At 35.7% G+C, this 59,180-nt stretch overlaps 4 protein-coding genes, 1 long non-coding RNA gene and 1 pseudogene across 5 annotated transcripts; 3 read left to right on the top strand and 3 right to left on the bottom strand.

Moving 5' to 3' along the window:
* The first annotated feature begins 8,060 nt into the window (after positions 1–8,060).
* LOC124889433 (ribonuclease 3-like protein 2) lies at positions 8,061–10,958 on the top strand. Its single transcript, XM_047401133.1, has 3 exons — positions 8,061–8,196; positions 8,983–9,416; positions 10,166–10,958. Exons 2-3 carry the CDS (start codon positions 9,247–9,249, stop codon positions 10,311–10,313), a joined length of 318 nt encoding a protein of 105 aa, XP_047257089.1. The 5' UTR covers positions 8,061–8,196; positions 8,983–9,246; the 3' UTR covers positions 10,314–10,958.
* Positions 10,959–16,015: 5,057 nt separating this feature from the next.
* LOC124889432 lies at positions 16,016–18,381 on the top strand. Its single transcript, XR_007048414.1, has 2 exons — positions 16,016–17,624; positions 17,743–18,381. It is a non-coding gene; the product is annotated as an uncharacterized LOC124889432 (long non-coding RNA).
* Positions 18,382–23,495: 5,114 nt separating this feature from the next.
* On the bottom strand, positions 23,496–28,099 carry LOC107851852 (triacylglycerol lipase OBL1). Its single transcript, XM_016696953.2, has 5 exons — positions 27,721–28,099; positions 26,640–26,833; positions 26,474–26,507; positions 24,413–25,035; positions 23,496–24,021 (listed from the first exon to the last, which is right to left on the bottom strand). Exons 1-5 carry the CDS (start codon positions 28,034–28,036, stop codon positions 23,749–23,751), a joined length of 1,440 nt encoding a protein of 479 aa, XP_016552439.2. The 5' UTR covers positions 28,037–28,099; the 3' UTR covers positions 23,496–23,748.
* A 10,887-nt stretch (positions 28,100–38,986) lies between these two features.
* Positions 38,987–46,617, top strand: LOC107850870 (protein TIC 56, chloroplastic). The gene is made up of 6 exons (XM_016695669.2): positions 38,987–39,609; positions 40,711–40,921; positions 41,835–42,032; positions 42,365–42,647; positions 43,222–43,384; positions 46,158–46,617. The coding sequence occupies exons 1-6, from the start codon at positions 39,130–39,132 to the stop codon at positions 46,359–46,361; spliced, it is 1,539 nt and encodes a 512-aa protein (XP_016551155.1). The 5' UTR covers positions 38,987–39,129; the 3' UTR covers positions 46,362–46,617.
* A 163-nt stretch (positions 46,618–46,780) lies between these two features.
* On the bottom strand, positions 46,781–48,230 carry LOC107850871 (annotated as a pseudogene).
* A 308-nt stretch (positions 48,231–48,538) lies between these two features.
* Positions 48,539–50,554, bottom strand: LOC107850872 (nuatigenin 3-beta-glucosyltransferase-like). Its single transcript, XM_016695670.2, has one exon. It carries the CDS (start codon positions 50,508–50,510, stop codon positions 49,065–49,067), a length of 1,446 nt encoding a protein of 481 aa, XP_016551156.2. The 5' UTR covers positions 50,511–50,554; the 3' UTR covers positions 48,539–49,064.
* Between the last annotated feature and the right edge of the window lie 8,626 nt (positions 50,555–59,180).

The following is a 59,180-nucleotide window of genomic DNA, read 5'->3' as shown; positions in this document are numbered from 1 at the left end:
CCCCATTTTGAAAACATGAATTTTTAAAGCCCATGAGATTCATAGGATAACCCCACGTACCTCTATATGCGAAGATTATAGGTGCTTCTTGAAGCTTACGTTCTGGGGATTCCAAATATGCAATTAGTTTCTAAAACCCCCAGTTGAATCTTGAGTTGCTTGAGTTTTTATTTTGAAACTCTAAGGAGAATCCTTGAGCACTTTTGGTGAATGAAGGTGTATTTTGGGGTCTTTAGAACTGAATTTCGTGTTTAGGGCTAAGTAAGGGTGGAAAAGGATCATTTTACCCCAAAAACGGAGTGTTTAAGTCACTTGAAGCCTTTACATAGGCGCCGCCTATGCTATTGCCTATGTTTTCCAGTGGTCATGTGTGATTGGTTAGGCGACGCATATTACTTTGAAAGGCCATAACTTCTTGCTCGGGTGCCGGATTTTAGAAAAATTGGTATCGTTGGAAAGCTAACTGGGAAACCTATCATTTTACACATAGTAAGATTTCTAATTCGACATCTACAAAGAGTCATGGTCAATAGAAGTTGACACAATTTATAATGTCCACTTAAGCTTAATCGGTCGAAGTAGTTTTCAACTCGTCCTTGAGTCAAATGACCCCTAAGGTCTAAATTCAAGCTTGAATGGATTCACATGTTACACAAATAATTAACATGCCGTATTGGAATAGAATTTATGGCTTCGGGATTTATCAACACATTGGAATCATGGTCTATATTGTAGCCCGAAATGAGGGGCGTTACATTATCCCCCCCCTTAGGATCATTCATCCCCGAATGATGATGCGGGACACAGACAGACACGATTTTAAGCATAATAAAGGACTAGGAAAGATAAGATAGAAATAGTACCTTCTGTCTCCTCCTCCATCGAAGAAAACAAATTAGGATATCTAATTCTCATGTCATCTCCTGACTCCCAAGTTGCTTCTTCGACTTTCTGATTCCTCCACAGTACCTTTGAGGCTATCTCTTTGCTCCTCACCTTTCAAACTTGGCGATCTAAAATTTCAACGGGCTCTTCTTCGTAAGATAAGGAATCTGTCACTTTGACACCCTCTACTGGAAATACCAAAGAATGATCTCCAATGCATTTCTTCAACATGGATACATGGAATACCGAATGAACGGAACCCAAACTTGCAGGCAATTCTAGCTCATAAGCAATTGCACCAATCTTTCTCAGAATCTGATATGGCCTTATATAGTGAGGGCTTAATTTACCCCTTTTTCCAAACCGCATAACTCCTTTCATAGGAGAAACCTTGAGAAACACCCAATCACCAACTTCAAACTCTAGTTCTCTTCTCCGAACATCGGTATAGGACTTCTGACGACTCTGAGTAGTCTTGAGTCGTTCTCTAATGATCTTCACTTTATCCATCGCCTGATGAACAAGATCAAGCCCATATAACTGGGTCTCACCCACTTCATACCATCCTATCAGAGACCTACATCTCCTCCCATATAAAGCCTCAAAAGGAGCCATCTTGATGCTGGCACTGTAACTATTATTGTAAGCAAATTCAACAAGTGGCAGGTGATCTACCCAACTACCTTTGAAATCAATGACGCATGCCCTCAATATATCCTCGAGGATCTGAATGGTACGCTCAGCTTGCCCATCCGTCTGAGGGTGGAAAGTTGTGCTTAAATTCACTTGTGTACCTAAACCCTTCTGAAAAGATCTCCAGAACTGAGATGAAAACTGTGTACCTCTATCGAATATAATGGACACTGGTGCCCCATGCAACCGAACTATCTCCCCAATGTAAATCTTAGCATAACCCTCTCCGAATAATTAGTCCTCATAGGCAAAAAGTGGGCTGACTTTGTCAACCGATCTACAATCACCCATATAGAATCATACTGGTTTCGGGATCTTGAAAGTCCTGTAATAAAGTCCATGTTTACCATCTCCCACTTCCATAAAGGCAGGGCTATCTCTTGGGAAGTACCACCTGGCCTCATGTGTTCTACCTTCACTTGTTGACAGTTCAAACACTTGGACACAAAATCAGCTACATCACATTTCATGTTATTCCACCAATACAAGGTTTTCAGATCATGGTACATCTTAGTAGAGTCTGAGTGAACGACATACCTCGAAGTGTAACCTTCATCAAGGATCCTTTTCCGCAGTCCATCAACATTTGGAATGCACAACCTACCCTGATATCTCAGAATACCATCACCACCAATTTCAAACGACATTACCTTCTGTTGACCCATATCTTTCTTGATTTGCATCAAGATAGGATCTTCAACTTGCTTCTCTTTAACTTCAGCACAAAGGGATGACTTAGCTAACTCATGAACAATCACCCCTCCATCTTTGGAATCTAAGAGTCGTACTCCCAGATTCGCTAGGCGGTGAATATCCTTCACTATCTCTTTCTTCCCTTTTTCTACATGAGAAAGAATGCCCATAGACAACCTGCTGAGGGCGTCGGCTACAATATTTGCCTTGCCCGGATGGTAATACAGACTCATATCATAGTCTTTCAAAAGCTGCATCCAACGCCTCTGCCTGAGGTTCAATTCTTTCTGCGAGAAAACATACTGTAAACTCTTATGGTCAGTATAAATATCATCATGCACTCCATAAAGATAGTGCCTCCAGATTCTAAGTACAAACACCACGGCTTCTAACTCTAAGTCATGAGTGGGGTAATTGCGCTCATGCACCTTTGACTAACTAGATGCATAAGCTATCACCTTACCACACTGCATCAATACACAACCAAGTCCCACACAGGATGCATCACAATAAACCACAAAACCATCTACACCCTCGGGAAGGGTCAAAACAGGAGCAGTAGTCAGTTTGTCCTTCAACTTCTCAAAACTGTTTTCACATAAGTCAGACCACACAAACTTCAGCTTTTTTTGAGTCAGTTTAGTAAGCGGAGCAGCTATGGAAGAAAAACACTCTACGAACCTTCTGTAATACGCCGCCAAACCCAAGAAGCTCTGAATATCGGTTGGAGTCGTGGGTCTGGGCCATTTTTTCACTGCTTCAACTTTCTGAGGATCCGTTCTTATCCCGTTACTGGACACAATATGCCCCAAGAAGGCAATAGAATCTAACCAGAATTCACACTTAGAAAATTTGGCATACAGCTGATGATCCTTAAGGGTCTGAAGAATAATTCGGAGATGATTGGCATGGTCCTCCTCACTTTTGGAATAGATCAGAATATCATCAATGAACACTATGATGAACAAGTCTAGAAACTGACGGAATACTCTATTTATAAGATCCATGAAGGTTGCAGGGGCGTTAGTCAACCCGAAGGACATGACTAAGAACTCATAGTGACCATATTGGGTTTGAAAGGTTGTCTTGGGAATGTCTGACTCCCTAACTTTCAACTGATGATAACCCGAACGAAGATCTATTTTCAAAAAACACTTAGCACCCTAAAGCTAGTCAAAAAGATCATCAATCCTAGGAAGAGGATACTTGTTTTTAATTGTGAACTTATTCAGCTGACGATAATCTATGCACATACGAACGAAACCGTCTTTTTTTCGCACGAAAAGTACAGGTACACCCCAAGGGGACACACTGGGGTGAATAAAACCCTTATCTAGAAGGTCTGCTAGCTGCTCTTTTAACTCTTTCAGTTCCGCGAAAGCCATTCTATATGGCGGAATAGAAATAGGACTAGTGTCTGGCAACACATCAATGCCAAAATCTATTTCTCTATCAGGTGGTATCCCTGGGAGATCTTCGGGAAAGACATCTGGAAACTCATTCACTACAGGGACTAACTGAAAAGGAAGATTTTCAACTCTTGAATCTTTTACTCGGATTAGATGGTACATACAGCCTTTGGAGATAAGCTTTTGGGCTCTAAGATAAGAGATAAAGTGACCTCTAGGTTCCACAGAACTCCCTGCCCATACAATTGGTGTCTCATTCGGAAAATAAAAAGTGATCTTTTGGGTTCTGCAATCAAGTATGGCATAACACGAATGGAGCCAGTCCATCCCAAGGATGGCATCAAAATCTACCATATCAAGTTCTATAAGGTCGGCCACAATATCCCTACTAAGAATAGACACAACACAATTTCTACAAACCCTTCTAGCAACAATACAATCACCTACAGGAGTGGAAACAGCGAAGGGTTCTTCAATGACTTTGGGCTCAAACCCAAAACCAACAGCCACATAGGGGGTCACATAAAATAAAGTAGACCCGGGATCAAGCAATACATAAACATCACGAGAAAAAATTTGTAACGTACCGGTGACAACATCTGGTGAAGCATCCGCCTCCTGGCGGTTAGTCAAAGAATATAACCGGTTACGACTGCTCCTGGTAGCTGAAGGGGCACCCTAAGGAGGAAGAGCCGTGGGGGCAGCTTGGGGCCTAGTCCCCCCTGTATTTCCTCTAGCAGAAGGGCAATCACTCTGAAGATGTCCCACCTTGCCACAAGTATAACAATTTTTCCCCTCAAAAAAACACTTCCTTGGGTGATTCCTCCCACAAATCTCACACCGTGGATAAGTACGACGTTGTTAGGCTACACTCCCCTGCGACTGAGTATTTGGGGCTCTCAATCCATGATGAGTCTGGAAACTCTGATATTGTCTGTCTACTGGTGGTCCGGGCGCTAGGGCGCTGGCAGTAGACTGTGCATTACTCCATGACTTCTTCTTTTGCCATCTATTTCCCCAATTATCGCTCTGTGGCTGGCTGTGATTCTGATCCGCGGTTCTGGCTCTCTTTGCTTACCTGTCTTTCTCTTTTGTTTTTGAAATTTTCTTTTTCTTCTCTTCTATCTCCTGCATATGAACGGTCAGCCGAACAAAGTCTAACTCTTTGTTCAACATAGCCCCCTGGCGCTCAAGTACCAGGTTATCAGCAAGGTCGGATGCAAATTTCCTCATCTGGGCTCTCATATTACTAGTCAACTCTGGTGCATAGCGGGCTAGTTTGTTAAACTTCAAAGTGTACTCCTGGACACTCATACTGCCCTGCTTCAGATTTATAAACTCTTCCGCCTTGGCCTCCCTCAACTCCAGAGGAAAGAATCGATCAAGGAAAGCTTCCACAAATTTCCCCCAAACTGTGGGCTCAGCACTCTCACCTTTTACATCCTCCCAGTCGGCATACCACTGATTCACAACATCCTTGAGCTGAGAAGTTGCCAGTTCCACCCCTTCAACCTCATCCATATGCATTACCTTAAAGATCTTTTCCATCTCATCCACGAACTCCTATGGTTCTTCCTCCACCTTGGTGCCAGTGAACCTAGGTGGGTTCATCTTCATGAAATGTCCGACCCTAGTAGCCTCAGACATAACAGATGCAGACCCAACATCTTTCGATCGTTGAGCCTGGTTAGCTACCAACTGTGTCAGCATATGAATAGACCGTCTGAATTCTGCATTTGAAATATCTCCCTGAGCAGTTGGGGGACGGTTGACATTAGTCCGCGGAGCCCGAGATGGACTGGTCGGGACTGGAGGGACTCTCAGAGTAGTGACAAGTTCTGAAGTGTGAGCTCTGTTATGGGTCCGCATCCCATGGGTGGGACGGACCTCATCTGCCTGAGCATTCTGGTCGATGATACGATGTGGAGGCATAACTGTGTTTCTGAAATACAAGAGATCATTATTTAGGGGACAGCTCAGACTCTGAAGCACGAACTAAATCACAAAGAAGGGAAAACATTTCCTAAATGCCTAGCAGCCTCCTGCTTATAAGTGTGGCGCGCTACACACCTATAAACAGGACTCTACCCGATGCGATTTTTCAGACACCCTGGGACCATGAACCATGTTTTGATACCAAGTTTGTCACGACCCAAACCGAGGCCCTGGACGTGATGAGTATTCTGAACCATGAGGCCCGAAACACCCCTATTTGTCTGGTAATCATGCACATAATTCATACGATAAAAGAAATGCGGAAGATACACAATATAACGGAAACATAGTCAAGAATCATGCAAAAGTAATAATGGGGAATAATGTCCCACAATCTCAACACAACATCTCTATAACGTCTGCGAAATCTCTACTACAAGACTAAAACAAATGTCTATCTAAAAACTGGAAAAAGGCCCCCAGTAGACCCAAAACTAATAAATGATAAATTAAACTGCAGACATCAAGCCTTCCAAAATATAGAAGGCTCACCACTTGATTCTGCGATATGCCGGAAGGAATCTACTGGTTGTCTGGACCCCTAGACTGTACCTCCGAACCTGGTAGGGGAGGGGGTCAATACAAAAGTACTGGTACGCAGAGAAATCAAAACAGAAATATAATATTTTTACACAATATAAGTGAGAACCATTATAAAGCAGTTTCATATCAAATTATTTGAAAACACATGGTCATAATGTAATAGTTTTCAATACCAATGTAATGCGATTGAGCTAGGTGGAATACCCTACAATTGTAATTCCACGGCTAGGTGGAATCCGCCTATGGTGCTCGGCGGCCAAGCCTCCAATCCAAGTAGCCGCCAGGATTTGGAGATGGTATACCCCCCATGTGAGTACACCACAGGGAATCTCCCCCATGTGAGACGTCCCAATTATTTTATTATCCTCCCATGTAGGATACAATATCATATGACCCGCATCGGCAACTACGATTTCCAGCGATGACCCATTTTACTCAAATACCTTCTTCGAGTATCCACCTTTCTCATGAAAATCAATGCATTCAAACTTTGTTCAAATCAATCACATGTCATACTCTGTAGGGTATCGTCATACCCGACTTGCAAGTCATCAGTATCATATCATTCTCTTCATTCAATCATCATATGCAACATATTTCAACATGAACAAAAACAACCCTCTCTTTGCAAGTCAAAAACCATATCCAAATCATGACATTTTAAAGACATTTCAGGACATGCATTTCAAGATGATTTCAAACGATTCATATCACGTGAAAACTTAAAACAATATCATATCAAGAGAGGGGTTCCGTGTAAATCATGCTCTCAATTTATCATCATTATGAAACACATGCATACCCATATATAATATATCAAATCACATTGGAATTAGGCCTAAAGACCAAATCAATATCATAAAACGTTTAAAACATAATCATATTCGTAATTTCAAAACCCCCATTTTGAAAACATAAATTTTTAAAGCCCATGAGATTTTTAGGATAACCCCACTACCTCTATATGCGAAGATTATAGGTGCTTCTTGAAGCCTACGTTCTGGGGATTCCAAATATGCAATTAGTTTCTAAAACCCCCGGTTGAATCTTGAGTTACTTGAGTTTTTATTTTGAAACTCTAAGGAGAATCCATGAGCACTTTTGATGAATGAAGGTGTATTTTGGGGTCTTTGGAACTGAATTTCATGTTTAGGGCTAAGTAAGGGTGGAAAAGGACCAATTTGCCCCAAAAACGGAGTGTTTAAGTCACTTGAAGCCTTTACATAGGCGCCGCCGATGCCATCGCGTATGTTTACATAGGTGCCGCCTATGCTTTCCAGTGGTCATGTGTGATTGGTTAGGCGACGCATATTACTTTGAAAGGTCATAACTTCTTGCTCGAGTGCCGGATTTTAGCAAAATTGGTATCGTTAGAAAGCTAACTCAGAAACCTACCATTTTACACATAGTAGGATTTCTAATTCGACATATACAAAGAGTCATGGTCGATAGAAGTTGACACAATTTATAATGTCCACTTAAGCTTAATCGGTCGAAGTAGTTTTCAACTCGTCCTTGAGTCAAATGACCCCTAAGGTCTAAATTCAAGCTTGAATAGATTCACATGCTACACCAATAATTAATATGCCATATTGGCATAGGATTTATGGCTTTGGGATTTATCAACACATCGGAATCATGATCTAGATTGTAGCCCGAAATGCGGGGCGTTACAGTTGGCTATACGAAAACTCTATATTTATTTCTCTAGAATTCTATTGTAGCTTGAAAATGTAATTAGGTGGAATTAAAGAGCTGAGACTCGCAGGCTTATTGGCTATTAGTAAGTACTTATAATTTACAGCCTCAGTGTTAGTATACAAGTGGCTTTAACTGTTATTTATTGAACCCATTTTCATGCAAAGCTTGTTTTCCTTGTAAACTTTGCATCAAACTGACTCAAGCCATACCCCTGACTATTGCTGCAACCCAAGTGATGTCTTGAATAGTCATTATGTACGCTTGTTAATTTTCAGAGGTAAAACTTTTTTCCTGTTGAAATGTTTTGTGTGTGTTATTCTCCAATTGTTGAAAGAAATGATTTAGATGTATTCCTAAAACAAGAATTTCAATTGTGATTCTTTGGTATTTTACTAAAACTCTTATTCTTGCAATTAAATTGTGTGTTGGTCAGTAGAATGTCTCTTAGCACATGTAATTTTTGCTAGCTTTTCAGTTGAACCTGATATATGTAATAGATTCCATGCTGGACGTGATTGGGGATTTGCACAATTTTTAATTTTGACACACTACGTTAGTGCCTATGCAATCCTTTTATAAAATTACCCCTATAGAAAATGGTTGTGTTTTTTTCTTTGGGTATGTGTGTGTGTGTGTGAGAGAGAGAGAGAGAGAGAAGGTTATGAGTTGAAATTTGAATTTGTTCAGGTCTTGAGAAATAAAAGTTAGTTTACATGAAGAAGACGGGCTTCTCATATTTGGGTTTTGTATCATTGTAAATCAAATTGGGGAAGAAATGATGGGGTATTACAATTGCAGAAAATTGGTGATTGATTCAATGAGTAAGCCCATGAGAGACAACTTGAACTTTGGGTGGTTGACACTTTGCGCTTCCAACTGCCCACACACCAGTTGACAGATGTAGCACTTTTTTCCTTTGCTCCAATTATTGATTTATTTCAGAGATTTTATCAAGGTCTTACGAATACAATTATTTTTCTTGACCTATAAATAGGCCATTCTTGTTTTGCAAATGGCAACAATCTCCTGATGTTTAGATTATCTATTCGCCTTGTTGTTTTAGATCTTTAGAGGCCTGCTAGAGCCTATCATCATGCTGAATATGTTGGAAGAACAACCACAGCCTGTAACAATGCTATTTGGACTTTGCAAAAAGGATGGAAAACAAGTTGACGTAGTACATCGGAAAGAAGGAGATAAAAACATAGCTAGCGTCTATCTTGATTGACAATTTATTGCATCAGCTTCTTCTGAGCACAAAGAAAATGCAAAGCTTCAAGTGGCAAAGGCTGCTCTTAAAGAGTTGTATTATAACCCTTATGATAAGATGGACGTTGAATCTGTTCCATTGCAGAGAAAAAGGAAGAATGCTGAATCTATTCCATTTCAGAAAAAAAAGATGGATGTTGAATTTGACCAAACAAAAGAGAGTGAAGGAGCAAAGCAGAAGCTGAACGAGCTTTGCCAAAGAGAGAAATGGCCCGAACCAACTTACAGGTTAACCTTTTCTTTTTGAGTGTTGTTGTTCTCGTGAGTGAACTTAATGCCATTTTTTGTCGGATATCTCTCTGGTGGATAAAGTTATTACTTGTGTCACTTGTACACAATCTGTTGCTGCAGTCTGCGAGCACAAATTGTATTTTCAAGGGAATCCTAGTATTATATTCTTAATCTTGGTTGTACATCTCCTTGTCAATCCAGTAAAGGAAGGTAGGGCAAGAAATTGTTGCCATATGATCAAGCCTTGACTCAATACTGAGCAGTGATAAACTACCAATTTTTCTGAACTAGAAGGAGCTTTGAGGTTCGATTGCACGGAATGGGTTCATAGAATCATATAGGAGCACAGACAGATTTAGAAGTATATTATTCATCATCATACTAACATACATTGCTGACTTAGACGTTTTGGACAGACAGCAGTAAAATGAGCTTAAGTTTGTTTTTTAAAAACATTTTGAAATGTCTGAAGGTCTGAGGTTTAAAATTTTTTAAGAATTTTTCTCTTCAGAGCAATCCGTATAAAATGGATTGTTTGCACTAGCAACATGGTGAATGCATGTGTTTTGTACGGGCGAGATTTTCATTTGGAAATTCTTGCTGAGTTTGTTTGTCTCAATATCCAGATGCTGCCAAGGATTTTCTGCTTCTGTTGCTATCACTTTAAATGTATGACTTTGGTTTCATTATTGTTTGCTTTCTGATGGTTGCTGAGTAGATAAAGAGATAGGTCCTGCTCATGACAGGAGGTTTATATGCTCTGTGCAAATTGTAATTGCTGAAGGCATGCTTTTTTTTATGGGAGACGAGAAGTCACGAGTAAAAGATGCAGAGAATTTAGCAGCCTTAGCAATGATTCGGAGTTTGCAGGAATCCAATTTCAGTTCTACATAGCTCCATGTTCCAATTCCAGGATGAAGCAGACAGCAGGGGACGGTGCAACTTGGAACTAAACCTTACTCAGGTTCTCTCTTGATTAATGCAATAATCATCTTTGGTTGCTGCAAAGTGAATATTGGTCATAGCTCCACTTAAGAAAATTGATACCAGAAGAGAGTCACCAGTTAGTACGTGATAGGATAAAAGACACCAGGACCTATACTATAGCAGACTGAGCTCTGGCCAATTCAGATTAGAATTTTACCATGAATCTCTGTATAAATACCATATAAAGAAAATGAACCTTGGGCTAGAGAAACCCCAAAAGCTAGCTCATGAGGTGAAGATTGCGCAATACCATGTGAGACTAATTTTCCTTTCCACAAGCGATATGGAACCCTTAACACTATATGTGTAGGATTCATGACCTATTGAGTGCACAAGTAAGACATTACCATTCCATATCTTCCGGCATAGTCAAGTAATACCTATATAACTATGTTCCGCGTCTACCAGTGCATTGGTCTAAAGCAGGAAAAAGGTTTTCAACTTTTATGTTTGCACAATATTGTGAAACATGTTGGGAGATAACATTAGTGAGATATGACAAGAATATTCCAAGCAAATAGTCTTAAGGTTGCATGAGTCTAAGCACAGGTTGGCTATCATTGATATTATGATAATGTACAAATTACTAACTAAAGTTGATCATGTTCTGTTGCTATCAGTATTTGGATCATTGTCATTTTTACAATTTGTGATAGATGCGTTATTTTATCTTACCTTATAGAATTGTAGATTGTTGTCAATCAGCTTATAAAGAATCAAACTTAATCCCTTAAAGGTAACCTGATAATATCTTCAGAAAAATTAGCAAAATGAAACATGAATACAAGTTGCTAAAGTTTGACCAACTTTTGAAGAATGATTTGCCATTGTATTCATAAGTGTCACACCCCCAGTTTTTCACCGCATCCGACCCCGCTAGGGAGTTGGTTTTGGAGAAAACGATTTTTCCGATTAAAGTGACGTTTTGAAAAGGGATTATTTTACTTACAGAGTCGCCACTTGGAATTGAGTTTGGGTGTTCCAAGTCACCTTATTGAATCCTTATTCGAAAGGAAATGACTCTTCAATTTTTATCTTTTCGTCTGCGAACTAGAAATCTGGATAAGGAATTCTGTTGACCGAGGGGAAGGTGGTAGGCACCCCTCGAGTCCCGTGGTTCTAGCACGGTCGCTTTAATGACTTATGTCTGGCTCAAATTAAATTTTTTTTTTAGGATTTATAATATTTGTTAACCTAAAAGTTGTTTGCCTCCCGCTTTTAATTTATTTTGAAATTATTTATTATATTAACGTGTGGCTTACCGATAGTAGTACTTTTCGGCCTCACCCCAAATTTTGGCACGTTTCTCGCGCCTTTAAGGCATTTATGAATCGTCCCCATTTTCGTAGTCTAAATGAGCACCTCATAGGTTTAAAATCTACCCACCCAATTCAATCGATTTCAAACGGTAGGTCAATTTATTATAACGAATGGTCGGTAGCAGGGCTTTCCAACTTATCGTTAATTTTCACTTGTATGTTAAACTTAATTTATTTGAGATTAAGAACCTAACTTGTTCTTTTATAAGTCCGCTTCCTTGCAAATGAGTTTTCTCTCTCTCTCTTTTTTCAATAGCAACGAGTCTTGAATAAATTCGGAACTCATCTTGTACTTTTTCACGTTAACTAATGATTGGGCCTTAAGCATATTTAGAGAAGAATGTAAAAGTAAAGATAATTAGAAACTCGTGATGTCTCTGTCATAATGAACTATGCATTCGATGAATCAAGTCGTACCCAAAGAAAGTAAAGTGAGAACAAGCATTTGAACCATATTTAAACAATTCCATATAAAATCATGATCAATACTAGTAACATTAAAAATTAAATAGTGACATAGTTAATGGACTCCTTTGCAAATGTCTATTTAATAATGACAAATTGAATTAGACAAGCTAAAATGGAAAGGGGATTTTCATGCCAAAAACTTCAAAGGCTAATAAAATTAAAATTCTAACTTAAAATAGTAAGGTTAACACACTATAAGAAAAGATTTTAGTAACTGAAATTTTAAATAAACTCATAGACAAACATGATTAAAAGAACTTTACGCCAAAAACATAATTTGAATTAGAGAGTAACTTAGATGGAAGTGCAAGAAAGCGCATATTATGATACCAACTTTAATTTAAATTTAACTATACAAAAATATAAAAATACTCCCTAATCATATTATAGCATCGAAGATTCATAACTCGTTAACACATGTGAAATTCGAGCAACTTAGTAATGTTAGAATCAAGTCTCGTATAATCGCAATGTACATTATCTCTTGTGAAAATAATTAACAACAAAACAAAGGAGAGCGACATAAAATCATGAATGAAACCCCAAACTTTAACTTGTTGTCTACTCGTTATGTCGCTAAACTAAATAGTGGTTTCGAGCAATTTTTACCCGAAATAATCAATTAATTAACAATATAATCAAACTTTATATTAACAGAAAATGAAACATCGAGATGTAATGCGAATCATGTAAACTTTTATTATGATCCCAAATTTCCTACAATACTCGTAGGTAAGAGAATTTGATTATTTAATTCATTCAAATAACTTAGAAATTACAAACAAAATATAAGTAAAGAATGGACCTTTACGTTGGAGACCTCGATGACAAACAAAACAACCGAACGGAAACCTCGAGTAGACCAAAAACTCAACTCACAACTCTTTTTCCTCTCTTTTTTTCTCTAATCTTTTCCTTTCTTGCTTTTTCGTTTCTAAGTTTATCCCTTTTTTTTTTTGGTTTATTCCTTGTTTAAAGCCCTAGAACATTTTTGCCTTCTGTTTTTGTTTTCAATCTTCTTCCTCCCTTTTTTTTTTGTGTCGTGTGTGTGTGTTTATATAGTTAGTGTATGTGTGTGTCATGGGTTGTGTGGAGGAAGAGTGGGAGAGGTTAATTAGAAGTGGGAATTGTGGGTGGTTTGGGTAGTTTAGGTTTCTTTTTTTTTATTTTTTTTATTTTTTTTTATTTTTTTAATTATTATTAATAAAATAAAAATAAAAATAAAAATAATTAAAAACTAATAAAATATAACATAAGCTAATAACTAGTCTTGGGAATATGATTAAGAAAAATTAATATCACACCATTCTTTATTAAAAATTAAAAGAAGAACCAAATATAATTTAGAAAAAAAAAAATTTCTTTTTTTTTTCTAAAAATAAATAAATAAACAAATAAAAACTAAAAAAGGAAAGTAAAAACTTATTTAAAATGTGACTCTATTGTATTTTTTTTTTTTTCAAAATTTTTAAAATAAATTTAGTAAAAATGAGATAAATTTAAAATATCTAATTTAGACCCTAAAACGAAATTGAACACTAAATGGCAAAAACACTTAGGTTTGGTAAAAAATTAGGTGTTTACAATAAGTGTATATAGAGTAAGTATATAATTTTGGAGAGCACACTTTTATTATATGAATATATAATTTTTTACAATAATTGTATATTAAATTTGCACCCACTGTCATAAAAGAATAGTAGGAGCAGTCACGCTAGATCCTCTCCTAGCTAGATCCAGCCCTTTTTCTAGAAAAAATATATATAAAAAAAAAAAAAAAAGCAGTCCGATGCATTAAAACTCCTGCTATGTTGTAAGCTAAGAATTACCAATAGAACAAAGATTGCCTTAACTAAAAAGCTGCTTTGTGATAGAAATCATGTAGCCTCGTCCTTGAATCTTCTCTCTGCATCTTCAGTTGCTTTCAGAAGTTACCAATGAATGTCTCTGCTTTATTAAATAGCTCCTGCTTACTAATCAGCTGATCCCCAACTTCTTCTCTTTCGGTATATTTCTTCCTTTAATATCTCTTCCATTTCATTAATCTCCTCACCGGTACCCCCTATGAAAAACAAGCTTGGCGTTGCCTTAGTGTTACTTGCTCATGTACTTTTGAAACAGCTATAATTTTCTCCGAAGCACATTTCTCAACCACTTTACCGGTATTATTCTTTGTATTAATCAGACGATAGCTCTCGAGGTTAGCTATATGATCATATTTAGCTTTAGGGACAGTTTCTTGTTGCTCGCTAGTTCCAGGAGATGGGGAAAAAGCTATAACTGGAGTAGTCATGTTATGTTGTTTTTGGGTGACGATGCTATTTGTTGAAGGTAATTTCTTGTTGTGTGGAGATTTAGGGAAGAAGGAAATGAGGCCGGCTTCAGCTCCTAGTGAAATGATGAGAAGGTGAACAATGAAATAGAGTTAAGTTGTTCTTAGTGATGTGGATAATAGAGGGGTGATGATAAGAAGGGCAGCTATGATGAGTAAAAGCTTTAGAACTTGTGATATCTTGATCATGTCCATGGATATTGTTTTTCTATGCAGTTTGATGAATGTAAAGATGTTGCTGCTAGGAATAGAAGTGAGGTTTTTCAGATAGTGTGGTAATGGAACTTCAGAAAAATATGTATGGGACAGCTTCATATTTATAGAGGAAGATATTGAAGAGAAAAAAATGGAAATTAATTGGTTGTCTCCCATAGAAATGGAATTCGGACCTAACTCAGGTTGAGATGTTAACTCATGCGGTGAGTGTGTCAGGCTTTGACAATGGTTAGTCTGCCGAGCAGAGTTTGCATTCTTCCTGGTAGAAATTGTCCATAACCACAAGGAGACAAGTAACCATCCGTCAATCGATGTGCGACCGTTTGGCCATGAATTTTTTTCACTTTTCCGAAAAAGAATTTCACTTTATGTCAAATTCAACTCCAAGTTGATGTTTGGCCATGAGAATTCCAAACACAACTTGGAGTTGTATTTGGAAAAGCGGAAAACAAGAAAAAGTTGTTTTTACTTTTTTCCATCTTCCTTCCCTCACAAAAAATCAAAAACAACTCTAATTGTATTCATGAACAAACACAACTCTAACTCCAACTTCAATTCCAACTTCGACTCCAACTCCAACTTCAAAAACTTTAGTTTTCATGGCCAAATGCCCACTTAGTCCTCACCTCCACCCTTATCCGCATGCCCAAGCCCAACATTTGGAGTGGACAGGATAACATGGATCCATATCATATGAAAAATGGATATTGTGCCTAACTCAACCTCAAATACCAGCTCATGATGCGAGAGTTGTTCAAAATTGATTTGACTACATGCTTAACAAAAATAGATACTGTTATGTTGTACTCCCTTCGTCCCATTTTACTCGTCCCAAATTTCCTAATTTGATTTCTCATTTTACTTGTCATTTTTCATTAATCAAGACAAGACAATTTTTCTTTCCTGTTTTATCCTTAGTACTAATTGTTTTATCTCCAAATTAAAATGTAAACATCATTTAATATAGATATTATGATAAAGTAGTCATGTTATTAATTGTTTTTCTTAATCAATGTGCAATATCAAGATATTAATGGAGAGAGTATTTATATGATGGTTTTAGAGTAATTGCGACATCCAAGATATTAATTTTCGTATATTATAGTAGTATATTAGTGATGGTGGAAGAATATTAAAGTAGTGATCGAAAATAGAAATTGTCACATCACTTATTCAAATTCACGTTATGGAGAGCCCATTTAAGTGGGAAAGCGTTGCCTACAAGAAATTTCTCTATTTTCTCATTAGAAAGCTGAAAATTAAAGATAAAGAAATCTCGTCGATTCCACCAATACCTCTCAGAATAGTATACAATTTCATTCAGAAAATCACAATTGTTTAATTGGACATTCTTTACTTTTCGTGAGAAAAAGATTTTTCACTTAGAAATTCAGACACAAAATTCTGAAGCATGACATTTCTGTCATTAATTACAAATAGAATCTGGGCCGCCCAAAAAAAATAAAAGATTTCGGATGATAATTATAAAAAAGATTAAAGAGTAAAAGAGTGAATTTAGATATGAATTTTAATTGGACAAGTAGTGATAAGGTCGGTGGAGAAGGAAGGGACGGAAATATGTTCCATCTTTTTCCTCTCATTGTGGGCAATCTATGTCTAAGGAAAAAATTTAAGTTAAGTAAAAAAAAATAGAAGTTGAGAGATATGTGACAATGAAAAGCTTAAAAATATTTAAGGGATAGAAGGACAAAAATTCGAAGACACCGATTTTTGGGGGGTCATTCGGCAAAAAATACGTCTAGGCCCACCTCGAAAATCGTGGGCTATAGCACACCAATTTAATCCGAAAATGGCCCGTTTGTGCCTTTTGACCACCCAAACCGCCCCGTTCGCGACAAAGACCCATACTAGGCCCATCTCTAGGCTGTCTGGAACAACCCGATCGATTTTCAGAGCTAGAATATTCATTGAAGTATATAATTTTTCGTCGAAAGGGGTTCGAATGAATCCAAGGCGGCTCCGCCCCTGCATACCTGCTCATTCTAGGGATGATGATGCTGATAAGATTTCGTCCATTCTTAGGGGCTCAAAACCCCCGAGTCTCCCGAATAAGGGTGGAAGATCCCAACCATCTTACTTCAATCTATTTGCGGAACTTAAGAATTCCAGCATATAGGGTACTTTTGTTGTCCCCCTTCCCAATCAAAAATACAATCGCATCTCATCCAAAATACATCAGGGAAGCTTATAAGCTTTGAGAATCCGTGTACAGGGGCGGGGCGGGGCGGGGCGGATCTATGTAGAAGGATTGGGGTGCCCTGGCACCCACACTTCTCGATTGAAACCCTATATATTTATGTGTATATCTGTATATATGTATCAGTTAACGTATAATTCTTCTCTTTGTTTCTTTCTCCATTCTTTTTTGGATTACAGCTAATTACCTCCTCATCCATGTTCCTTTCTATGTCCTTTACACTTTCACTTTTATTCGCATCTTAATTTTCATCACAAGACAATGGTCATCTCTGTTTGACTGATTTGGTATTGGTCTCTACAAATATTACTAGCATTCTTGGCTCTTTTTTACCTAGTTTGTCATCTTGTGGGTCACCACTAATTCTCAATTCTTATCAAGTGATTCCTAGTTGATGCATGGAAATCACTTCTGTTTCATTACCACTGAAGGAATCACTTGGCTTTGAGTAATTATGTTCATTACCACCACAAAGGATGGGGGTGTGTGATTAAAATCTCTTCACTCCTTCATCAAAGTTCTCGTGTTCGAATCTCTAAACTAACAAGTACAAGTGATTGTGTGATTGTGTCACAATCACAACAATAAGCAGCATTTTGAACGTGCATCGGTAGTACAGGCGTTTTCGTCTCAGAGACTCTTTAATTTTGAAGATTGATGCATAGGTAACCTCGTTTGCATCCGTTGGTGGGGACATATGGGAATTCTTTGTAGTTTAGTTTCTTAATTGACTTTTTTTACACTTGTACTATATTGTAATTCTGGGAATGCATATGGCCTCAGGTAGAGAAGAATTACTTGAATGGCAAGTTGAAGACCATTACAGCATACTTCTGTAAACCCTCCTGATAAGCTGTGGTCGCGTGAATCTTGTAATCTCTTTGCCAAGTGGAACTATGGATACCTTCTCAATGGCAAGTTGGATGTTGTTAGTGTGTACGTCTGTGTACCCTCCTGATAAGGTGTGCTCGAATGTATCTGGTAATTCCTTTTGCAAGTGGAATTTATGGATACTTTTCTCCGGAGCACATGGGCTTTGTCTTTTCTATGGCCTTCTTCTGTACAGTGATGTATGTCACAAAAATGCTCATATATACTTTATATGGAGTGGACTGACAGTGATTGTTGCCAGATAGCTGATTCCATTGACGTTGGTATTAGCAGGAAGGGTCAGTAGAGCTCTACTAGTTGTTAGCAGGGCCATGGAATTCCGGCGAGTGAATTTTTAGCTGTTGTTCGGATTCGAACAGAATAAGCAAATCACAAGTAAAAGAAATCAAGAACAACATACAGATTTACGTGAAAACCCTTGCGGGAAAAACCACGGACAGAGGCAAAGGAGGTTTTACTATAATGGAGAGAGAGTACAATGTGGAGAAAGCTGAATTTTCTGAATAATGGAAATAACTCACTAAATCACACTTATATAGTACGTGTAGACAAATAGGTCCTAGGCCTAAAAACATAAAGATCCATACCGCGAAGATTTCATGGACGGACCAACAAAATTCGGGTCACAACTCTTAACAATCTCCACCTTAATACGAATTCTAATTCAGAACTCAAATTCATTTTAAGACAAACTCTCCACCTCTTCCACAAAAGCCCCTACGGGCACTCTTAACAGCTAACACCAACCAAGTCCAACCAATGCTCAAACTTGGCACGTGGCAGTGTCTTGCTCATCATATCAGCAGGGTTGTCATGGGTACTAATCTTGCTTACCACAATATCACCACGAACAATAATTTCACGCATAAAATAATACCGAACATTGATGTGCTTTGTCCTCTCGTGAAACATTTGATCTTTCGTAAGGAAGATAACACTCTGACTGTCGCAAAAGACCGTAGTAATCTGTAAGTCTTTGCTAAGTTCACCGAACAGACCCTTCAACCAAATAGCTTCCTTGAAAGCCTCCGTAATAGCCATGTACTCTACCTCAGTAGTTGACAAAAAAACCGTAGTTTGTAAGGTAGCTTTCCAATTGATAGCACAACCACCAATGGTGAAAACATAGCCTGTAAGGGACCTTCTTTTATCATGGTCTCCTGCAAAATCAGAATTAACATACCTGATTACTCCATCTCTATTTTGCCCAAACTGCAAACAAACATTAGCAGATCCATACAAGTATCTGAAAATTTACTAAACTACTTTCCAATGTTCTTTGCCAGGATTTGCCATATATCTACTAACTGCACTGACGACATATGATAGATCTGGTCGAAAACATACCATCGCATACATAAGAGAATCGATGGCACTAGAGTATGGAACTCGGGACATAGAGTTACGCTCATCATTTGTCTTTGGAGATAAAGTGGCTGAGAGTTTGAAGTGAGCTACCAATGGAATACTGACAGACTTGGCATTTTGCATATTGAACCTATGAAACACTTTCTCAATATACCTTTTCTGACTCAGGTATAACTTACACTTCTCTCTATCCCTCATAATTTCCATGCCAAGAATCTTTTTTGCTGCTCTTAAATCCTTCCTCTCAAACTTCTTCCTGAGCTAGGCTTTGACTTTTATTATCTCTCTCATATCCTTTGCTACAATTAATATATCATCAACATACAAGAGAAGATACACGAATGAACCATCACTTACCTCCTTGAAGTAGACACAACTATCATAGATGCTCCTCTGAAACATATGAGAGGTCCTAAAAGAGTCAAACCTCTTATACCACTGCCTGGGCGACTGCTTTAAGCCATAAAGAGATTTTTTCAGCAAGCATATATAGTCATCCTTTCCTGAGGGCTTACAAAGCCCTCTGGTTGCTGCATATAGATGTCCTCCTCAAGTTCTCCATATAAGAATGCAGTTTTGACATCTAATTGCTCAAGCTCAAGATTATGCATGGCCACAATAACAAGAAATGCTCGAATCGAACTATGTTTTACAACTGGAGAAAACACTTCTGTGAAGTCAATACCTAGAACCTGACTGTAACCTTTAGCAACTAGTCTTGCTTTGTACCTAGCATCAACTCTCGATGTTCCTTCTTTCTTTTTGAATGCCCACTTGCAACGGACAACTTTCTTATCTTTAGGCAATCTCATCAAATCTCATGTGTCATTCTTATGAAGTGATTCCATCTCCTCCTGCATAGTAATCATCCATTGCTCGAAATTATCACAACTAACTACCTCTGAGTTAGAAGAAGGATCTTCACTGGAATCAATACCTTCTGCTACACTCAATACATAAACAATCAAATCAGCTTCAGCATACTTCTGAGGTGGTCTAATATCTCTTTTAGGCCTGTCTTTAGCAATAGAATATTGTGGCGCCACTGGTGGTGAAGAAGAAATAGTATCACTTTGTATCTCCGGGGTAGACTGAGAAGTAGGCACTAGTGTAGACTCTACTCCAATCTGTAATTCAATATGGGTGCTTGACTTTTGCTGATTCATGTAACTAAGCTCATCTGGAGGCGAAACACTAGATTCGGAGGGAGCCCAAAGCATGACAGATTCATTAAACACAACATCCCTGCTAATTATAACCTTTCTGCTTTCTGGACTCCAAAGCTTATAACCTTTAACACCAGGCTTATAACCCATAAATAAACACTTGACAGATCTAGGTTCCAACTTTCCATTATCAACATAAGCATACGCAGGACATCCAAATATCCTCAAATCAGAATAACTAGCAAGAGTACTAGACCATACCTCTTGTGGAGTCTTTTTATCAATCGCGACTGAAGGAGAGCGGTTAATAAGAAGATAAGTTATGGAAACAGCTTTGGCCCAAAAAGACCTGGGTAAACCAGCATTAGAGAGCATACAACGTACCTTTTCCATTATAGTCTTATTCATTCGTTCAGCCACACCATTCTGCTGTGGAGTATGACGAACTGTCAAGTGCCTCACAATTCCTTCTGACTTGCACAGAGCATTAAATTCATTAGAACAGAACTCTAAACCATTATCGGTCTGAAGGCGTTTTACCTATTTCCCTGTCTGGTTTTCAATCATAGTCTTTCACTTCTTGAAAGTACGCAACACATCATTCTTTTGCTTCAGAAAGAACGCCCAAACTTTTCTGGAATAGTCATCAATAATAATCAACAAGTAATTAGCGCCTCCTCTAAAAGGTACTCTAGTAGAACCCTAGAGATCAGAATGAATGTAATCAAGTGTGCCCTTAGTTGAGTGGATGCCTTTAGTAAATCTGAATCTCTTCTGCTTTCCAAAAACGCAGTGCTCACAGAACTCTAATTTGATAATACTCTGCCCATCAAGAAGTCCTTTCCTGCTTAGTTCAACCATCTCGTTTTCACTCATATGCCGCAAGCGCATATGCCAAAGTTTAGCAACGTCACTTTCTGATAGAGAGGAGGTAAAAACAGTTGCATCACCTGTAACAGTAGAGCCTCGCAGGACATACAAATTGTAGACGTTCTCTGTCCCTTCATCACAACAAGAGCACCTTTAGTAACCTTCAGGACTCCACCTTCTCCAGTGTACCTATAATCGTTCGAATCAAGGGTATTCAAGGAAATAAGATTTCTCTTCAGGTTTGGGACATACCGCACATCACCAAGTGTCATCACAACCCCATCAAACATCTTGATCCTGGTTGTTCCAATACCAGCCATCTTACAAGGTGTGTTTTTTCCCATCAACACAATACCTTTAGAGACTGTTCATATGTTGTAAACCAATCCCGATTACGACACATATGAAACGTGCAAGCTGAATCAAAAATCCAATCCTCACAGGGTTTGGAGTTACTATAAAAAAACTACCAAGAGTTCTCCATCACTACCACCATCTTCAACAAAACTGACTTCACCGGACTTCTCTGGTTGGTTTTTCTTTGGTTTTGGAGCTTCTCTTTTATCTTTATTCTGTAACTTTCAACACTCAGATTTGATATGGCCCTTCTTCTTGCAAAAATTACAGGTTTTGTGTCTGTTTCTGGATTTTGACCTATTCCTGTCATCACCCCAGAATTCCTCTCACGAGTCCTTCCTCCTCGAACAATGAGACCATCTCTTTGAGTCTCCGACCCATTCACAAGATGTTTCATCTTCTCCTTAGAAAACAACGCATCATAGACTTCATCAATCGCCAGGGTATCACGACTATATAAAATCGTATCCCTAAAGGTCGCGTATGATGCAGGCAGCGAACATAACAAAATCAACCCTAGATCTTCCTCATCGTACTTAACCTCTAGAGTCTCTAAATCAGAGACGATTTCCTTAAATACAGATAGGTGATCCTCCAAGGATGTACCCTCAGACATGCGATGGGAATAAAGTCGTTGTTTGAGATGCAACTTACTTGTTAGGCTCCTCGTCATACACAGTGATTTCAGTTTCAACCACAACGCAGCGGCTATGGTCTCTTGCAAAACATCCTATAGAATCTGATTGGATAAATGAAGGTGTATCTGAGATAGAGCCTTCCGATCCTTACGTCGTTTGTCCTCGTCCGTCCACGATGAGGGCATCTTCTCAAACCCTAATAAAGCATCGTCCAAATCCATCTGCGCGAGCACAGCCCGCATCTTAACCTGCATAACGAAAATCTGGTGTTGCGATCCAACAGCAGAATATCATACTTTATGGTTGTCATCCCCGAGAAAACAATCAAACAGGATTTGATACCAGTCTTTTAGGATTCATACAGTATGAAAAAATCACAAGTAAAATAAATCAAGAACAACACACAGATTTACGTGGTAATCCTTGCGGGAAAAACCACGGGCGGAGGCAAACGAGGTTTCACTATAATGGAGAGAGTATAATTTGGAGAAGGCTGGATTTTCTGAATAATGAAAATAACCCACTAAATCGCACTTATATGGTACGTGCGGACAAATAGATCCTAGGCCCAAAAACCTAAAGGTCCATACCGCGAAACTTTCAAGGTCGGACCAACAAAATTTGGGTCACAACTCTAGCAGTTGTCAATCACGGCAAGGTTGCACGAGTCTTATCCGACTAGTTCTGCAGTGTATATATAATGATCCCTTCTCTCTTGGGCTATAATGTGTTGTAATTCCTATGGTGTGGCCTACCTTTCTATGAAGTTGGGTGAAAACCATCGAAGAGCAAGGTTAATACCAACAAAACCTTGCACTAGGCGATTTCTTCTCATCGTACCAAGGTTTGATGGGCAGTGTTACTAGATACTTGTGAGACGGGAGGTAGCAGGTAGAAAGTTCAACAATCTAAGTGTGCACAAGCTGACCCGATCACCAACCATAATTCAGCTTACTGTAGCTGGCCGCTGTTTCTTTTGTTGCGAATTAGAAGTATATTGAAAATTGATTGACAGAGTAGACTTGCTTCTACAATGTGCTTTGGTGGAATGGTGGTAAGATGCCATTTAGATTGAACTATGTAGAAATTATTATACTTCAAACTTACATCTTGTAAATTTCACTACTACATATGTAAACTAATATATTTTGTGATGTTGTGCATAGTTTTGCAATGTTCACATGTTTCTTTCTTTTCTTATGGCATATCATGTCGCGCTCAATCAAATAATGAACACAGATTATAATTTCGAGTAGATGTATAGTGTCATCCTTTGAAGAAAGTGTAATCGCTCATCAGAATTTAAGTGATTCACTTAAGCGATGAGATCTTTCATGAATCATACAAAATTGTTCAAAAATACTTATATTCTTTCTAAACTTAAATTAATGTCACAATTTGGTAAATACATGTGAATTTTGTAAAAGCTAATGGCTACAACAAATATCACAACTTATACATCATCCTAAGCTAGTAAAATGAACAAATTTAATTACAAGTTAATCATGTTTAAGACTTTCTTGTAATTGAGGAAGATGAAGAATAGTTCCTAATCGAGTAAGATTAACATAATCTACTGGACCATGAGCCGATAATCCCGGAATTATTAATCCCACCATTCGAAAAATTATCTCAGACCAGCTTTGTTTGTAATCACTTCCCTTAATCCAAGGGAGAATAAAACCCCTAATTAGCTCAAAAACAGCATTTAGCACCTTTGGTAAAACCCAGAATAATGAAAAGTAATTCTTGTTTGGTTCTTCCTCCAAAACCTGCAATTAATCACAAATTAAGACTGTTAAATTCAAACTTTTAGTCCATAAATAATTGTAATGATCTAAAATAATTTTTATGTAGCTTCTGAATATGTAAAATTCATTAACAAAAATTGAAAACCGATGTTTATATATTGAACATCCACTAGCTTTTCTTTTTCGTGACGAAAGGAGTACATTTTATATCAGTACAACAAGTCCTTGAGAAAATAGTGAGTGCAACGAAATCCTAGTTCCTTCATTGATCAAGATCGATCATATAAGCATACCAAGTCCTTGAAAGACTAGCGAGTGTAATATTACTATAACTACTCCACATTTACTATCTTAAAATTCTGAATTTGGTACTGGCCGAAAGCAATCACATTGAGCGAATTAGAAAGTTTACCTGACCATCGTAGAGGCTATTGTAGAATAGACATGATCCAAAATGCTTGAAGAAGAGAGTCTTATCATCATAAGGCAATCTTGGCACCATATCATTGCAATAAACATACCTAAAATACTTCACATCAAATTTCTTCAATTTCTCCATCATGAATTTCCCAAAATTTTCATCACCAACTCTTGGTTGTCCAAATGTGTAAACTCCTTCCAATTTATCTAATAACCACTCTTCTTCATGCAATATTAACACACTTGCAAACAAAATTGCTAATGCACCACCTAAGCTATGTCCTGTTACTATAAACTTTGCTTTCTCATTTTTTCCCAATATTTTCTTCAAAACTTCTCTAATTTTGTAATATGCAAATACTTTACTACTATTATTTTGTTGTTGGGCTTCTATATCTTTGGGCCAACCTATGGGCTTTTGTAATCCTAGGGCTTTCATGAACCCTGCGTGGATTTTACCTAGGCCTTCAAGATCATACCATGATAGGTCAATATCTGTAATCCATGCATTTGCATAAAATGGATTTGTTCCTCTAAATGCTACCACAATTAAATTTGGATCTTCAATTTTGTCTTGAAACATTATGGCTTGGGTTGAATTTTGTTCCTCGTAAGCTGCCAAAAAAAAAAAAAAAGAATAAGAAAAATTAATCTCACTTTGTTTTTCATTTTTTTGAATTTAATATCTAGAGTAAAGCATCTTATACCCCTGAACTATGATCAAATTTACTACGACACACTCCAACTTCACGGGGTAATACATGGGGTCCTATTACCCCGAACTAAACTTTAGTGTGTTTTTGTCATTATTTTTAGCTGACGTGACATCTTTCGTCAGCCTTTTTAGATTTAGCTAACGTGGCACCTTTAACGTGGGTCTCATTTTATGTAATAAAGGGGTCCCACGCTAGCATAAAAGGGTGATAAAAATACGCTAAAACTAAGTTCATGGGGGTAATAGGACCCTTGAAGTTGGAGTGCATCGTAACAACTTTAGTCATAGTTCAAAGGGTACTGGATGCTTATCTCTAATATCTACATATATCATTACTCGCAGAGTCAGAAATTTAAACAAGGGATTAAGAACTGTTACGATGAAAGTTTTACTTTATGTAAAGAGGATTCAACTAGGTATATGTGTACAAACTTCTTCAACCTATTATACCATTACACTTTTTGCTGAGGAAGGAGATCCCATTGAAGCTATTTCACCATATATAGTTTGGCGATTGTATATAATGATAGTATAAATGATTCTTTTGTACTATAAGGCTAGCTAAAATATAATTATATTTTGTATTTATTATTTTTCTGACATGAATGAGCTAAAACAACACCTATTTTTGCAATCAAAGGAGCAAAAGATCAAAACGTACTTTTCGGATCTCAATGTATTAAAATAGTTTATGCTAGCTAATAGCACATGAAAATCCCCCCAAATACATTGCTTATTTAATTAGTTAATTAATTAATTAAGTTCTAATTGCCTTAATAATAACGTTAAATACTACTTAGCTTATAAAATTACTCAATGTAATGCATTTCGAGGACATCACTTCACCTAAAATGAAATATATTACTAATTATATAATTAACTTAAACCGGTCAGTGGTCACCTACCTAAATTGTTATTGTTTTTCCACCAACCTGCATTTCATATTACGTTTTCCACCAATTTAGTGATCTAAAAAATTAAGCAAATAACCTACTGTTTTAAGTAAAATACATTCAAAATATTAAAGATTTTTACACTATCAGTATACAACTTCATAGCTAATCTCACAAAGTGGAGTCTGGAAAAAGCAAAGCAGATTTAGTGTACGCGGGACTTACCCCACTATCTAGAGGTGGAGAGATTATTTTCGATAGACCCTCGGCTCAAGAACTTTACGCTATCAGTATATATAAGTGAAATCCTATCTTAATTTGCACTTGGACGTGGTAAAGTGTGTGTATATACTGCTAAACTCGCTCAAATTTTAATCCATTCAAATTCAGTTCAACCCAGTCATTTGATACCTTTAGCAAGAGTGAAAGACTGAGATCAACTTACCATTCCAGAAATTGTACAACCCCAAGAAGTGCATCTGAAGAAAAAAAAAACACAATTTGTACATATTTCGTCAATAATTTCTTTGCCATAAAGGAAAGATTGCTTTATAATTTTTTTAAAAAAAAAATCACCAACCATACATTATAAAGTGTAATATATAATTTACCTGCCAATGATGTTGAATTACTGTCCTATTTACTGCTTCATTTTCATAAGATAATTTAGCAGCCATAATTGATATGTGTGGACTATATCTTCTGTCCCCAAATTTTATTGTCTTGTCTAATTCCACTCTCATATCAAGATTTCCAATCATCGACATGAACTTTTCCGATGACTTTTCCGGCCTTACAACTTTTCCTACAATAATATTGCAAAATATTTTATTTATATACACTGACAATATCGAGAATTTACAAATAGACAATACACATAAAGAAAAAAAAATAAGTAGAAGTTTAATATAATTCTGCAATGTACGCATCATGACATTTTCATTGTTCGACTTAATTTTGTTTCACCAACATGGGGTTGCGGTGGAATGGTTGGATCCCTCCACCTATAATCGGAGGTTTTGGATTTGAGCCTAATTTGAATTTAATTGGGTTCCAATGTAAATAACATAGAGCGGTGAGAGATCCAAAAAATAAAATTAAGCCGAATAGATATTATTCAAAGCAAGTCAAAGAAGACATACATTTCAAATTTCTAAATCAGAATTAATGCATGTCTTGTGTGTGCATGAAACATGCATTTGACTTCATTTTACTTGCATGTTTAAAGCAATTATACAAATTTCCACCAGAAAAATTTGAAAAGGTGGAGAAATTAAAATTCAGAAACTATTCCACATGTTTAAAGAATATCAAGAAAGGCTATTAATTTGACTTAAAAACATTATTTCAGAAACAAAGACTTTGTAAAAGTTCTCAAATAAGATGATTACAGCAATAAATAATAATACATGTATTCAATATAATTTCACAAGTGAGGTCTTAAGAGATAAAAAAATCATTTCCGACAAATCATCCGCTCAAAGCAGTGTAATCAACTAAGAGTATGAAATTTTCGACGTAATGGTTTTAGGAAAAATTTCTACATTTCTAAGTTTCGACAGCCAATTTTCGACGGTATTCATCTAAAAATCTCCATCAAAATTCCACATCTTTGGTAGTGATCATTCGAAAAATCAACTCTGAACAACAATCAAAAGAAAAAAAGAATAAATAATCGAAATAACTACATACCTCGTAATATATTCAAGAAAAGTTGAAGAAAACCACCATTAAAAGAAGGATAATTCTGCAAGAGCTCTACAAAAGAACCTAAATTAGCCATGGGATTTTTGAACAAAAATAACAATCTCTGCATGACCATGGAGATAAAAATAAGCCATCGACGGCGAAAACCTCTGATCGTCGTTGCAACTCCGGTCGATACATTGAAGAAAATACGTTTATCTAAATTATTAGAATAAAAAATTCGAATAAAATCGAAGTAACTAGCTTCTTGTGGCTTTAATTCGAAGTAATCTTTACAAATATCTTCATTCTTGTTCGCCATAGAGAATAAATAATGCTTGTTATAACTTAGAAGAAATGTGTATGAATAGTTTGATCATATAATCATGATATTCTCATTTTTGTCTATATTTATATAGCTGTATGGTCTCTAAGGGTGTGTTTGGTGTGAAGGAAAACACAACAACAGCATCATACCTGTGTATGTTAGGATTTGTCTTGAATTTCCTACTTTACCTGATATTCTACCAGGATTAGAATTACTTTTCTTGGAAAAAGATTTCCTTGTTGGAAAAAATCTCTTTTCTATTAGGTTTATTATTTAGGATTTTGTGAATAAATAGAAGATCGCTTTTCTATTAGTTTTGGATTTTGTAGTATCCACAATATAGATCTCAAAGGAGTATTGTTTAGGGAGAGATTTTCTCTCAAATAATTTTTATGTTTTTAAAATTAATTTTAATATGTAGGTCAATTGGCCAAACATATCAATAATATTATATTTTTTGTTTAGTTTTTCTTTGTCATCTAAATTATCATCTCCATAATTTGCAACTTTAAGCTTCTGCACGACGTCCTCTCAATTTCTAACTCAACAGTGTATTCCCACAAGGAATTCAGAGAGGATAGAGTGTACGCAATTCCTACTATACTACCTCGAAGGTTAGCTAGAGAGATTATTTTGGTAGACCCTCGATGTATGAAGGAAAATATTTTCTACAAATTTTAGTTAGGTTGTTTCATTTTTTGGGTGTGTGTTTATTTGTAAATATATAAAAAAGTATTATTTTAAAAATATTTATTTATAATCTAGTGAAATACTAGGGGTGGGGGTGGTGGGGGTACTAGTATTGGTTGGGTTCCTCTGAATTCTGTATTTCTAATGCGTAATATAAATTGATGTATAAAAATATATTAAAATTGTACAATATTAAACAGTAGATATGAACTATTTACCTTAAAATATCATGAATTTTACGCCAAAAAATTTAAATTGAACTTATAAAGCTTAAATCTTGAACTCATTTCTGCCTGAGGGTGGTTGAAACGGATTATGTTGGAGTGTAAGAAGGAGCCAATAATTAGTGTAGATTGTCATTTATGAGCTTGTTTTCTCTAACTTTTATATGAAGAATTATTTTTCTCATTATTAAAGAACTTACTTTTCTAAAAATAAAAAACTATTTTCAAAAATTTTGATCAATCAAATATAAAAAAATTGAAAAATATTTTTCTCATACCAAACACACCCTAATAGAGAGCTGACATTTTCAATTAAGGAACACAGTTTATCCTAATGGAAGAATTAGTAAACTAATCGATAATTTAATAAATAAATAATCTGCTCTTCCCATATCTTTAAATAAAATATATAAGATTTTCAATTGTCAAAGTTTGGGTTAACGTAAATAAATTCCAAATACACGCGGTGTCTTACTTTGTCTTTGGTCTTAAGATCCACTGACAAATTAAATTAGTTGTTTGGTCAAATTATTAAAAAAAATAATTAAAAAAGGTATATTTTTTGTCAGAAGAGTTTTTTGAAAAAATAAAATAAAATTGAGATTAGTCGTTTGCAAGTGTTTGGATAATTAATTTAAAGAAACGTGCTTGTCAATACTATAATTTTGAAAACAATATATATTTTGTTCAACTTTTGACAAAACATTTTTGTTATAATTATTCAAATACACCTATTTTTTTTTCTTTAAAGTTTCGCTTTTAACATATAACTCTATAAAATAAATGTTTCTTTAAGAAATTAAATATTTTTAGCTTCCCACAATCTTAGTCAATTCTACATATTTGACCATCAAAGGATATAATGCAGTGGATGGGGTTGTTCCTTCCTTAACTAGAGGTCTCGGGTTCGAGCCCTGGATATGAAAAATCCTTAGTAGGGAGCGCTATCCTCGAATGGATCCTACATAGGGTAAATTCGAATTAATCAGGCTTTAATACGAGTATCGAACACTGAATGAAAAACATGTAATTTTAGCAGATTTGTTTACAAAGGAAAGAGTTAAGAAAAAACTTTTTGAGAAGCTTATTATAATAGCAATCCAACGATGATGTTTGTGAATAATATTTTCTTTTTGGAGAAGCTTATTATAATAGCAATCCAACGATGATGTTTGTGAATAATAGTTTTTAGATAGACATCTTAAAAACAAAGTGCACCAAAGAAGGAAAAGCAGCTATAAAGTGCTACTTTCAATTATTGTGTTTAATTAATTTGTATATATTAACATTTAACAGTACAATTTTTTTTTTTTAATATTATTATAATTTAATCTATTATAATAAATTATAAATGGTAGATTGACGACTTCATCAAGGCTAAAACGATTTGGTCATAGTGTAGAATTTCAAAGAAAGTCAATAATGTATAGTGCTTCATCTTTTATGGTGGTTGACGCATGACATATATGTATGATGAAATATGATAACTTAGCGTAAGTGACATTTTTTTTTTTTTAACTTTTTACCCCTTATTTTACCTTATCTTAATTATTAATGGAAAAAATGACTCACGACAAAAATAAAACTTAAGAGTGACATTTTTCTTTTTTTTTACTTTTTACCCCTTATTTTACTTTATCTTAATTATTGGTGGAACGAATGACTCACAACAAAAATAAAACTTAGAGTGTGACATTTTTCTTTTTTTTACTTTTTACCTCTTGTTTTACCTTATCTTAATTATTAGTGGAACGAAGTCGCAACAAAAATAAAACTTAGAGTGACATTTTTTTTTTCCTTTTTACCCCTTATTGTGCCTTATCTTAATTATTAGTGGAACGAATGACTCACAACAAAAATTTTTTAAAAAAAAGGGAGGAAAGAGTCATATCCGTTTTAGTTAAAAAGAACAGATTAAGGATGTGTTTGGTATAAAATGAAAATGTTTTATTGAAAAAAATTTTCTCGTAAAATATGTTTTTTATGTTTAGTACTTACTAGAAAAAATTATCCTAAAAGTAATTTTTTTATTATGTTTCAATGTGATTCATACTTATTTTAATTTATTATACTTTACTTGAGTTGGTGATCAATACTTCTTTTCTCTACCTCTACAAGGTCTTTTTCGCATTTTATTTGTGGGATAATACTGGATATATTATTATTATTATTATGAGATGGAGGTAATGGAGATGGAGGCTACGAAAGTGGAGGTTAAGGTGAAGATGATGTGTGTCGGAGGGCAAAGCGGATATAGTCAATGTGCAATATCACTTGTGCGACTTTTTTTTTATAGTTCCAGTTGGGAGTCATTTTGCTAATTTTTAAAGGACTTGTATTTGTAAAAAAAATTATATTTCAAAATTTTTGACCTAACAATACATAAAAGAAATAGAAATGAAAAAAATTTACTCATAACACGAAAACAATCAAATACTAATTATTTTTTTACTCTTTCCAAGGAGTTCCATCCTTTTTTGCTTCCCCGATGATGACTCAAATTTATAACCTTTGAGTTAAAAGTGAAGAATATTTATCATCTGGGCAACTCTCTCGTAAATCTATTTAGAGGGTATAATTACATGTGTGTATATTTAGAATTAACCTTTTGGCAGAATTATATTTGTGAAACATACCTCTCCTCTTTAGGAAATCCAATATGGTTATTGACTCACAAAGTTAGCTGCGGAACCCAAAATAGTACTAATATTTCAGTTATTTTATTTTGAACAGAATGGAATTCTAGGTGTCCAGAATAGTGGGAAAATATGATCGACTTTATTGATATAATGAATAAAATATATAAGGTGACAATAAATAGTTGATAATTGATATTACTAGTTAATAAAATCCAGTGACATAACAAGGGTTGTGGTGTAGTGATGAAATTACTTCATCCTTAATCAAAGATCTTGAATTCGAATCCTGAATATAGGGAAAATTCTCCCCAAAATGAGTTTTGAAGTGTGCAATTCAAATTAATCAAGGTTTCAATGTGGGTACCAAACTCCGGCGTCCGGAGAAACAAAAAGATCCAGTGCCAATAATTAATATTTAATAGGGCAGAGAGGGATGCAACTACTTGTTAGGCATAAAATCTTGACATTTCTTATTGAATCAAAAATTCAAGATGGTATTTGGGGTTGTTAAATCGTACATGAGAAATTGTTGACTTAGTAATTTTAGATTTAATATATTTTTCCATTAGAAACATCTTGGCAATTACTTAGAAGTATGTCCCAATCACCACCAAGAATTATGGTGTGATATATAGTCAGATTTAATTTATTATTATCAAAAGACTTGAATTCATATCGTGAAAATGAAATAAACATTTCTCCTCAAAGTATTTGTTTATTGTCCCGCAACATATGAATTTTTTGGGTTCCATCTTATATATATCACTCACTAAGAAGGCAAGGACATGTTTAGTCCTCCCCGTTCAAATGTAATCCCCTTCCATTGACAATAAAATCGTGACTCGTTTGATTTTTTTATAACTTTTTTGAGTTTTATGAATCATGAATCTAAATTATCGAGATCTCAACATGATATTGGACACTCGATAAGAAACAAAACAAAAAGAAAAACTTATGGTCAGTCATCATAAGAAATTTCCATGCACACTTTGAGAAAAATAATAGCCACCATACACACAAAAAGTGAAAAGAGACCAGAGAGAAGCATTCCAACTTTAATTCCAAAACAAAAACAAAATTAAAGTCCTATTCTATCACCTTTGGGTGGATGTACTTATGTACAATAATGCAAAATTTTTGTTTTCAATTTGAATTACTATATGTATAAAGTCCAAAAATTTAAATGAAAAGAACAAATTACAAGTATAATAGTAACTATAGTAGTAAAAAAAAAATTGACGTTATATTTTTATTCAATATTGATAAAATTAAAATTCTGAATCAACCTATGAGTTACACGATTTCAGCCTCCTTTGGTCATTGGGTTCTGGCCCAACACTATTCACAAGGAGAATGGGAGAACTTTCAACATTATAGTCAAAATTTTACTTTTGGGATTCACATTTATTTTTCTTCAAGTGACAATTAATCATAATGTTACACATGATGTTTTAGCTTGTCTACCCAAGTTTTGTCCCTTTATATAATATTGTTTCAAAATGTCAAATTTTGTAACCTAACCTAAGGTCATGATGTTAGGTTAACAAACTACCATTAATTACTGTTTTTGATGGCAAGATACAAATTTGCTTAACAAAAGAGGGAGTTTGTTTGACCCCATTATCCTAATGTTCTGAACTTGCTTCTTGGTATGGGGAGTGGGGGAGGAGGGGCGAAGAATTCTAGTTTTAGTTCTTCTTTTGTCTAGTCTTTAGTACTGCTTTGAGATTGAATCTTTAGACCCATGTGACTATGAGTGCGAGGACGCACAAGAAATGTGTAAAAAGGCCAAGGGACAAATTAATATTTGACACTATGAAAAGAAATAGATATTGAATCTAACTCACCGCAAAAGTTAGTTCATAAGTTGAGAATTGTATAAGATGATATAAGAAGAACCATGTCAAAATCAAGAAATTGAAATGAACCTAATTCTAATACCACCATAATTTTTTAAAAAAAGGACAATCTGGTGCACCAAAGTAGGGTTCGGGGAAGAGCCCCACCACAAGGGTGTATTATACGCAGTCCTACCTTGCATTTTTGCAGAGAGTTGTTTCCAAGGCTTGAACCCCTGATCTCCTAATCACATGACAACAATTTTACCAATTACTTCAAGGCTCCCGTTCAATACCACAATAATATTGCTTAGTAAGTTTTCCTGTTGTGTTGCTCTTGGGCTTCTTGATTAATAATGTCTTTAGGCCAACCTATGGACTTTTGTAATCCTAGGGCCCCCTTTTTCCATATCAAAACTTGGGTCCACTAAATCCAACCCGACCAGCCCACCTCACCATTTCATTTTGCCATGAAAAAGAAACTATTAATTTTAACAAAATAAACATAACAAATTTTGGTAAAAAAATAATTTCATTTGGGTACTTTAAGCAGCAAAATCTTATAATAGAAATTTTAATAGTATTTTATTTATATAATTGATATATAACAAAGTAATAAGACTTATTAAATAAATCAAACTGATCTATAAGGGTCGATTGATGCATGAGATGTGATTGGGTTAAGATATAATATAATTCGCAAATTTTCTGCCGAATTTATTATACCTATCTCTCGTACCAAACGACTCCTATGGGTCATAGATTGTAATTATATCACCTCAATGTAGTCGACTTTTTCTTTTTTGACGACCAATCTAGTAGACTACTCCAAATAAAAAAATACAATATAAAAACAAATCAGTTCTATTCATTGTGAGATACATTCTAGTATCCAATTTAATTGTTATATTCAATTTTTAAATATCTTTTGATAATTTATCTTCAACATTTCGTTACACGACTGTTAAGTTCTGAATGCGCCTCTAATATTAGTACTAAATAGTTTCTCTTCAAATAAGATCTTTCGTATATTTTTGTATCTTTATTTTAACCAAAAACCTTGCAAGTAAAAAATTGTAAAACTAATAAATTTCAACTATAAAAACGTATGACATAGTATATTAATTAGTTTGAAATATGCTGACTTCAATTTATTTTTCTGTGCAGATTGGACATTTGATCGGAAATGAAACAAAAAATTATATATAATATCTCAAACTCGTGTTCAGTAAATGATTGTTATGTAAAATGAGATAACAACAACAAAAATAATATATTCAGTATATTTCTATAAAGTAGTGTTTGGGTAGGATAGAGTGTACGCAGTTCATACCTTTACTTCAGACATGATGAAGAGAGATTGTTTCCGATAGAATCCCGACTCACAACAAAACAATACTCTTAATAAGAGTACAAGAAGCAAGAAATGGTAACAAATCAATAGATAGTAACAGCACAAAACTATCACACAATAGTACTATTATTGATCTACCTGAAATAATAGACATCAACAAAACTTCAAGAATAAAAAACTACAAATTTAACACTATGACTACTATGGACAACAAGACAAGGCACTCATAACTACGAACATGAACGCACGCCTGTCCACTAATGTTTACTAAAAGAATATTACACGCTAATACACGTAGCAGATAAGATAAATTTTTAATTCCTTTACAATTCTCTTCTTCGTAATAATTTGATAGAGTAATTTTTGTAGAATAGAATTGTCACGACCCAGATTAACGGATCGTGCGGGCACCTACACTATTCTAAGTAGCTAGGAGAACCCTTACTACCCAGCTAAAAATATGCAGAAGACTTCTGATTTTAAGAAAATACTGAATTGAATATAATAACGTAAATTAAATATTAGTAAGTAAACTTTTTCAAAAACTTCTTACAATAAAACAATAAAAAATCAAACGGTGCTCACAAACAAGTCATATAGCAATCAAGAGTATCAACCATACTGTAAACATCCACAGACTCAACACAAATCTGTACACACATTCTATGGGACTTATTTTTGCCCAAATAGTCATGACCTGTAGGGAGCAATCTATGTTCATGTACTGTACCGGCGTGGTATCCATTCCAACATATACACATCCGTACCGTCGTGGTACCCAATCCAACATATACACATCCGTACAGGCGTGGTACCCGATCTAATATATACACATCCATACAGGCATGTACCCGATCCAACATATACATATCCGTACCGGCGTGATACCCGATCCAACATATACACATCCGTACCGGCGTGGTACCCAATCCAACATATACACATCCGTACAGGCGTGGTACCCGATCTAATATATACACATCCATACAGGCATGTGCCCGATCCAACATATACACATCCGTACCGGCGTGATACCCGATCCAACATATACACATCCGTACCGGTGTGGTACCTGATCCAACATATACATATTCGTACCGGCATGGTACCCGATCCAACATAAACAAGTATTATCAAGATCAAATTTACACAACCTCACAACATACAACACAATGTACGAAATTTATAAGTACACTTAATGTCATAAGATAATTCTATCGAGTAAATTTTCAATAATCCTTTATACACGCATTAACAATCCAAATATCAACAATATCAAGCATGTCCGAATACCAGTCAACAAGTATTCATATCATTGTTTTAAGGAGTTATCATTATCAAATAAGCCACTCATAGGCACAATTCAATAAACCATCATTATCACCAATTTAGCCTCTCATGGACATCCAATAGATATAGTATTTTTATCAAAATCAAAACAAGAATATCATAACATAAATCACTATTTAATTCTTATGCATATAAGTCACTATTGGAGCCTTAATTACTCATTAATTATAAAAAAATATCATCATCTTCTTAAATATCACAATTTGGGTTCTAACATCACCACCTATAACTAGCACATTCACGTGTATCATTATCCTCTGCCTCTTTCCACATAATACAATCATCATACTAATTCAAGTCATCTATCCCTTTGATATTACTATGCTCATCAATATTCGATCTTAGCATAATTTTCCTCATCATATTATTGCAGAGAAAATACCCAATTACCCCCTTGAACTATACCCAAAAAGGCTATACCAAACCTCAACTTAAAGGGGGTCCTATTACCCCGAACTAATTAAAAGTGGAATTTCCACCCCCTTAGTGTCTATGTGACATATACGTGGCACTTACGTGGCACAACACACTAAAGTGTCCACATAGGCACACGTATGTGCCACATAGGCACTAAGGGGGTGAAAATTCCACTTTTAATTAGTTCAGGGGTAATAGGACCCCCTTTAAGTTGAGGTGTGGCATAGCCCTTTGGGGTATAGTTCAGGAGGGTAATTGGGTATTATCTCTATTATTGCGCAATACATACAACTTAATACCATTATAACTCAACTAGGTTCATCACTAGAACAACTAAACAAAAAACGTCATGTTCATATACTATATTTACAACAATCTCCTTTTGGACACATAACACATAATATCATAAATATCACATAATCAACCAATAATATAGTTTTTGGGATTAAAGTTAAGTACTCGTGTCTTTATCCACCTTAACTCCATGCCCTTAGGCCTAGATATGCTTTTTCCCATCAATTCTAAATTATGAAAATATAAAATAACACGATCTTCTACTCATTAAACCTAGCATACCTGAACGCCAAACTTTTGAATGAAGCAAGCCTCAATAAGAATGCTATTTCTTTTCCTTCATGCCTTGAAATAATCAACCATCTAAAAATCAAGCAATAATAAGAGTAATTAAACAATTACACTCACTAGTTCTATCCTTAATTTAAGGTCTATATCATTCACCAATGTTAGTTAATCATTAATTAACTCTTTCAAGCTTAACCCATTTTTATTAATGGAGTTTTTATGCTAAAGGTCTCATTTTTACGGAATTCAAGGTTCCTAACCATCAAAATTCATAATCTAGTTTATGAAATTCATGTGAGGAATCTTTAATTTGTAGTTTAGAATCAACTATAGGTCATATTAAAACCACCCATGAGTATTTCCCAAAAGGATTCCACCATTGAAGGTCTTTCTAAGAATTGTAAGATGTTAAAGAATTAAAAGACAAAGAAAATAATGAAACAAACTTACCTCAACGAAGGAATTTCACCTTAAGCTTTGGGAAATCACCTCCTAGGGTTGGGAATGAAATTTGGAGTTTTTAGGCCTCAAAAACGGCTGAAGTTGATTTCAATACAATCAGAATTTTCGCTACAGCGAAATTCCATTTCAGCCTGGACAGTGCTCAGTAAAACGGTCATAACTTTTTACTCCGAATTCGGATTGAAGAACGGTTTGTTGCATTGGAAAGAAAACTCAGAGATCTTTAATTTGATAGGTGATGAGTTTCGTAACTCCTTATATTCTAAGATATGATCATTTAAAGTTGACCCTAATAGAAACCCATATCGAAACTGTATCAAAAAGAAAGTTTTATACTTAACTTTGTGTTAGGGATATTGTACGACCTTAATTTACACCTAAAGAATTTTCAAACTAAAGTATTGATAGTATCACTTATGAATAATTAAATTCATCAGGTTTGAATTTATCTAGACACATCCGAAGGCTAAAATCATCGTTGGAAAGTTTAAGGTGATCTAATAAATAAGATATTAGCTAATTTAGACCCAAATTAATATTGAGGAATGAAAATTAAGAATTTCCATGAATTTATTATGAATAATTTAGTAACGACAAAATGGGTCGTTACAAGAATTATTTCTGAACTTAACTGGATTAGACTTATACTCTGATTATATGCTTGTTTGGTGCAAAATATTAGTCTACATAAAAAATTATCCACATTCGATATTCACACCAAGCCAATATATGTATATCATGAGTTTGAATTTAAAGTTTATTTTACTTAATCATAATTAATTAATTATTGCAAAATATTTCCATTTTTGTCATTGTAAGTATTTAGCAATTTTAACTATATTTGCCACGAATTAATAAAAAACATATTCATGTTCTACCTAGAATAATTGTGTTAGCAAGTAGGGTGCTCAAATAAACATAATATAAGCTCCTTTTCACACACTTTATATATAACTTTTTTTTTTTTTTTTTGCTTTGGTCATTGTTGTACCTCTTAAATTAATAAAAAGATGTCATTATTTTTATATGATAACAACATTAGTAATGTAGTAAATCTTCACTCAAGTTTTCAAATTTATCTAATATTTTAAAAATATAAATGAAACTAGTGAAAACATCATATAGGTCAATAGGATTTTCGATAACCAGAATCAGTGTAATGTATTATGTATTAACACAAATGACTAATTAAATGATACAAATATTTAACTTGAATGTGTAAGTAGATTCTTCCTTGAGATATTCTATAACGTACTGTAAATACATAAAGAAGAAAAATATAAGAATAATTTTATTTATCATATAAAATATCCCTCAAATATTGTAAATAGTGAAATAATTAATCTCAATAAAATAATAAATAAAATCCTATAAAATAATTTTTTATTATATGCAGAATTATTTATGGCCGGCTTCAACTCAAACCAACCGCATGTCCCTCGTCTTCCTCATCTTTCATATTATACTCTAACCCAGATAAAACCAAAACCCATAAACCCTAAACTTGGGAGTTGCATTTTCTCATTCATTAATGGCGTCAATTAATTTCAACCCATTCAACAACAATTGGTTCAACAAACCACCTTCAACACCATTTCAACCAATTAATCTCCTATCCCATTTTAATTCCCTAAAATGGGAACCCCATCAGCATTCCCTCCTTCCTTTTGCTTCCATTTCAAATCCATTTTCAAGAAAACCCAAAACATCTCCAGGTGGTCATTACCGGAAAATGCTGGAACAGTATTATTGGGAATGCGAGACCCGACCCGACTTCCGACATGCTCCAGAAGTTGAGCGGATTCTCAACGAGGACGACCCGATTTTCGAGAAGAAGGAGAACCCGACTCAGGAGGAAATTGAGGAGAATGACAAGTGGTTGGCTGAGTTTAGGGAAAGTCCAGTGGTACAGTTCTTGGCTCAAGCTGAAGAGATTGCTGATAAAATCAATGAACTTGAGCTTAAAGAGAATTCCGCTCCTTATCGAAGTGAAGATAAGAAACTGTGGCAGGTATTATCTTCTCTTTATTGTTTATAGTATTTATTTTTATTGTTTGTAGTATTTATTTGAAGAGAAGCAATGTTGGATGTTTACTAGGAGTCTTTTCTATCCCGATTAGTAGGGCCAGACCACAACGGTCTATTGTACGCAACCCAACCTTGCATTTCTGCAAGAGTCTTTTTCCACGGTTTGAACCCATGACCTCCTGATCACATGACAACAACTTTTCCGGCTCCCCGTCTGCCCGTTTAGTGAAAACAATGTAGTGTTAGAGAATCCAATACTAGGCATTGGAATGAAAAAGGTCCAAAAGCAAAGGGAGATCCCATGTAGCTAAGGATTGTTAGTTGTGTAACTTGTTTATCATTAATAATGGAAGAAAATTGTCAAATATTTTTCACTTTATTTGGAATGTATGTATTTTGAGTTGAAGATGGAGTTGTGTTTGGTTATACTTTTTGCAAGAATATTTGGAATAATGTTAATGTGCTTAACTACAACTTTAAGAAGTGGTGAGTTGGAAAACAAGTTATACAAGCTGTTTTTCCAAATTTGAAATTGAACGTCAGGTTTAGATTTGGAATTTTCATGGCCAAACACTGATTTTTAAATAAAGTGAAAAAATATTCTGGGAAAGAAGTGAATAATTTTTATGGCCAAATCGTTTCATTTCTTTAGTAATAAATTTTCATGCCACATTTACGAATTTCAAGATTTTAATTCATTTAACAGTTCATGTTTGAAGTTTGATGTGATGTTTTGTTCCTCAAATTAGTTTAAGCAACTATTTTGATATTTATTTTAGCAATATTTATATGATGCAGTCACATGAAATGGGACATGATATAATTTCTGTTTGACTATTGTGAATTAGCTTTACAAGTGACAGTCTTTTGTGTATCTAAAGGCAACATATATAACTTTTAATTTATTTTTCTATGAAATGTTAGAAGTAAATCTATTTGATAAGTCATAATTGTGAAAAAAGTTGAGTTCCAGCAACAATAAATTTTTAAGATGATCATGGATGTGATTGTTGGGTATACCTCGGTAGCTGTCTATATTCATTCTATTTCAAGAATTTCCCAACTGAGATAGATTTATGTGAAGGCAGTGCCAAATGTCATTGGATTGGATGGGAGGCCAATGCCCAGAAAAGCCATAAAGACGAAGAAGGAATCAAATGATAAGTTTTGGGATTTTGCAAGGCAGTTCTTTTTTGGGCTTTGGGGATTTCGTCAACGACCATACCCACCTGGAAAGCCCATTGATGCTGCACAGGCTATTGGGTACAAAAAGCTTGAAAAGCGATATTATGATTGTAAGTTTGCTTACATTCATTCTACACTTAATATGCTCAATATTATGTTATTCTTCTAGTTACTAGCAAATATTGTGCTCATTTGTCCTGTACCCCTTGCACTGCTGAGGATTCTTGCTCCTTAAATTATGAATTACGAGATATTTAGCAAGATTGCCTTGGTTGGAGATTATTATCTTGTATTAGCTGCTGGCACTGCTTTTCTTGTGTACTTATTTAGTCATCTTGATGGCATTCTGCTCTTTTGATGCTTACAATTTTTGCATAGTGTATATTGCTGTCTGCATTTCGATTTCTTTGGACAATAGTCATCTGAAGAAATAATGTTCTTTCAATTTCTTTGGCAATTGACGGAAAAAACATGGAGTTTACTTGTTAGTTTATCAAGCATTCTTGTTAACAAAGAGATTTTAATGGTAGCACTATTAAGTCAGAAATCCCCTCTGGTAGAAGATCTCGGAGTGAAAAAATACATTCTCTCATTTGATCTGTGTGTATACAGTCGCAAAGAAAACGATACAAATATACTGGCTGGCGAAGGAAAACTGAAACCTAAGAGTTGCCGACATGCACCTAGTGGAAAATTACTATGATGGCATCATTGTTTTCCTTGCAACATATCATTCAAAAGTTTTACAGCTTGTCTGATTTCTCTTAACTTTTTGCTCATATTTTTGAACTGGAGCTTTTACTATTAGCTTGCGTGTTAGTTCAGAATCATTTGGTGCTATGTTGCTTAAATATTTTCTATTAGTTTATCATGATTTACATTACTGTTTAATTTGAACCTAAATAGCTTGCACTTTGCTAATCTGGTGCTATGCTGGTTACAACGAGACTGTCAGACATGTTGGTTTTGTTGTTTATCCTTATTTTCCAACTGCTGACTGTTGTTATAATGCTTGAATTCCAGTTATTATGCGGAGCGGTGGGTGGTTCTACAAGGATCGATTAGGTCGTTCTAGGGGACCCATGGAATTAATACAGCTTAAGACTGCTTGGGGTGCTGGAATCATTGATAAGCATACCTTCATTTGGGGTGAGGACATGGATGAATGGGCGCCCATTGGAATGGTATACGGTCTGGAAAAAGCAATTGCCACTTGGGAAGGTTTGTCTTTTCAAGTAATACGCACAACTTGTCAAGATTACTCTGCATATGCATTAGTTTTTCAATGATAAATTAATCAGAAAAGAGAGGTTTTCTAGAATCCCTGGCATTCTGAAGCATATGTTCATATAAATTTAGTCAGTAAATCATAAATTACTCCCATCAAACATTTTAAAATTATTACGTTTTCATCTTCAGATGCTTGTCACCATGCTATGTTACCTTGTGCTTATTCTGTACTTGTAGAATTTAGTTTTATTTCTCAGTCCATGGAGGTTGAGGTCCATGTTGTCATACGATTGATCCCTTGGATTTATTTGGCTGAAGTGCAGTTAGACTAGGTGCTGCTGCTACTGCTCTCCTTCATAAACTACAGAAAGGTATACCTCCTTGGGTTCCTCTCAGAGGACATGAGCCGAAGACATATAAGCAGATGCAAGAAGAAGCTTATGAAAGTAAAAGGCGTGATTTGGCTGTGCTAGAAGCAAATGGTGGTGTCTGGCCTGGTGTAAGGACTCCGAGTCATGCCTTGTTTCTTTGGGCTAGTGGCTCAGAGCTGACATCAATTTTGGAGGCTGACCACATGCCAAACAAATATATCCCAAAAGATCTCAGGTATATAGTATCATTTCATTTCACAACATTTTTCTTTCTATTGTTGATGTCAGAAACTTATTAACTGATCTCCATTTGTCAATACTCAATACTGGTAAAGAATTTTGAGAATGTTTACTTTATTGGAAGAGTGGTATATATTCTGTTCGTTAACCAAAAAATAAAAAATAAAACTGTAATGCACTTTCACATACGTAGATTTCTGTTTCTGTTTCATATTGGCATCATGTGTCATTTCATTGAAAGTACTGTGCTGGACTGAGCCATATTTTGACACTCTTTTAGATTCCTTTAGCAAAACGATCACACCAGGCCGATGCATATGTTCTTACTAAGTTGGTGAAGAAGTATGTATGATCATTTAGTCTTGTATTCACCACTTGTCATTGTCATATGTTCTAGAATACTATCAATTTCTTCATATCACTGTTTTAATTTATGATTAATTAAAGGCGAAAGAATAGTCGCATTTAAAAAGAAGATTCTCAGTTGCATCAAGTACTTCCTTTCACAAATACTCCGAGCGAGGTTGATTCATAGTCTGGTAACTGAACTGGTCATTTACATGAAACAGGAAAGAATTAGAGAAGGTTATTCCTGGATTGAGGCCATGGGAAGTTCTAAGTGTTGAACAAGCCATGGATCAAATAACATATGGTGGTGAATGGTACCGTGAGCCTTTTGGGACATACACAACAGGCCCTCCATATATTGATGACTGGAACGGGGATGTCATGGTACGTGCTTGATCCCAACTAACAAAGTTTCTCTTTTTGTATATTGGTTGCTGAATTTGCCTTTTGCCTTTTGGTGATTCTTGTGTTGTGCGTTTCGGCAAGTTAGTGTCTATGCATTACTACTCTTTGTTGCTTTATGCTGTATTCCCCGAGACTACAATGGATTGTCCCATTTACAACTTATACTTAGTATACACTTGGTTTATATGTTATATGTTCTCTTTGAGTTGAAAAATATGGTATTTATGGAGTGAATTTTGTGGTTCCTTTTATTCACGTCTTCCACTTGAATGAAGCAGGCTTTGCTTTAAGCCCTAGGGACTTATGTATTACTGAATGATGTTAACGTGTTACAACTTGTGCCAATGTGTTACGAGAGTCATAATCATATCTTGTTTTTGAAGTTCCAATATTGCACCTTGGTCCTCACTTACTATACCCTCTTTGAGTAAGCTGTTTTTATTGCCCCTGCTTTGGACAATTGCCATGGCAAAAAGTTTGTACATTAGCTTATGTGGCAAAAATAGTATTCTTTGTTTGTAAAATGCTACTGCTCGAAGTAAAAGAAAAGCTAAATTAACCTTTATTCTGGAATTCAAATTCAAAATATAATTGTATATGTTCTCAGTGTGTTTCTTTCAAAAGTATATGCCTATGTGGGAGGTAAAGGTTTATCATTAGAAAGAAGTTTGTCATTGACAACTAGGAGGTTGAGATAGAGGATGCAGTTATTTAGTAGGTGTTTGGACAATATTTAAGTTGAAGTTGGTATGGTGACAAGGCAGATTTGGTCCTTATTTTTCGAACTATTCAGTATAGGTTCTACTATGCTTAACTCAGAAAGGAACTCTTGATCAGCTGGGATGTTGGGGGAACAAAAAGAAAACCTTTGAGAAAGATTTTGAACGTAATGCCGGCTTGTGTTGTTGGGTGGTATGGAAGCAAAGGATTGCGAGATGTTTCGAAGGGAAAGTAGATGCTATACCGAAGATTAAACTCAGATATTTATGTCTTTGGCTTTTTGGTGAAACCTGTAAGATGTCAAAGATGAAATAGCGTGCTCATTGCTTTTCTACAGGAATAAACTTTTGTACAGGAATAAACTTTTGTACAGAAGAAATCCATCCTTTTTTTTGTATTGGAGGATTTCTGTGTTTCTAATGTACTGGCTCATTCTTAGTGCTAGTCTGTTTATTATTTTCTTTTTTATTAGTAATATAATTAAATAATTAATATTTAGCTGTTAAAACGAGTTTAAGTTAAAAAAAAAGTTTATTTGAGGTTGAAGTTGGAAGAAGTTTGGGGAATATAACTTATTTTAACCTACAAGCTAGAGTATAGGCTGCGACATGTAGGTTCTCTCTTTCTCTTTTTTTTTTTCTTTTTTTTTTTAAAATCCAGAATTGTGGGGGTGGGGGGCAGATGTATCATCATTTTTCTGGGAGATATATCAATAATTGATTTTTCTCCACTACCAAGATAACCTTACAAATTTTTAACCAGCACGGAAGTCCTATTCTCCAATAAAGATTGGGAATTCATCTACTGATTTTTATGTCTGTCTGTTAATGTGATGAAGGGTCAAGCTCCAAAATGTGATTTCTTTCAGTTGCTTGAATGCAATAAGTTTAGTGATGTGTCGCAGGAGGCTGATGTGGTTGTGAAGTTGGGCTCTCAAGCCATTCAGAAGAAGGAGAGTTTCAAGTATCCGGGGTCTATGATTCAGGGCAATGGTGAGATTGACGGGGATGTCACACATCATATTGGGGTTGGGTGGTTGAAATGGAGGCTCGCTTCGGGAGTTTTATGTGATAAGAAGGTGCCCCCGAAGCTTAAAGGAAAGTTCTACAAAGTGGCAGTCCGGCCGACTATGTTGTACGGAGAGGAGTGTTAGCCAGTTAAGAACTCCCTCATCCAAAAATTGAAGGTGGCGGAGATGAGGATGTTGCGATGGATGGGTGGCCATGTAAGGAATGAGATTATTCGGGAGAAGGTGGGAGTGACCTTGGTGGAGGACAAGATGCGAGAAGTAAGGTTACATTGGTTCGGGCATGTGATGAGGAGGGGCTCTGATGCTCCAGTGCGGAGGTGTGAGATACTAGCTATGGATGGTTTTATGCGGGGTAGAGGTAGGCCAAAAAAATATTGGAGAGATGTGATTAGGCATGATAGGGAGCAGTACAGCTTACGGAGGACATGACCCTTGATAGGAAGGTGTGGAGAACGCGGATTTGGGTAGAGGTTTAGGGGGTGAGAGTATGTCGGTAACAGTAGGGGAGTGTTCTTTATTTGTGTCTGAAGTTTCTTGTTCGTGGTGTTGAGTGATGTCTATGATTTCGGATAGATAGTTTTTAGTATTATCTTGTGGCTGGAGTATTATTTTGTGGTTGTAGTATTATTTTGCAGGCTGTACTAGTTTATATGCATTTATACTGCTATCGGTCTTAAGCCGGGGGTCTATCGGAAACAACCTCTCTACTTCATCTGAGGTAGTGGTATGGTCTGTGTACACTCTACCCTCCCCAGACTCCACTATGTGGAAATACACTGGGTATGTTGTTGTTGTTGCTTTATGTCATGTGCGGGGTTTCGTATGATCCGATCTCCTAATTTTAGATTAGAACTAGGCAAGTTTTGATGTACCTTAAGGTAAAGCTTTATCTCTATTTCACACAGGTTATTTTATGGTGCAACGCCTAAATTTAGGATTCTTCGTCATGCTAATATTGATGAGTAAGGTCACATATTGACAGTTTTTGCCTTTGACATGCAGAGATTGTTTGAGATATTCCATGACCTCAGCGTCCAGGTATACAACAAGCTGAACAGGACAGTTCCCGGTTTTGGTACAGTAATGGAGAAAGTTCAAATTGATTCAGCTGCCAGACAAACTAGAAGGATGCAGAAGAGGGCTGCAGAGAAGAGGGCCGAGGAGGAACTTGCTTTGTTTGGCCGTGTTCCAAGTGATGATGAGTAACATTACTGGTTCATCTTGACTACATTTTGAACTCAAAAAGATTCTGTAAATCAAAATTCAGATGTCGACGCGTTGATGGTCATTATCTGATGCAATTTAGGACTTGCTAGATTTCACATTTAACAGACTTCAATGAGTTGATAACCTTTCGGGTACGAGCACTTGATACATATTGCATATAGGTTGCAAATAGCAACACTAGCTATTCCTTCTTTTAATATGACAGTCTCAAATATTCCAGCAGGTTTTTCTTCTATCTTCTCGTTTAGAGCATTTTGTATTACTAGTCTAAGTGTACGTGCGCTGCACGTGTTCTTCTCTCTTTTATTCTCTTTTGTGATACATCTTACGAGAAAGGTCAACATTCTTGATGCTTATTGTAGGAAAAATAAGGAGAGCTCAGTACATTAAATATCCAATTACTCTTCCAAGTTGCCAAAGACATGGCACTTGAGCTCCTCAACTAATGCCGTTAGATGGTTATAAGAAGAGCCTCCTTTTTCCACAGCCCTATTAATCATTTGACATCCTTTGCTCTACTTCCGATCTCTTCACTTTCCCTGGAGGTGTTCATCAACATTTTCAAATTCGCCTCTATCTTCTCCTTCTTGACAATTGTATCCTTGACGTCAAATGAAATGTGCCATACTTCTGCCCCAACGCCAACCCCACATCCAAGAATCTCCACCAGCTTCTCATTGTAGAACTGCTCTGCGAACAATGGTCATGTGAGCATTGGTACTCCAGCTGTGAAAGATTCCAAATTGGAGTTCCACCCACAATGAGTCATGAACGCTCCAGTTGCTGAATGGTTCAAGATCATCAGCTGTGGCACCCAACCTCTGACTATCAAACCTTTGTTGTTGGTAAGCATTTTTTCCTCAAAACCTGTAGGTATCCAGCTTTGTTGCTCATTGTCACCCTTTCTTACCACCCAAAGAAACGATTAATCTGAGGCCTCAAAAGCCAAGGCGATTTCAGTGAGATGAGCATCAGAAAACCTCCCCATACTTCCAAAACAAATGTACACAACAGAGTTTGGTTCTTGAGAGTCAAGCCAACTGAGGCAGATGTGTTGCTCTTGAACGGCAATATCTTTTGAATTGCTTGCCTCTTCTCTCTTTGAAAAGTGAAACAAAGGACCAATCAACCATGGTTTTTTACCTTTGATTGTCTGGTAAAGCTCAGCATAACTTGACTCTAGATCATAGATAGTGTCATGAATCATGGCGTAACTCCGATGTTCTGATTCTTTAATTTTCTTTAGCATCTCCCAGTACGGCCCTTCGGGATTGGTTTTAATAATATTTTCTGGAAGTTGTGATCTCTTCATTTCAGTCTTATCTGGTAAACCTGGAATCAAGAAACTTTTGGAATCTGAACTTACTTTCTCATGAGGTGTGTACACGCTCAAACAATGTTCAATACAGTGGTACATAAGATTATGCGGATAAAATGCAAGTCTAGGTATCTTCAGATGCTTGGCTATGTCTACAGTCCAAGGCACTCATCTGTAACAATGCAATGAGGACAGAGCTCAATGATAAGATCTTCGATTGTTTTTTGAAGCAAAGTCATTCCCTTCCACACCCCCATGGACATTTCTGGGGCAGTGATTGCACTGAAGTTTTCTATCCCTTCAGGTAAGTCTACTTCATCAGATGGGAACTTGAGCTTGTGGACGAAGATATGGTGGCAAGAATCACTGATGGAGGACTCGAAAAGGAGGGCATTATAGTGGGTGGTGATAATGCTAACTTTGACACCTTGGCTTGCAAAAGGTATGGCTGTATTGATTAAAGGGATCATATGACTTGGTGTAAAGAATGGTACGAAAACTACATGGAATTGACCATTGTTTTGTGCCATGACTGCACCTGAAGGGGTAGTAGAGCTCACCTAAGAATGGCAGAAGTATGGTGAGAAACAACTGAAAGTATTACTAACCTAATATTAGATTAAGAAGTATCACAGGTATCCTATCAAAATAATATTTTATTGATAGTTCACATGACTCTGTGTTAGGTGGATATTTATTAATTCAAGGTATGTTTATTATTTATTATATTGAGGCAGCAGGCCTAGCAGTGACCCAGCTCTTGGTGCCTTTCGAACTATATAATCGTTACACTGCATAGTCCTTTATAGACATAGTGGCTCGTGGCTAGTGTGGCTCATTTGGTGTGTGCAGGCTTCATTATGATTTAACAATATATGGTCGTCTGCGTGACATGCATACCTTGTTACTTTTTCCAATGTGATTGGTCCATTAGTTATGTTTTTACTTGCGATTTATTAGACGAAACCTCTGTTTTTCTGTGCTAGCAATCTGTCAGTTACTGATTGTGTGAAACCAAAAAGCAAGCTGCTGTTCGCTATTTGTTTATAGAGCACCAACGGGCAAAACATGATAAACTTCTCCTCCAGTAAGTCAGTATTCTTCATGTATTATCTTAAAAATGGAATAAAAAAACGTTGCAACCATATGATAGTATTCTAGAGAAGGGAAAAGTATTGCTTGTACGTCCACCTAATTTTATTTTCTCAGCACTAGATTTTGTTGATGATAAAAGATGCTTGAAACATAACATGTTATTTCATTTCCCCTTTTATTATGTCTTGTAGTTGATGCGAGTTCAGCACCCATGATACGTGATGCATATTTAGGAAAAATTAGTAAAGCTCGGGATATTAGATTTTCAATTACTCTTCCAAGGTGCCAAAAACATGACACTTGAGCTCCTCTATTAGTTCTGTTAGGTGATTATAAGAAGAACCTCCTTTTTCTATAGCCCTCTTAATCATTGCTTCGACGTCTTTTGCTGTACTTCTGATCTTTTCACTTTCTCTGGAGGTGTTCATCAACATCTTCAAACTCTCCTCTATCTTTTCCTTCTTGACAATTGTATCCTTGATGTCAAACGAAATGTGCCACACCTCTGCCCCAACCCCAACCCCGCATCCAAGAATCTCCACCAACTTCTCATTGTAGAACTGCTCTGCGAACAATGGCCATGTGAGCATTGGTACTCCAGCTGTGAAAGATTCCAAAGTGGAGTTCCAGCCACAGTGATTCATGAAAGCTCCGGTTGCTGGATGGTTCAAGATCATCAGTTGTGGCACCCAACCTCTGACTATCAAACCTTTGTTGTTGGCGAGTAATTTTTCCTCAAAGCCAGTAGGCATCCAACTTTCTTGCTCTTTGTCACCCTTCCTTACCACCCAAAGAAACGATGAATTCGAGGCCTCAAGAGCCAAGGCAATTTCAGTGAGCTGAGCACCAGAAAGCGTCCCCATACTTCCAAAACAAATGTACACAACAGAGTTTGGTTCTTGAGAATCAAGCCAACTTAGGCAGCTGTGTCGCTCCTGAACTGCAGCATTTGCTTCTTCTCTCTTTGAGAAGTGAAACAAAGGACCAATCAACCATGGTTTTTTACCTCTGATTTTCTGGTAAAGCTCAGCATAACTTGGCTCTAGATCATAGATAGTGTCATGAATCATGGCATAGCTCCGAGGTTCTGATTCTTTAATTCTCTTCATCATCTCCCAGTATGGTCCTTCGGGATTGGTTATAATTATATTTTCGGGAAGTTGAGATCTTTTCATTTCAATATTATCTGGTAAACCTGGAATCAAGAAACTTTCTGAATCTGAACTTACCTTCTCATGAGGTGTATAAAGCTTCAAACAATGTTCAACACAGTGTAGCATAACATTGGTAGGATGAAACGCAAGTCTAGGTATCTTTAGTCGCTCGGCTACATCCACAGTCCATGGAAGGCACAGATCTGAAACAATGCAATGAGGACGAAGTTCAACAGTAAGATCTTCGATCGGTTTTTGAAGCAAAACAAGTCCCTTCCACACCCCCACAGACATTTCTGGGCTAGTGATTGCACTGAAGTTTTCAATCCCTTCAGGTAAGCCTACTGCATCAGATGGGAACTTGAGTTTGTGGATCAAGATACGGTGGTCAGAATCATCAATGGAGGACTCGAAAAGGAGGGCATTATAGAATGTGGTGATAATGCTAACTTTGACACCTTGGCTTGCAAAAAGTCTGGCTGTATTGACCAAGGGAATCATATGACTTGGCGTAAAGTATGGAATGAAAACTACATGGAGTTCACCATCTTTTTGTGCCATTACTGCACTTGAAGTGACGGAAGTTCACCTAACAATGGCCGAAGTAGGGTGAGAAACTACTGAAAATGTTACTAAGCTTATATTTAGATTCAGACATATCACAATGGCCTAACCAAGTAATATTTTATTGTTAGATGACATGACTTTGTGTTAGGTAGGTTTTATTAGTTCAAGGTATGTTTATTATTTATTATATTGAGGTAGCTGGCCTAGCAGTACCCAGCTCTTGGTGCCTTCCGAACTATATAATTTTGCGACACTGCAGTCTGCTTAGTCCTTTTTGACATAGTGACCCCTGGCCGTGTGGCTAATTTGGTGTGTGCTTCATTATGATTTGACTATGAATATAGTTTATGTATACGATATGCATACTCTCCGTTACTTTTTACGGTGTGGTTTGTCAATTAGTTCGTTTTTACTTGCGATTCATTAGATCAAAGCTTGTCTTTTCTATGCTTACAATCTGTCAGTTACTGATTGTATGAAACCAAAAAGAAAGTTGTTCGCTATTTGCTTATAGAAGCACCAATTGCCAAAACATGGTAAACTTCTCCTCCGGTAAGTGAGTTTTCTTCTTGTATTATTGCATTTTTTGCTGTCTCAAAAATGTTGCAACTATATCATATTCAAGAGAAAGGTGAAAGTATTGATGACAAAAATGCTTGAAACATAACATGTTACTTTGTTTTCCCTTTTATTCTGTCACGTAATACGTGCGATTTCAGCATTGCATATTTTATGAAAGAGTAGTAAAGCTCGGGAGTCTGGATATTACATTTTCAATTACTTTTCCAAGGTGCCAAAAACATGGCACTTGAGCTCATCTATTAGTTCTGGTAGATGATTATAAGAAGAGCCTCCTTTTTCTACAGCCCTCTTAATCATTGCTTCAATGTCTTTTGCTCTACTTCTGATTGTTTTAATTTCCCTGGAGACATTCATCAACATCTTCAAACTCGCCTCTATCTTCTCCTTTTTGACAATTGTATCCGTGATATCAACATCTTCAAACCCGCCTCTATCTTCTCCTTCTTGACAATTGTATCCGTGATGTCAAAATGTCACGACCCATATTAACGGATCGTGTGTGGGTGGGTACCTATGCTATTCTAAATAGCTAGGAGAACCCACCCTTATTACCCAACTAAAAATATGCGGAAGACTTGTATTTTTAAGGAAATACTGGATTAAATATAATAAGTAAATACTAATAAATAAATTTTTACAAATGTCCTTCACTATCCCGACACTTGGCCAGACAAGTACAAGAACTAGAGGAAGAAATGGCCAAGTACAAGAACTAGAGGAAGAAAATGCAGAAGTTAGTGCTGAATATCGTCATCCATCTAGTAACTGCAAACTAATCTGCATCCAGTCTACACCCCAAAAAGGAATGTAGAAGAGTAGGGTCAGTACAACCACACGTACTGGTAGGCATCATCGGCCGACCGTATTAGTTCATATAATCATAAAATAAAATTAAGGAAAATAAATCATGACATCTTGAATGAAATATAATTCAACTAAGATTGTAATAACATTATTACTTTACCTATATAACTTACATCATCCAACTACTCTTCCAACTCCATCAATATTATATTTGTTACTAACATACTCTAGCCTCATTAATTCACACCATCAACCACAATCCAACGCTAATACATCACTATTCCTCTTTATTCACCTTATCTCTTCCATTACCTACATCTATAGGATAAATTCAATAATCATAGACAACTCACAATAAACTCTCGGGCTAACAACCAAATGTTCTATTATAACATTCACATACTCAACACAAATATGTACACACATGCTATGGGACTTATTTTTGTCCAAATAGTCATGACCTACAGGGAACAATCTATGTTCATGTACTGTACCAGCGTGATACCCGATCCAATATATACATCCGTACCAGCGTGGTACCCGATCCAACATATACATATCCGTACCGGCGTGGTACCCAATCCAACATATACATATCAGTTGCTTGGCTACGTCCACAGTCCATGTATGGCACACATCTGAAACAATGCAATGAGGATGAAACTCAACAATAAGACCTTCGATTGTTTTTTTGAAGCAAATCAATTCCCATAAATACACCGAAAACCATTTCTTGGCTAGTGGTAGCACTGAAGTTTTCAATCTCTTCTGGTAAGCCTACTTCATCAGATGGGAACTTGAGTTTGTGGACAAAGATACGTTGGCCAGAACCATCGATGGAGGACTCGAAAAGAAGGGCATTATAGTGGGTGGTGATAATGCTAACTTTGACACCATGACTGCACTAGAAGGAATGAAAGGTCACCTAAAAGTAGGGTGAGAAACAACTAAAGATGTTACTGACCTTATATTAGTTTCAGACTTATGTCAAATAGCCTAAAAGAGACATGTTTTTTTTTTTTTTTGTTAGATCATGTTAAAAACATTTGAAAGGAAGCTTTTTTTTTTTTTTTTTGCATTATTTGTTATAGTCAACCAATACATTGAATGGCTCTCCCTGAATGAGCTTTCTACAAAGTAGTTGAAAGGGAGATGTGGGCTGCAAAATACTGTGTGGTGTTTAAAGTGACCAGTTGAAATTTTGTTGCTTTGTCATGAGCAAATTAAGATGTCGTGGCCGCCGCGATAGAGGGCAAGTGGCTCAACAAACGTGCAGTAGTGTAATATGAGTATAAAATTAACATTTGCTTAGTAAGTATCATAGACCGTTCTCAACTTAGTAATGATCGATAAGCATTATTGAGAAGACAACATTACTTTTGATTAATAGTTAATGTCACTAAAGTAGTTGCCACGATTTAAGCACAAAATCAGAGACATTTTAAGTAGTTAACAGTAGCTTTTCCTTCTTTTAATATGACCGTCTCAAATGTTCCAGCAAGTTTTTCTTCTTTCTTCTTGTTTAGAGCATTTTGTATTACTTGTCTAAGTGTACGTGCGTTGCACGTGCTCTTCATGTCAAGCCGGTCTTTAATCAATAAAAAATATATATAAAAGAAGAATAATTTGTTGAAAAATAGCAATTATCTTTAAATAGAATATACATTTTTCTTCAATTCCAACAATGAAAAATGAAATTTAATTTAAGGCCCTTTTTTATAAATGAATGAATATAATAAAAGTAGGAGAAGCCTTGTTTAATTTTTTTCAAAAAAGAATTTAAAACTTAATCGTTGCTAAGTCTTGAAGACTATGGCTATAACCACAATGATGCTAGAACATGACGTATTTAACTATTACCTAAAAATCAATTGATTAAATAAAATAGAGACTATTGCAGCAGAAGACTATCAATATTTCCTTTTACTCCATATTTACATTACTCAAAGTGCAATCCTAAAACACCAAATCTTTAGGTTTTCTCTAGACCTTACGACATACAAAAATTTAATAAACTCCATAATAGTCACTGTCACTAACATTTGATCCTTTAACTTTATATCAAAGCTTGCATTAATAAGAAGATAGTTGAATTATCAAATATCATTCCATAATTTCATACAATTTTTTATTGTAAACAGTAACAAGTTCCTCAAGTGTGAGATTTGACAGAGATAGGTTTAAGATTGATGGTCGAACCAAGTACGTGGATATAGTTCAATGTGAAGCTGTTATAGTTCTAGGACATGAAAGACATTACCAAGAGAACAAATCAAAATAGACAAAGTATATCCTCCAAAGGTGAAGTTAGTAATTGCCTCTCCAAAAGCACCTTGACTTGGTGGAATTAGCCTTGCTACTTCGCAGCCTACATTCATGAATACTTTATTTTTTTGAATATCATCTCAATTTAGCAATTCTACTGGACTTTTAGAACTCATCATAATATAATTAGTGGATATTTGGATGGGTAAGGTTTTAAGCTTATAAGTTAGAATCACTTTTGACTCTTAACTTATGACTTTTGGCGTAGTTTTATCTTGTTTATCCAAAAACTATTTTGGCTTAAACTCACTTAAAATAAACCAATCGAAACATGCCTTTAGTCACGTAAAAAAAAAGTTTATTTTTCAAAGTTAAATTTAAGACAATATTATGTCATCTCTAAATTATATAGACCACAGTACCTTGAATTAAAAGTAAAGGAAATAGATGTTATAATTAGTAAGCAATTGCAAAAATTAGAAATATATGTGCTTATACTGCAATACATATATTGACATACGAATTCAATAAATAACTTGAAGAGGCTCAAATTCATCGTGTATTAAAACGTTTATAAATATACCTTCATGATAGAGATTTTTGTGAAACGCTAAGCAAAGAAGAGTTAGATTGAGTGATAGGTATTCTTTCATTTTTAATTAGAAGTCTCGTGTTTGAATTTTTAATATGGAGTCATTTATGTTAGAGAGCAATTCATCCTAAAGTGAGACTTTCTGATGCTAATATAAATTCAGTATGATTTCAAAACAAATATCGAACACCATGTGAGAACTAAAAAATACGATTTCTATAATCACATGCCTTGCATCCACTCCTGCGTGTATGCTTTAACATGAATCGCACAAAGTAGATTAAAATCCTTTAATAAAATGTCTATCCATAACCTGGCTATATTATCTAAGTGATCTATAACGAATTAGGAAAAATCTATGTTTTTTGGTTTTTCATTCGGTGTTCAGTGCCCGCATTGGAGTCCCGACTAATCCAAATCGCGCGTTGCAGGACCCAATAAGGTGGCAGCGCTCCCAACAGAATCACGTCTACCATCGTTATTTCTACAAAACATTGAGCCAAAATAACCTAAAAATGGAGTTGGAAAAAAATATTGAGGTGAGTATTTATAGAACACAAACACAGGAAAATCAAATAAGATTCACTAATCAAAATAATTATGAATCACTAAAAATAAGTAAATAAGAATAAAACTAACATTAAATAACTCCAATTCGAATAATATTAAAAATAATTTATTGAGAAATCCTCGAAATAAATTATAAATCACTAAAATAAGCAAATAAGAATAATACTAAAAATTAAACAACTCCAATTTTTGAATAATATTAAAAAATAATTTATTGAGAAATCCTCGAGATGCCATCATGATACCATCAAATACAACAATACGATTAAGAAAATAGCACCCAAATTATATAATATTGTAGTAATACATTGCTAGATGCACATGACAATTGATGGCTTCCACTTGCAACAATCCAAATATGTTTCCTATAATATTAGAATTCCTCCCTATGTTCCCATATATTAGACATCGAAGTCCGTGCCAGCACCGACTGTTATTTTTTTTATTTCTGTACATATAAAATTTAAAAAGTCAATAATTTTTTTTTGTATATTTTTAAATATTTTACGTTATTAGTTATTGATTTATAGTACTTTTACATAATTTTTTCAGATACTATATGCTACTCTTTTTATTCCAATTTATGTGACACTGATGAAATATTTGAGAAAGTCAATTAAATTTGTTATATAGTTTTAGATATTTTAAATTGTTAATTATATTACGATTTATACGACTTTCTATGTAATTTTCAAGTAATATCCCTCTATCCCAATTTATATAAAATGAATTATTAATTATTGTAATTTATAATATTTTTTACACAATTTTCAAATATATAACAAGTTTAATGAAATAATTAAATTAAAATTTAGACAATTAATTATATTTTAAATATGCTTTTAGATTTTTTAAGTTTATTATATTCTCCTTGTTCAAACTTTTGTGTCATTGGTAACCATTTATATTTTAAAAATAATTTAAGTTTTAATTATTGTGATTTATGATACTTTTTCTTCTAGTCTAATTTTAGCGGCGCTGATATAATTTCAAAGCCAAGCAAATATCACGATTGAAGTAGTGGAGCAAACATGTCTTAAATGATTCATAATGACTAATTAGAAGTGATATAGCAAAATTGTTATTAAAAAATACTTGTGAATTTTTTTTTAACTGGGCCTCATATAAGATGTCAAATTAATTTAAAACGTCAAGAGTTAATTTGTCTTGTGGAACTAGTAAAGTCAAGCCTCATCTTTTTTCCTTAAAACAAGGAGCTTTGTCTTGTGGAACTAGTAAAGTCAAGCCTCATCTTTTTGAGTTGGAAAAAGTTGAAAACTTACAAGACTTTACTTTCCCTCCAAAAGCAAAATCATCCATTACAAAATTGTGAAGATTAAGGCTTCAAGTTGTTGAACAAAATGTATGGACCCGTGACTAATTTCATGCTGCCACATCACCTTAATCACTGTTCACGTCATTAATTAAGCTCAACTTGGATATTCTAGTTTCTAATTATTGATTCTTAGTTTCTTCTAATTGACTCGAGAACTAATTAGCAAGCTAGTACATTCCTACTAGGTTGTCAATTAGTCCTTTGGAGCCTTGTATTCGTGTCATCATTTGTTTATGTGCTTTTTTCGTTTGAATACGTTGTAACTCGTTGACTCTAGTCCGACAAGAATTCTTTGAGTTTCAAACAAGAATCTACTCCAGACAAGAGCATACTCAAATCTTAAGAATTTATGGGTTACTAGCCAATCTACAACACTTGTAGAGTTCGAGTGTGAGTGATCCGAGAGTGTATGAGTGAGGAAAGGTTTTAAACTAACTTGTTTGTTGCTTGTGTAGGTAATACCTTAACAATGGAGGAAACCACGTCTTAAACCGTGGATTCTAATGAAATGGAGAATATGAGGGTCACTCTTGAGGCTATGACCCAAGCTCTTGAAAGGTTGTGTACGGAAATGGGAGCCATAAGGGGAGAAGTGACAACTATTAGTGGGAGGTTAGAACAAGTGGAGAGTCAAAGGAACTCTCGTCCTTCTACTCCTCGATATGTTTCGTCAAATGGACATGATAGAAATTCCTCCGCCACCGTTACTCCCGAAACATGGCCACAATTGTCAAATCCTTCACTAGCTCCACTAAATGCCGCAAGCCAAACCACTCATAACCCCCTAAACCGAGACTCCAATAGACCAATTTATTCCCAAACTCTTCAAGTTCCGCAAGAGGGACTCGAATGTCAAATGCCTCCACAAAATCTGAACCCTTCCTTCCAAGCTCCACTAAACCAAAGACTACCACCTCCACAAAATTCAATCCCTTCAAATCAAATTCCAAATGTCTAAAACCGTCCTGTCCACTTTGAGGAATATGGTAGAGAGTATTATGAAGGGTATGGAGTCTTTGACGATGCTTATATGATGGAAGAAGAGATGAGAGGGGACGTATGAATCCAAGAAGATAACAAGGGTATGGAGAAAGGGGAAACCGACACCAAGAGAGAGACGTAGGCATCAATACCATCAAATTGAGAATACCTATATTTAAGGTTGAAATTGACCCCGAGGTGTATCTAGCTTGGGAGTCGGCATGTGATAAAGTATTTCAAGTGATTGATATATCGGAGGAGAAGAAGAATCGTTATGCCATAGCTCACTTTGAAGGCTATGCTAACACACGGTGCGAATATCTCAAATGGTCTGGTAATGAGTTGATTGATGGACAACCACCACCATGGTTTCGGTTGAGGTATCTAATGAGGCAACGGTATCTTCCCAAAATTTATCGTCATGAGTTGCTTGCTAGGTTGTACAATTGTGACAAGGGAACCAAAGTGTGATGGCATATTATGATGAGTTTCAATAACTCATATTGAAGCTTGATCATGATGGAGAACAAATTGTCCATTATATCATTTGGTTCAAGTGTGGGTTGAACAAAGAGATCTCCACTCATTTGATGCTTCACAAGTTTGATACTGTTGGCCGAGGATAAAAGATATGGTTCAACCATCTTTGGTTGAACCATAGTTTAAACAGATATGGTTGAACCATATCTTTGCTCCTTGGCCGAGGAACAAAGATATGGTTCAACCATCTTTGGGTTGGCCCAAAAACAAGGACCAACCCACCACTATAAGGCTTCCTGAGCCTAAAACATTCCATAAATTTCCTCCCCGACAAGAAGCTCATAAGTATCCTAATCCTAAAGGGTTCCAATGTTTCAAGTGCCAAGGTTGGGGACATAAAGCCAATGAATATCCAAACCAAATGTGATCCTAAGAGAAAGGATATTGTATTACCTTGGTGAGGAAGTGGGTCTTGAAAAAGAAGAGAATGACGTCGAGCCTCAAGATGGAGAGGAACTCGAAAATGAGCCACATAATGATGATGATGATGATTGTGAGGATGCTTATCTACAAGAAGGAGAGTGCGTGTTTCCAAACTTTATAGTAAGGCATGCCATGATTAGTAAGGCGATAGACGATCCTAGCCAATGAGAGAATCTATTCCATACTAAATGCTTTGTGAAGGGAAGTGTGTTCTCTTTAGTGATAAATAGTGGTAGTTGTGCAAATGTTATTAGTGTTGCTATGGTAAACTTCTTGAAATTTCCAACTACACTTTATACTATCCCTTACAGTTTGCAATGGTTGAATGAATGTGGCGAATTGAAAGTCATGAGGCAATGTGTGATACGGTTTAAGGTAGGAAACTACCACGACGAAGTGCTTTATGATGTAATACCAATGCAAGCGTGTCACTTGTTGTTAGGTAGACCTTGGCAATATGATAGGTCTACCAAACATGATGAGAGGTCTAATCGATATACACTTGAGAAGGATGACCGAACGATCACACTTCATCCACTTTTGCCTTCACAAGTGAATGAGTTGCATCAAA

This window comes from Capsicum annuum, chromosome 12, assembly GCF_002878395.1.
Source record: "Capsicum annuum cultivar UCD-10X-F1 chromosome 12, UCD10Xv1.1, whole genome shotgun sequence".
Classification (NCBI taxonomy): Eukaryota; Viridiplantae; Streptophyta; class Magnoliopsida; order Solanales; family Solanaceae; genus Capsicum; species Capsicum annuum.
Note: the sequence above shows the minus strand (reverse complement) of the source record. Positions and strands in the feature narration are given on the sequence as shown.

Bases quoted from the DNA above. Each gene is read 5' to 3' on its own strand.
- LOC107851852 (XM_016696953.2), bottom strand. From the start codon at position 28,036: ATGGCGAACAAGAATGAAGATATTTGTAAAGATTACTTCGAATTAAAG. The intron at 26,834-27,720 runs GTATGTAGTTAT...ATATTATTGTAG, and splicing joins TTTCTTGAATATATTACGAG to GAAAAGTTGTAAGGCCGGAA. The intron at 26,508-26,639 runs GTAAATTATATA...TTTTTTCTTCAG, and splicing joins TAATTCAACATCATTGGCAG to ATGCACTTCTTGGGGTTGTA.
- LOC124889433 (XM_047401133.1), top strand. From the start codon at position 9,247: ATGGACGTTGAATCTGTTCCATTGCAGAGAAAAAGGAAGAATGCTGAA. The intron at 9,417-10,165 runs GTTAACCTTTTC...TGCTCATGACAG, and splicing joins TGGCCCGAACCAACTTACAG to GAGGTTTATATGCTCTGTGC.
- LOC107850872 (XM_016695670.2), bottom strand. From the start codon at position 50,510: ATGGCACAAAAAGATGGTGAACTCCATGTAGTTTTCATTCCATACTTT.
- LOC107850870 (XM_016695669.2), top strand. From the start codon at position 39,130: ATGGCGTCAATTAATTTCAACCCATTCAACAACAATTGGTTCAACAAA. The intron at 39,610-40,710 runs GTATTATCTTCT...ATTTATGTGAAG, and splicing joins AAGATAAGAAACTGTGGCAG to GCAGTGCCAAATGTCATTGG. The intron at 42,648-43,221 runs GTATATAGTATC...TACATGAAACAG, and splicing joins TATATCCCAAAAGATCTCAG to GAAAGAATTAGAGAAGGTTA.